Below are 72089 nucleotides of genomic sequence, written 5' to 3'. Positions count from 1 at the left end.
TTCACATGCAATAGTCATTTACAGTCAACAAATTAAACAGTAGAAAATTACCTTTTCTGACTATCTGGAGAAAGTTCGACAGGTCACGGGTCCTCGTTTTTCATCAGAAATTTATTTTTTGGACTATAGAAAAATTTATTCAAAATGTCATTTGGATTGTGCCTCATGTTGAATAACCACTTTTTAAAGCCTCAATGTGACCCAAAATTGCCATTTTTACACACTTTTTCTCCTTCTCAGAAGCTTGTATTTTGACCAATTTCAGGCAATAAAATGACTCTAAACACACTTATTTTAGTTCCAAAAGTGAGAATTCACATGCAATAGTCATTTACAGTCAAAAAATTAAACATTAAAAAATTACCATTTCTGACCATTTGGAGAAAGTTCGACAGGTCACGGGTCATCGTTTTTAATCAGAAATTGATTTTTTAAACTGTAGATAAATTGATTCAAGATGTAATTTGGATTGTGCCTCATGTTGAATAACTACTTTTTAAAGCCTCAAAGTCACCAAAATTGCCATTTTTACAGACTTTTTCTCCTACTCAGAAGCTTCTATTTCGACCAATTTCAGGCATTAAAATGACTCTAAACACACTTATTTTAGTTCCAAAGGTGATAATTCACATGCAATAGTCATTTACAGTCAACAAATTAAACAATAAAAAATTACCTTTTCAGACCATCTGGAGAAAGTTCGACAGATCACGGGTCATCGTTTTTCATCAGAAATAGATTTTTTGGACTGTAGAAAAATGTATTCAAAATGTCATTTGGATTGTGCCTCATGTTGAATAACTACTTTTTAAAGCCTCAAAGTCACCCAAATTGCCATTTTTACAGACCTTTTCTCCTACTCAGAAGCTTCTATTTCAACCATTTTCAGGCATTAAAATGATTCTAAACACACTTATTTTAGTTCCAAAAGTAATAATTCACATGCAATAGTCATTTACAGTCAAAAAATTAATCATCAAAAAATTACCTTTTCTGACCATCTGGAGAAAGTTTGACAGGTCTCGGGTAATTGCTTTTCATCAGAAAATAGATTTTTGGGACTGTAGAAAAATTGATTCAAAATGTCATTTGGATTAAGCCTCATGTTGAATAACTTCTTTTTATGCCTCAATGTCACCAAAATTGCCATTTTTACAGACTTTTTCTACTACTCAGTAGCTTCTATTTCGACCAATTTCAGGCATTAAAATGACTCTAAACACACTGATTTTAGTTCCAAAAGTGATAATTCACATGCAATAGTCATTTACAGTCAACAAATTAAACATAAAAAAATTACCATTTCAGACCATCTGGAGAAAGTTCGACAGGTCACGGGTCATCGTTTTTAATCAGAAATTGATTTTTTGGACTGTAGATAAATTGATTCAAAATGTCATTTGGATTGTGACTCATGTTGAATAACTACTTTTTAAAGCCTCAATGTCACCAAAATTGCCATTTTTACAGACTTTTTCTAACACTCAGTAGCTTCTATTTCGACCAATTTCAGGCATTAAAATGACTCTAAACACACTTATTTTAGTTCCAAAAGTGATAATTCACATGCAATAGTCATTTACAGTCAACAAATTAAACAGTAGAAAATTACCTTTTCTGACTATCTGGAGAAAGTTCGACAGGTCACGGGTCATCGTTTTTCATCAGAAATTTATTTTTTGGACTATAGAAAAATTTATTCAAAATGTCATTTGGATTGTGCCTCATGTTGAATAACCACTTTTTAAAGCCTCAATGTGACCCAAAATTGCCATTTTTACAGACTTTTTCTCCTTCTCAGAAGCTTGTATTTTGACCAATTTCAGGCATTAAAATGACTCTAAACACACTTATTTTCGTCCCAAAAGTGATAATTCACATGCAATAGTCATTTACAGTCAAAAAATTAAACATTAAAAAATTACCATTTCTGACCATTTGGAGAAAGTTCGACAGGTCACGGGTCATCGTTTTTAATCAGAAATTGATTTTTTAAACTGTAGATAAATTGATTCAAGATGTAATTTGGATTGTGCCTCATGTTGAATAACTACTTTTTAAAGCCTCAAAGTCACCAAAATTGCCATTTTTACAGACTTTTTCTCCTACTCAGAAGCTTCTATTTCGACCAATTTCAGGCATTAAAATGACTCTAAACACACTTATTTTAGTTCCAAAGGTGATAATTCACATGCAATAGTCATTTACAGTCAACAAATTAAACAATAAAAAATTACCTTTTCAGACCATCTGGAGAAAGTTCGACAGATCACGGGTCATCGTTTTTCATCAGAAATAGATTTTTTGGACTGTAGAAAAATGTATTCAAAATGTCATTTGGATTGTGCCTCATGTTGAATAACCACTTTTTAAAGCCTCAATGTGACCCAAAATTGCCATTTTTACAGACTTTTTCTCCTTCTCAGAAGCTTCTATTACGACCAATTTCAGGCATTAAAATGACTCTAAACACACTTATTTTAGTTCCAAAAGTGATAATTCACATGCAATAGTCATTTACAGACCAAAAATTAAATATAAAAAAACTTACCATTTCTGACCATCTGGAGAAAGTTTGACAGGTCACGGGTAATTGCTTTTCATCAGAAAATAGATTTTTTGGACTGTAGAAAAATTTATTCAAAATGTCATTTGGATTATGCCTCATGTTGAATAACTATTTTTTAAAGCCTCAATGTCACCAAAATTGCCATTTTTACAGACTTCTTCTCCTACTCTGAAGCTTCTACTTCAACCAATTACAGGCATTAAAATGACTCTAAACACACTTATTTTAGTTCCAAAAGTAATAATTCACATGCAATAGTCATTTACAGTCAAAAAATTAATCATTAAAAAAATACCTTTTCTGACCATCTAGAGAAAGTTCGACAGGTCACGGGTAATCGTTTTTAATTAGAAAATTGTTTTTTGGACTATAGATACATTGATTCAAAATGTCATTTGGATTGTGCCTCATGTTGAATAACTACTTTTTAAAGCCTCAATGTCACCAAAATTGCCATTTTTACAGACTTTTTCTCCTACTCAGAAGCTTGTATTTCGACCAATTTCAGGCATTAAAATGACTCTAAACACACTTATTTTAGTTCCAAAAGTGATAATTCACATGCAATGGTCATTTACAGTCAACAAATTAAACAGTAGAAAATTACCTTTTTTGACTATCTGGAGAAAGTTCGACAGGTCACGGGTGATCGTTTTTCATCAGAAATAGATTTTTTGGACGGTAGAAAAATGTATTCAAAATGTCATTTGGATTGTGCCTCATGTTGAATAACTACTTTTTAAAGCCTCAAAGTCACCAAAATTGCAATTTTTACAGACTTATTCTCCTTCTCAGAAGCTTGTATTTCGACCAATTTCAGGCATTAAAATGACTCTAAACACACTTATTTTAGTTCCAAAAGTGATAATTCACATGCAATAGTCATTTACAGTCCAAAAATTAAATATAAAAAAACTTACCATTTCTGACCATCTGGAGAAAGTTTGACAGGTCACGGGTACTTGCTTTTCATCAGAAAATAGATTTTTTGGACTGTAGAAAAATTGATTCAAAATGTCATTTGGATTAAGCCTCATGTTGAATAACTTCTTTTTATGCCTCAATGTCACCAAAATTGCCATTTTTACAGACTTTTTCTCCTTCTCAGAAGCTTGTATTTCGACTAATTTCAGGCATTAAAATGACTCTAAACACACTTATTTTAGTTCCAAAAGTAATAATTCACATGCAATAGTCATTGACAGTCAAAAAATTAATCATTAAAAAAATACCTTTTTTGACCATCTAGAGAAAGTTCGACAGGTCACGGGTAATCGTTTTTAATTAGAAAATTGTTTTTTCGGACTATAGATAAATTGATTCAAAATGTCATTTGGATTGTGCCTCATGTTGAATAACTACTTTTTAAAGCCTCAATGTCACCAAAAGTGCAATTTTTACAGACTTTTTCTACTACTCGGTAGCTTCTATTTCGACCAATTTCAGGCATTAAAATGACTCTAAACACACTGATTTTAGTTCCAAAAGTGATAATTCACATGCAATAGTCATTTACAGTCAACAAATTAAACAGTAGAAAATTACCTTTTCTGACTATCTGGAGAAAGTTCGACAGGTCACGGGTCCTCGTTTTTCATCAGAAATTTATTTTTTGGACTATAGAAAAATTTATTCAAAATGTCATTTGGATTGTGCCTCATGTTGAATAACCACTTTTTAAAGCCTCAATGTGACCCAAAATTGCCATTTTTACACACTTTTTCTCCTACTCAGAAGCTTGTATTTTGACCAATTTCAGGCAATAAAATGACTCTAAACACACTTATTTTAGTTCCAAAAGTGAGAATTCACATGCAATAGTCATTTACAGTCAACAAATTAAACAATAAAAAATTACCTTTTCAGACCATCTGGAGAAAGTTCGACAGATCACGGGTCATCGTTTTTCATCAGAAATAGATTTTTTGGACTGTAGAAAAATGTATTCAAAATGTCATTTGGATTGTGCCTCATGTTGAATAACTACTTTTTAAAGCCTCAAAGTCACCCAAATTGCCATTTTTACAGACCTTTTCTCCTACTCAGAAGCTTCTATTTCAACCATTTTCAGGCATTAAAATGATTCTAAACACACTTATTTTAGTTCCAAAAGTAATAATTCACATGCAATAGTCATTTACAGTCAAAAAATTAATCATCAAAAAATTACCTTTTCTGACCATCTGGAGAAAGTTTGACAGGTCTCGGGTAATTGCTTTTCATCAGAAAATAGATTTTTGGGACTGTAGAAAAATTGATTCAAAATGTCATTTGGATTAAGCCTCATGTTGAATAACTTCTTTTTATGCCTCAATGTCACCAAAATTGCCATTTTTACAGACTTTTTCTCCTTCTCAGAAGCTTGTATTTCGACTAATTTCAGGCATTAAAATGACTCTAAACACACTTATTTTAGTTCCAAAAGTAATAATTCACATGCAATAGTCATTGACAGTCAAAAAATTAATCATTAAAAAAATACCTTTTTTGACCATCTAGAGAAAGTTCGACAGGTCACGGGTAATCGTTTTTAATTAGAAAATTGTTTTTTCGGACTATAGATAAATTGATTCAAAATGTCATTTGGATTGTGCCTCATGTTGAATAACTACTTTTTAAAGCCTCAATGTCACCAAAAGTGCAATTTTTACAGACTTTTTCTACTACTCAGTAGCTTCTATTTCGACCAATTTCAGGCATTAAAATGACTCTAAACACACTGATTTTAGTTCCAAAAGTGATAATTCACATGCAATAGTCATTTACAGTCAACAAATTAAACATAAAAAAATTACCATTTCAGACCATCTGGAGAAAGTTCGACAGGTCACGGGTCATCGTTTTTAATCAGAAATTGATTTTTTGGACTGTAGATAAATTGATTCAAAATGTCATTTGGATTGTGACTCATGTTGAATAACTACTTTTTAAAGCCTCAATGTCACCAAAATTGCCATTTTTACAGACTTTTTCTAACACTCAGTAGCTTCTATTTCGACCAATTTCAGGCATGAAAATGACTCTAAACACACTTATTTTAGTTCCAAAAGTGATAATTCACATGCAATAGTCATTTACAGTCAACAAATTAAACAGTAGAAAATTACCTTTTCTGACTATCTGGAGAAAGTTCGACAGGTCACGGGTCATCGTTTTTCATCAGAAATTTATTTTTTGGACTATAGAAAAATTTATTCAAAATGTCATTTGGATTGTGCCTCATGTTGAATAACCACTTTTTAAAGCCTCAATGTGACCCAAAATTGCCATTTTTACAGACTTTTTCTCCTTCTCAGAAGCTTGTATTTTGACCAATTTCAGGCATTAAAATGACTCTAAACACACTTATTTTCGTCCCAAAAGTGATAATTCACATGCAATAGTCATTTACAGTCAAAAAATTAAACATTAAAAAATTACCATTTCTGACCATTTGGAGAAAGTTCGACAGGTCACGGGTCATCGTTTTTAATCAGAAATTGATTTTTTAAACTGTAGATAAATTGATTCAAGATGTAATTTGGATTGTGCCTCATGTTGAATAACTACTTTTTAAAGCCTCAAAGTCACCAAAATTGCCATTTTTACAGACTTTTTCTCCTACTCAGAAGCTTCTATTTCGACCAATTTCAGGCATTAAAATGACTCTAAACACACTTATTTTAGTTCCAAAGGTGATAATTCACATGCAATAGTCATTTACAGTCAACAAATTAAACAATAAAAAATTACCTTTTCAGACCATCTGGAGAAAGTTCGACAGATCACGGGTCATCGTTTTTCATCAGAAATAGATTTTTTGGACTGTAGAAAAATGTATTCAAAATGTCATTTGGATTGTGCCTCATGTTGAATAACCACTTTTTAAAGCCTCAATGTGACCCAAAATTGCCATTTTTACAGACTTTTTCTCCTTCTCAGAAGCTTCTATTTCGACCAATTTCAGGCATTAAAATGACTCTAAACACACTTATTTTAGTTCCAAAAGTGATAATTCACATGCAATAGTCATTTACAGTCAACAAATTAAACAGTAGAAAATTACCTTTTCTGACTATCTGGAGGAAGTTCGACAGGTCACGGGTCATCGTTTTTCATCAGAAATAGATTTTTTGGACTGTAGAAAAATTGCTTCAAAATGTCATTTGGATTATGCCTCATGTTGAATAACCACTTTTTAAAGACTCAATGTGACCCAAAATTGCCATTTTTACAGACTTTTTCTCCTTCTCAGAAGCTTGTATTTCGACCAATTTCAGGCATTAAAATGACTCTAAACACACTTATTTTAGTTCCAAAAGTAATAATTCACATGCAATAGTCATTTACAGTCCAAAAATTAAATATAAAAAAACTTACCATTTCTGACCATCTGGAGAAAGTTTGACAGGTCACGGGTAATCGCTTTTCATCAGAAATAGATTTTTTGGACTGTAGAAAAATTGCTTCAAAATGTCATTTGGATTGTGCCTCATGTTGAATAACTACTTTTTAAAGCCTCAATGTCACCAAAATTGCCATTTTTACAGACTTCTTCTCCTACTCTGAAGCTTCTACTTCAACCAATTTCAGGCATTAAAATGACTCTAAACACACTTATTTTAGTTCCAAAAGTAATAATTCACATGGAATAGTCATTTACAGTCAAAAAATTAATCATTAAAAAAATACCTTTTCTGACCATCTTGAGAAAGTTCGACAGGTCACGGGTAATCGTTTTTAATTAGAAAATTGTTTTTTTGGACTATAGATAAATTGATTCAAAATGTCATTTGGATTGTGCCTCATGTTGAATAACTACTTTTTAAAGCCTCAATGTCACCAAAATTGCCATTTTTACAGACTTTTTCTCCTACTCAGTAGCTTCTATTTCGACCAATTTCAGGCATTAAAATGACTCTAAACACACTTATTTTAGTTCCAAAAGTGATAATTCACATGCAATAGTCATTTACAGTCAACAAATTAAACATAAAAAAATTACCATTTCAGACTATCTGGAGAAAGTTCGACAGGTCACGGGTCATCGTTTTTTATCAGAAATTGATTTTTTGGACTGTAGATAAATTGATTCAAAATGTCATTTGGATTGTGCCTCATGTTGAATAACTACTTTTTAAAGCCTCAATGTCACCAAAATTGCCATTTTTACAGACTTTTTCTCCTACTCAGTAGCTTCTATTTCGACCAATTTCAGGCTTTAAAATGACTCTAAACACACTTATTTTAGTTCCAAAAGTGATAATTCACATGCAATAGTCATTTACAGTCAACAAATTAAACAGTAGAAAATTACCTTTTCTGACTATCTGGAGAAAGTTTGACAGGTCTCGGGTAATTGCTTTTCATCAGAAAATAGATTTTTGGGACTGTAGAAAAATTTATTCAAAATGTCATTTGGATTATGCCTCATATTGAATAACTACTTTTTGAAGCCTCAATGTCACCAAAATTGCCATTTTTACAGACCTTTTCTCCTACTCAGAAGTTTCTATTTCGACCATTTTCAGGCATTAAAATGACTCTAAACACACGTATTTTAGTTCCAAAAGTGATAATTCACATGCAATAGTCATTTACAGTCCAAAAATTAAATATAAAAAATTACCTTTTCTGACCATCTGGAGAAAGTTCGACAGGTCACGGGTCATCGTTTTTCATCAGAAAATAGATTTTTTGGACTGTAGAAAAATTGATTCAAAATGTCATTTGGATTAAGCCTCATGTTGAATAACTTCTTTTTATGCCTCAATGTCACCAAAATTGCCATTTTTACAGACTTTTTCTCCTTCTCAGAAGCTTGTATTTCGACTAATTTCAGGCATTAAAATGACTCTAAACACACTTATTTTAGTTCCAAAAGTAATAATTCACATGCAATAGTCATTGACAGTCAAAAAATTAATCATTAAAAAAATACCTTTTTTGACCATCTAGAGAAAGTTCGACAGGTCACGGGTAATCGTTTTTAATTAGAAAATTGTTTTTTCGGACTATAGATAAATTGATTCAAAATGTCATTTGGATTGTGCCTCATGTTGAATAACTACTTTTTAAAGCCTCAATGTCACCAAAAGTGCAATTTTTACAGACTTTTTCTACTACTCAGTAGCTTCTATTTCGACCAATTTCAGGCATTAAAATGACTCTAAACACACTGATTTTAGTTCCAAAAGTGATAATTCACATGCAATAGTCATTTACAGTCAACAAATTAAACATAAAAAAATTACCATTTCAGACCATCTGGAGAAAGTTCGACAGGTCACGGGTCATCGTTTTTAATCAGAAATTGATTTTTTGGACTGTAGATAAATTGATTCAAAATGTCATTTGGATTGTGACTCATGTTGAATAACTACTTTTTAAAGCCTCAATGTCACCAAAATTGCCATTTTTACAGACTTTTTCTAACACTCAGTAGCTTCTATTTCGACCAATTTCAGGCATTAAAATGACTCTAAACACACTTATTTTAGTTCCAAAAGTGATAATTCACATGCAATAGTCATTTACAGTCAACAAATTAAACAGTAGAAAATTACCTTTTCTGACTATCTGGAGAAAGTTCGACAGGTCACGGGTCATCGTTTTTCATCAGAAATTTATTTTTTGGACTATAGAAAAATTTATTCAAAATGTCATTTGGATTGTGCCTCATGTTGAATAACCACTTTTTAAAGCCTCAATGTGACCCAAAATTGCCATTTTTACAGACTTTTTCTCCTTCTCAGAAGCTTGTATTTTGACCAATTTCAGGCATTAAAATGACTCTAAACACACTTATTTTCGTCCCAAAAGTGATAATTCACATGCAATAGTCATTTACAGTCAAAAAATTAAACATTAAAAAATTACCATTTCTGACCATTTGGAGAAAGTTCGACAGGTCACGGGTCATCGTTTTTAATCAGAAATTGATTTTTTAAACTGTAGATAAATTGATTCAAGATGTAATTTGGATTGTGCCTCATGTTGAATAACTACTTTTTAAAGCCTCAAAGTCACCAAAATTGCCATTTTTACAGACTTTTTCTCCTACTCAGAAGCTTCTATTTCGACCAATTTCAGGCATTAAAATGACTCTAAACACACTTATTTTAGTTCCAAAGGTGATAATTCACATGCAATAGTCATTTACAGTCAACAAATTAAACAATAAAAAATTACCTTTTCAGACCATCTGGAGAAAGTTCGACAGATCACGGGTCATCGTTTTTCATCAGAAATAGATTTTTTGGACTGTAGAAAAATGTATTCAAAATGTCATTTGGATTGTGCCTCATGTTGAATAACCACTTTTTAAAGCCTCAATGTGACCCAAAATTGCCATTTTTACAGACTTTTTCTCCTTCTCAGAAGCTTCTATTTCGACCAATTTCAGGCATTAAAATGACTCTAAACACACTTATTTTAGTTCCAAAAGTGATAATTCACATGCAATAGTCATTTACAGTCAACAAATTAAACAGTAGAAAATTACCTTTTCTGACTATCTGGAGGAAGTTCGACAGGTCACGGGTCATCGTTTTTCATCAGAAATAGATTTTTTGGACTGTAGAAAAATTGCTTCAAAATGTCATTTGGATTATGCCTCATGTTGAATAACCACTTTTTAAAGACTCAATGTGACCCAAAATTGCCATTTTTACAGACTTTTTCTCCTTCTCAGAAGCTTGTATTTCGACCAATTTCAGGCATTAAAATGACTCTAAACACACTTATTTTAGTTCCAAAAGTAATAATTCACATGCAATAGTCATTTACAGTCCAAAAATTAAATATAAAAAAACTTACCATTTCTGACCATCTGGAGAAAGTTTGACAGGTCACGGGTAATCGCTTTTCATCAGAAATAGATTTTTTGGACTGTAGAAAAATTGCTTCAAAATGTCATTTGGATTGTGCCTCATGTTGAATAACTACTTTTTAAAGCCTCAATGTCACCAAAATTGCCATTTTTACAGACTTCTTCTCCTACTCTGAAGCTTCTACTTCAACCAATTTCAGGCATTAAAATGACTCTAAACACACTTATTTTAGTTCCAAAAGTAATAATTCACATGGAATAGTCATTTACAGTCAAAAAATTAATCATTAAAAAAATACCTTTTCTGACCATCTTGAGAAAGTTCGACAGGTCACGGGTAATCGTTTTTAATTAGAAAATTGTTTTTTTGGACTATAGATAAATTGATTCAAAATGTCATTTGGATTGTGCCTCATGTTGAATAACTACTTTTTAAAGCCTCAATGTCACCAAAATTGCCATTTTTACAGACTTTTTCTCCTACTCAGTAGCTTCTATTTCGACCAATTTCAGGCATTAAAATGACTCTAAACACACTTATTTTAGTTCCAAAAGTGATAATTCACATGCAATAGTCATTTACAGTCAACAAATTAAACATAAAAAAATTACCATTTCAGACTATCTGGAGAAAGTTCGACAGGTCACGGGTCATCGTTTTTTATCGGAAATTGATTTTTTGGACTGTAGATAAATTGATTCAAAATGTCATTTGGATTGTGCCTCATGTTGAATAACTACTTTTTAAAGCCTCAATGTCACCAAAATTGCCATTTTTACAGACTTTTTCTCCTACTCAGTAGCTTCTATTTCGACCAATTTCAGGCTTTAAAATGACTCTAAACACACTTATTTTAGTTCCAAAAGTGATAATTCACATGCAATAGTCATTTACAGTCAACAAATTAAACAGTAGAAAATTACCTTTTCTGACTATCTGGAGAAAGTTTGACAGGTCTCGGGTAATTGCTTTTCATCAGAAAATAGATTTTTGGGACTGTAGAAAAATTTATTCAAAATGTCATTTGGATTATGCCTCATATTGAATAACTACTTTTTGAAGCCTCAATGTCACCAAAATTGCCATTTTTACAGACCTTTTCTCCTACTCAGAAGTTTCTATTTCGACCATTTTCAGGCATTAAAATGACTCTAAACACACGTATTTTAGTTCCAAAAGTGATAATTCACATGCAATAGTCATTTACAGTCCAAAAATTAAATATAAAAAATTACCTTTTCTGACCATCTGGAGAAAGTTCGACAGGTCACGGGTCATCGTTTTTCATCAGAAAATAGATTTTTTGGACTGTAGAAAAATTGATTCAAAATGTCATTTGGATTAAGCCTCATGTTGAATAACTTCTTTTTATGCCTCAATGTCACCAAAATTGCCATTTTTACAGACTTTTTCTCCTTCTCAGAAGCTTGTATTTCGACTAATTTCAGGCATTAAAATGACTCTAAACACACTTATTTTAGTTCCAAAAGTAATATTTCACATGCAATAGTCATTGACAGTCAAAAAATTAATCATTAAAAAAATACCTTTTTTGACCATCTAGAGAAAGTTCGACAGGTCACGGGTAATCGTTTTTAATTAGAAAATTGTTTTTTCGGACTATAGATAAATTGATTCAAAATGTCATTTGGATTGTGCCTCATGTTGAATAACTACTTTTTAAAGCCTCAATGTCACCAAAAGTGCAATTTTTACAGACTTTTTCTACTACTCAGTAGCTTCTATTTCGACCAATTTCAGGCATTAAAATGACTCTAAACACACTGATTTTAGTTCCAAAAGTGATAATTCACATGCAATAGTCATTTACAGTCAACAAATTAAACATAAAAAAATTACCATTTCAGACCATCTGGAGAAAGTTCGACAGGTCACGGGTCATCGTTTTTAATCAGAAATTGATTTTTTGGACTGTAGATAAATTGATTCAAAATGTCATTTGGATTGTGACTCATGTTGAATAACTACTTTTTAAAGCCTCAATGTCACCAAAATTGCCATTTTTACAGACTTTTTCTAACACTCAGTAGCTTCTATTTCGACCAATTTCAGGCATTAAAATGACTCTAAACACACTTATTTTAGTTCCAAAAGTGATAATTCACATGCAATAGTCATTTACAGTCAACAAATTAAACAGTAGAAAATTACCTTTTCTGACTATCTGGAGAAAGTTCGACAGGTCACGGGTCATCGTTTTTCATCAGAAATTTATTTTTTGGACTATAGAAAAATTTATTCAAAATGTCATTTGGATTGTGCCTCATGTTGAATAACCACTTTTTAAAGCCTCAATGTGACCCAAAATTGCCATTTTTACAGACTTTTTCTCCTACTCAGAAGCTTCTATTTCGACCAATTTCAGGCATTAAAATGACTCTAAACACACTTATTTTAGTTCCAAATGTGATAATTCACATGCAATAGTCATTTACAGTCAACAAATTAAACAGTAGAAAATTACCTTTTCTGACTATCTGGAGGAAGTTCGACAGGTCACGGGTCATCGTTTTTCATCAGAAATAGATTTTTTGGACTGTAGAAAAATTGCTTCAAAATGTCATTTGGATTATGCCTCATGTTGAATAACCACTTTTTAAAGACTCAATGTGACCCAAAATTGCCATTTTTACAGACTTTTTCTCCTTCTCAGAAGCTTGTATTTCGACCAATTTCAGGCATTAAAATGACTCTAAACACACTTATTTTAGTTCCAAAAGTAATAATTCACATGCAATAGTCATTTACAGTCCAAAAATTAAATATAAAAAAACTTACCATTTCTGACCATCTGGAGAAAGTTTGACAGGTCACGGGTAATCGCTTTTCATCAGAAATAGATTTTTTGGACTGTAGAAAAATTGCTTCAAAATGTCATTTGGATTGTGCCTCATGTTGAATAACTACTTTTTAAAGCCTCAATGTCACCAAAATTGCCATTTTTACAGACTTCTTCTCCTACTCTGAAGCTTCTACTTCAACCAATTTCAGGCATTAAAATGACTCTAAACACACTTATTTTAGTTCCAAAAGTAATAATTCACATGGAATAGTCATTTACAGTCAAAAAATTAATCATTAAAAAAATACCTTTTCTGACCATCTTGAGAAAGTTCGACAGGTCACGGGTAATCGTTTTTAATTAGAAAATTGTTTTTTTGGACTATAGATAAATTGATTCAAAATGTCATTTGGATTGTGCCTCATGTTGAATAACTACTTTTTAAAGCCTCAATGTCACCAAAATTGCCATTTTTACAGACTTTTTCTCCTACTCAGTAGCTTCTATTTCGACCAATTTCAGGCATTAAAATGACTCTAAACACACTTATTTTAGTTCCAAAAGTGATAATTCACATGCAATAGTCATTTACAGTCAACAAATTAAACATAAAAAAATTACCATTTCAGACTATCTGGAGAAAGTTCGACAGGTCACGGGTCATCGTTTTTTATCAGAAATTGATTTTTTGGACTGTAGATAAATTGATTCAAAATGTCATTTGGATTGTGCCTCATGTTGAATAACTACTTTTTAAAGCCTCAATGTCACCAAAATTGCCATTTTTACAGACTTTTTCTCCTACTCAGTAGCTTCTATTTCGACCAATTTCAGGCTTTAAAATGACTCTAAACACACTTATTTTAGTTCCAAAAGTGATAATTCACATGCAATAGTCATTTACAGTCAACAAATTAAACAGTAGAAAATTACCTTTTCTGACTATCTGGAGAAAGTTTGACAGGTCTCGGGTAATTGCTTTTCATCAGAAAATAGATTTTTGGGACTGTAGAAAAATTTATTCAAAATGTCATTTGGATTATGCCTCATATTGAATAACTACTTTTTGAAGCCTCAATGTCACCAAAATTGCCATTTTTACAGACCTTTTCTCCTACTCAGAAGTTTCTATTTCGACCATTTTCAGGCATTAAAATGACTCTAAACACACGTATTTTAGTTCCAAAAGTGATAATTCACATGCAATAGTCATTTACAGTCCAAAAATTAAATATAAAAAATTACCTTTTCTGACCATCTGGAGAAAGTTCGACAGGTCACGGGTCATCGTTTTTCATCAGAAAATAGATTTTTTGGACTGTAGAAAAATTGATTCAAAATGTCATTTGGATTAAGCCTCATGTTGAATAACTTCTTTTTATGCCTCAATGTCACCAAAATTGCCATTTTTACAGACTTTTTCTCCTTCTCAGAAGCTTGTATTTCGACTAATTTCAGGCATTAAAATGACTCTAAACACACTTATTTTAGTTCCAAAAGTAATAATTCACATGCAATAGTCATTGACAGTCAAAAAATTAATCATTAAAAAAATACCTTTTTTGACCATCTAGAGAAAGTTCGACAGGTCACGGGTAATCGTTTTTAATTAGAAAATTGTTTTTTCGGACTATAGATAAATTGATTCAAAATGTCATTTGGATTGTGCCTCATGTTGAATAACTACTTTTTAAAGCCTCAATGTCACCAAAAGTGCAATTTTTACAGACTTTTTCTACTACTCAGTAGCTTCTATTTCGACCAATTTCAGGCATTAAAATGACTCTAAACACACTGATTTTAGTTCCAAAAGTGATAATTCACATGCAATAGTCATTTACAGTCAACAAATTAAACATAAAAAAATTACCATTTCAGACCATCTGGAGAAAGTTCGACAGGTCACGGGTCATCGTTTTTAATCAGAAATTGATTTTTTGGACTGTAGATAAATTGATTCAAAATGTCATTTGGATTGTGACTCATGTTGAATAACTACTTTTTAAAGCCTCAATGTCACCAAAATTGCCATTTTTACAGACTTTTTCTAACACTCAGTAGCTTCTATTTCGACCAATTTCAGGCATTAAAATGACTCTAAACACACTTATTTTAGTTCCAAAAGTGATAATTCACATGCAATAGTCATTTACAGTCAACAAATTAAACAGTAGAAAATTACCTTTTCTGACTATCTGGAGAAAGTTCGACAGGTCACGGGTCATCGTTTTTCATCAGAAATTTATTTTTTGGACTATAGAAAAATTTATTCAAAATGTCATTTGGATTGTGCCTCATGTTGAATAACCACTTTTTAAAGCCTCAATGTGACCCAAAATTGCCATTTTTACAGACTTTTTCTCCTTCTCAGAAGCTTGTATTTTGACCAATTTCAGGCATTAAAATGACTCTAAACACACTTATTTTCGTCCCAAAAGTGATAATTCACATGCAATAGTCATTTACAGTCAACAAATTAAACAGTAGAAAATTACCTTTTCTGACTATCTGGAGGAAGTTCGACAGGTCACGGGTCATCGTTTTTCATCAGAAATAGATTTTTTGGACTGTAGAAAAATTGCTTCAAAATGTCATTTGGATTATGCCTCATGTTGAATAACCACTTTTTAAAGACTCAATGTGACCCAAAATTGCCATTTTTACAGACTTTTTCTCCTTCTCAGAAGCTTGTATTTCGACCAATTTCAGGCATTAAAATGACTCTAAACACACTTATTTTAGTTCCAAAAGTAATAATTCACATGCAATAGTCATTTACAGTCCAAAAATTAAATATAAAAAAACTTACCATTTCTGACCATCTGGAGAAAGTTTGACAGGTCACGGGTAATCGCTTTTCATCAGAAATAGATTTTTTGGACTGTAGAAAAATTGCTTCAAAATGTCATTTGGATTGTGCCTCATGTTGAATAACTACTTTTTAAAGCCTCAATGTCACCAAAATTGCCATTTTTACAGACTTCTTCTCCTACTCTGAAGCTTCTACTTCAACCAATTTCAGGCATTAAAATGACTCTAAACACACTTATTTTAGTTCCAAAAGTAATAATTCACATGGAATAGTCATTTACAGTCAAAAAATTAATCATTAAAAAAATACCTTTTCTGACCATCTTGAGAAAGTTCGACAGGTCACGGGTAATCGTTTTTAATTAGAAAATTGTTTTTTTGGACTATAGATAAATTGATTCAAAATGTCATTTGGATTGTGCCTCATGTTGAATAACTACTTTTTAAAGCCTCAATGTCACCAAAATTGCCATTTTTACAGACTTTTTCTCCTACTCAGTAGCTTCTATTTCGACCAATTTCAGGCATTAAAATGACTCTAAACACACTTATTTTAGTTCCAAAAGTGATAATTCACATGCAATAGTCATTTACAGTCAACAAATTAAACATAAAAAAATTACCATTTCAGACTATCTGGAGAAAGTTCGACAGGTCACGGGTCATCGTTTTTTATCAGAAATTGATTTTTTGGACTGTAGTTAAATTGATTCAAAATGTCATTTGGATTGTGCCTCATGTTGAATAACTACTTTTTAAAGCCTCAATGTCACCAAAATTGCCATTTTTACAGACTTTTTCTCCTACTCAGTAGCTTCTATTTCGACCAATTTCAGGCTTTAAAATGACTCTAAACACACTTATTTTAGTTCCAAAAGTGATAATTCACATGCAATAGTCATTTACAGTCAACAAATTAAACAGTAGAAAATTACCTTTTCTGACTATCTGGAGAAAGTTTGACAGGTCTCGGGTAATTGCTTTTCATCAGAAAATAGATTTTTGGGACTGTAGAAAAATTTATTCAAAATGTAATTTGGATTATGCCTCATATTGAATAACTACTTTTTGAAGCCTCAATGTCACCAAAATTGCCATTTTTACAGACCTTTTCTCCTACTCAGAAGTTTCTATTTCGACCATTTTCAGGCATTAAAATGACTCTAAACACACGTATTTTAGTTCCAAAAGTGATAATTCACATGCAATAGTCATTTACAGTCCAAAAATTAAATATAAAAAATTACCTTTTCTGACCATCTGGAGAAAGTTCGACAGGTCACGGGTCATCGTTTTTCATCAGAAATTGATTTTTTGGACTGTAGATAAATTGATTCAAAATATCATTTGGATTGTGCCTCATGTTGAAAAACTACTTTTTAAAGCCTCAATGTCACCAAAATTGCCATTTTTACAGACTTTTTCTCCTTCTCAGAAGCTTGTGTTTCGACCAATTTCAGGCATTAAAATGACTCTAAACACACTTATTTTAGTTCCAAAAGTGAGAATTCACATGCAATAGTCATTTACAGTCAAAAAATTCAATATAAAAAAACTTACCATTTCAGACCATCTGGAGAAAGTTCGACAGGTCACGGGTCATCGTTTTTAATCAGAAATTGATTTTTTGGACTGTAGATAAATTGATTCAAAATGTCATTTGGATTGTGCCTCATGTTGAATAACTACTTTTTAAAGCCTCAATGTCACCAAAATTGCCATTTTTACAGACTTTTTTCCTACTCAGAAGCTTCTATTTCGACCAATTTCAGGCATTAAAATGACTCTAAACACACTTATTTTAGTTCCAAAAGTGATAATTCACATGCAATAGTCATTTACAGTCAACAAATTAAACAATAAAAAATTACCTTTTCAGACCATCTGGAGGAAGTTCGACAGGTCACGGGTCATCGTTTTTCATCAGAAATAGATTTTTTGGACTGTAGAAAAATGTATTCAAAATGTCATTTGGATTGTGCCTCATGTTGAATAACTACTTTTTAAAGCCTCAATGTCACCAAAATTGTCATTTTTACAGACTTCTTCTCCTACTCTGAAGCTTCTACTTCAACCAATTTCAGGCATTAAAATGACTCTAAACACACTTATTTTAGTTCCAAAAGTAATAATTCACATGCAATAGTCATTTACAGTCAAAAAATTAATCATTAAAAAAATACCTTTTCTGACCATCTAGAGAAAGTTCGACAGGTCACGGGTAATCGTTTTTAATTAGAAAATTGTTTTTTGGACTATAGATAAATTGATTCAAAATGTCATTTGGATTGTGCCTCATGTTGAATAACTACTTTTTAAAGCCTCAATGTCACCAAAATTGCCATTTTTACAGACTTTTTCTCCTACTCAGAAGCTTGTATTTCGACCAATTTCAGGCATTAAAATGACTCTAAACACACTTATTTTAGTTCCAAAAGTGATAATTCACATGCAATGGTCATTTACAGTCAACAAATTAAACAGTAGAAAATTACCTTTTTTGACTATCTGGAGAAAGTTCGACAGGTCACGGGTGATCGTTTTTCATCAGAAATTGATTTTTTGGACTGTAGAAAAATTTATTCAAAATGTCATTTGGATTGTGCCTCATGTTGAATAACCACTTTTTAAAGCCTCAATGTGGCCCAAAATTGCCATTTTTACAGACTTTTTCTCCTTCTCAGAAGCTTGTATTTCGACCAATTTCAGGCATTAAAATGACTCTAAACACACTTATTTTAGTTCCAAAAGTGATAATTCACATGCAATAGTCATTTACAGTCAACAAATTAAACAATAAAAAATTACCTTTTCAGACCATCTGGAGAAAGTTTGACAGGTCACGGGTCATCGTTTTTTATCCGAAATAGATTTTTTGGACGGTAGAAAAATGTATTCAAAATGTCATTTGGATTGTGCCTCATGTTGAATAACTACTTTTTAAAGCCTCAAAGTCACCAAAATTGCCATTTTAACAGACTTATTCTCCTTCTCAGAAGCTTGTATTTCGACCAATTTCAGGCATTAAAATGACTCTAAACACACTTATTTTAGTTCCAAAAGTGATAATTCACATGCAATAGTCATTTACAGTCCAAAAATTAAATATAAAAAAACTTACCATTTCTGACCATCTGGAGAAAGTTTGACAGGTCACGGGTACTTGCTTTTCATCAGAAAATAGATTTTTTGGACTGTAGAAAAATTGATTCAAAATGTCATTTGGATTAAGCCTCATGTTGAATAACTTCTTTTTATGCCTCAATGTCACCAAAATTGCCATTTTTACAGACTTTTTCTAACACTCAGAAGCTTGTATTTCGACTAATTTCAGGCATTAAAATGACTCTAAACACACTGATTTTAGTTCCAAAAGTGATAATTCACATGCAATAGTCATTTACAGTCAACAAATTAAACAGTAGAAAATTACCTTTTCTGACTATCTGGAGAAAGTTCGACAGGTCACGGGTCATCGTTTTTCATCAGAAATTTATTTTTTGGACTATAGAAAAATGTATTCAAAATGTCATTTGGATTGTGCCTCATGTTGAATAACCACTTTTTAAAGCCTCAATGTGACCCAAAATTGCCATTTTTACAGACTTTTTCTCCTTCTCAGAAGCTTGTATTTTGACCAATTTCAGGCATTAAAATGACTCTAAACACACTTATTTTAGTCCCAAAAGTGATAATTCACATGCAATAGTCATTTACAGTCAAAAAATTAAACATTAAAAAATTACCATTTCTGACCATTTGGAGAAAGTTCGACAGGTCACGGGTCATCGTTTTTAATCAGAAATTGATTTTTTAAACTGTAGATAAATTGATTCAAGATGTAATTTGGATTGTGCCTCATGTTGAATAACTACTTTTTAAAGCCTCAAAGTCACCAAAATTGCCATTTTTACAGACTTTTTCTCCTACTCAGAAGCTTCTATTTCGACCAATTTCAGGCATTAAAATGACTCTAAACACACTTATTTTAGTTCCAAAGGTGATAATTCACATGCAATAGTCATTTACAGTCAACAAATTAAACAATACAAAATTACCTTTTCAGACCATCTGGAGAAAGTTCGACAGGTCACGGGTCATCGTTTTTCATCAGAAATAGATTTTTTGGACTGTAGAAAAATGTATTCAAAATGTCATTTGGATTGTGCCTCATGTTGAATAACTACTTTTTAAAGCCTCAAAGTCACCAAAATTGCCATTTTTACAGACTTATTCTCCTTCTCAGAAACTTGTATTTCGACCAATTTCAGGCAATAAAATGACTCTAAACACACTTATTTTAGTTCCAAAAGTGAGAATTCACATGCAATAGTAATTTACAGTCAAAAAATTAAACAGTAGAAAATTACCTTTCCTGACTATCTGGAGAAAGTTCGACAGGTCACGGGTCATCGTTTTTAATCAGAAATTGATTTTGTGGACTGTAGATAAATTGATTCAAAATGTCATTTGGATTGTGCCTCATGTTGAATAACTCCTTTTTAAAGCCTCAATGTCACCAAAATTGCCATTTTTACAGACTTTTTCTCCTACTCAGGAGCTTATATTTCGACCAATTTCAGGCATTAAAATGACTCTAAACACACTTATTTTAGTTCCAAAAGTGATAATTCACATGCAATAGTCATTTACAGTCAACAAATTAAACAGTAGAAAATTACCTTTCCTGACTATCTGGAGAAAGTTCGACAGGTCACGGGTCATCGTTTTTCATCAGAAATTGATTTTTTGGACTGTAGAAAAATGTATTCAAAATGTCATTTGGATTGTGCCTCATGTTGAATAACCACTTTTTAAAGCCTCAATGTGACCCAAAATTGCCATTTTTACAGACTTTTTCTCCTTCTCAGAAGCTTCTATTTCGACCAATTTCAGGCATTAAAATGACTCTAAACACACTTATTTTAGTTTCAAAAGTGATAATTCACATGCAATAGTCATTTACAGTCAACAAATTAAACAGTAGAAAATTACCTTTTCTGACTATCTGGAGGAAGTTCGACAGGTCACGGGTCATCGTTTTTCATCAGAAATAGATTTTTTGGACTGTAGAAAAATTGCTTCAAAATGTCATTTGGATTATGCCTCATGTTGAATAACTACTTTTTAAAGCCTCAATGTCACCAAAATTGCCATTTTTACAGACTTCTTCTCCTACTCTGAAGCTTCTATTTCGACCAATTTCAGGCATTAAAATGACTCTAAACACACTTATTTTAGTTCCAAAAGTGATAATTCACATGCAATAGTCATTTACAGTCAACAAATTAAACAGTAGAAAATTACCATTTCTGACCATCTGGAGAAAGTTTGACAGGTCACGGGTAATCGCTTTTCATCGGAAAATAGATTTTTTGGACAGTAGAAAAATTTATTCAAAATGTCATTTGGATTATGCCTCATGTTGAATAACTACTTTTTAAAGCCTCAATGTCACCAAAATTGCCATTTTTACAGACTTCTTCTCCTACTCTGAAGCTTCTACTTCAACCAATTTCAGGCATTAAAATGACTCTAAACACACTTATTTTAGTTCCAAAAGTGATAATTCACATGCAATAGTCATTTACAGTCAACAAATTAAACATAAAAAAATTACCATTTCAGACTATCTGGAGAAAGTTCGACAGGTCACGGGTCATCGTTTTTTATCAGAAATTGATTTTTTGGACTGTAGATAAATTGATTCAAAATGTCATTTGGATTGTGCCTCATGTTGAATAACTACTTTTTAAAGCCTCAAAGTCACCAAAATTGCCATTTTTAAAGACTTATTCTCCTTCTCAGAAGCTTGTATTTCGACCAATTTCAGGCATTAAAATGACTCTAAACACACTTATTTTAGTTCCAAAAGTGATAATTCACGTGCAATACTCATTTACAGTCCAAAAATTAAATATAAAAAAACTTACCATTTCTGACCATCTGGAGAAAGTTTGACAGGTCACGGGTAATTGCTTTTCATCAGAAAATAGATTTTTTGGACTGTAGAAAAATTGATTCAAAATGTCATTTGGATTGTGCCTCATGTTGAATAACTACTTTTTAAAGCCTCAATGTCACCAAAATTGCCATTTTTACAGACTTTTTTTCCTACTCAGAAGCTTCTATTTCGACCAATTTCAGGCATTAAAATGACTCTAAACACACTTATTTTAGTTCCAAAAGAGAGTATTCACATGCAATAGTCATTTACAGTCAACAAATTAAACAGTAGAAAATTACCTTTTCTGACTATCTGGAGGAAGTTCGACAGGTCACGGGTCATCGTTTTTCATCAGAAATTGATTTTTTGGACTGTAGAAAAATGTATTCAAAATGTCATTTGGATTGTGCCTCATGTTGAATAACTACTTTTTAAAGCCTCAATGTCACAAAAATTGCCATTTTACAGACCTTTTCTCCTTCTCAGAAGCTTCTATTTCGACCATTTTCAGGCATTAAAATGACTCTAAACACACTTATTTTAGTTCGAAAAGTGAGAATTCACATGAAATAGCCATTTACAGTCAACAAATTAAACAGTAGAAAATTACCTTTTCTGACTATCTGGAGAAAGTTTGACAGGTCTCGGGTAATTGCTTTTCATCAGAAAATAGATTTTTGGGACTGTAGAAAAATTTATTCAAAATGTCATTTGGATTATGCCTCATATTGAATAACTACTTTTTGAAGCCTCAATGTCACCAAAATTGCCATTTTTACAGACCTTTTCTCCTTCTCAGAAGCTTGTATTTCGACCAATTTCAGGCATTAAAATGACTCTAAACTCACTTATTTTAGTTCCAAAAGTGATAATTCATGTGCAATACTCATTTACAGTCCAAAAATTAAATATAAAAAAACTTACCATTTCTGATCATCTGGAGAAAGTTTGACAGGTCACGGGTAATTGCTTTTCATCAGAAAATAGATTTTTTGGACTGTAGAAAAATTGATTCAAAATGTCATTTGGATTATGCCTCATGTTGAATAACTTCTTTTTAAAGCCTCAATGTCACCAAAATTGCCATTTTTACAGACTTTTTCTCCTTCTCAGAAGCTTGTATTTCGACCAATTTCAGGCATTAAAAAGACTCTAAACACACTTATTTTAGTTCCAAAAGTGATAATTCACATGCAATAGTCATTTACAGTCAAAAAATTAAACATTAAAAAATTACCATTTCTGACCATCTGGAGAAAGTTCGACAGGTCACGGGTCATCGTTTTTAATCAGAAATAGATTTTTTGGACTGTAGATAAATTGATTCAAAATGTCATTTGGATTGTGCCTCATGTTGAATAACTACTTTTTAAAGCCTCAATGTCACCAAAATTGCCATTTTTACAGACTTTTTTTCCTACTCAGAAGCTTCTATTTCGACCAATTTCAGGCATTAAAATGACTCTAAACACACTTATTTTAGTTCCAAAAGAGATAATTCACATGCAATAGTCATTTACAGTCAACAAATTAAACAGTAGAAAATTACCTTTTCTGACCATCTGGAGAAAGTTAGACAGGTCACGTGTAATCGCTTTTCATCGGAAAATCGATTTTTTGGACTGTAGAAAAATTGCTTCAAAATGTCATTTGGATTATGCCTCATGTTGAATAACCACTTTTTAAAGACTCAATGCGACCCAAAATTGCCATTTTTACAGACTTTTTCTCCTTCTCAGAAGCTTGTATTTCGACCAATTTCAGGCATTAAAATGACTCTAAACACACTTTTTTTAGTTCCAAAAGTAATAATTCACATGCAATAGTCATTTACAGTCCAAAAATTAAATATAAAAAAACTTACGATTTCTGACCATCTGGAGAAAGTTTGACAGGTCACGGGTACTTGCTTTTCATCAGAAAATAGATTTTTTGGACTGTAGAAAAATTTATTCAAAATGTCATTTGGATTATGCCTCATGTTGAATAACTACTTTTTAAAGCCTCAATGTCACCAAAATTGCCATTTTTACAGACTTCTTCTCCTACTCTGAAGCTTCTACTTCAACCAATTTCAGGCATTAAAATGACTCTAAACACACTTATTTTAGTTCCAAAAGTAATAATTCACATGCAATAGTCATTTACAGTCAAAAAATAATCATTAAAAAAATACCTTTTCTGACCATCTAGAGAAAGTTCGACAGGTCACGGGTAATCGTTTTTAATTAGAAAATTGATTTTTTGGACTATAGATAAATTTATTCAAAATGTCATTTGGATTGTGCCTCATGTTGAATAACTACTTTTTAAAGCCTCAAAGTCACCAAAATTGCCATTTTTACAGACTTTTTCTCCTACTCAGAAGCTTGTATTTCGACCAATTTCAGGCATTAAAATGACTCTAAACACACTTATTTTAGTTCCAAAAGTGATAATTCACATGCAATGGTCATTTACAGTCAACAAATTAAACAGTAGAAAATTACCTTTTTTGACTATCTGGAGAAAGTTCGACAGGTCACGGGTGATCGTTTTTCATCAGAAATTGATTTTTTGGACTGTAGAAAAATTTATTCAAAATGTCATTTGGATTGTGCCTCATGTTGAATAACCACTTTTTAAAGCCTCAATGTGGCCCAAAATTGCCATTTTTACAGACTTTTTCTCCTTCTCAGAAGCTTGTATTTCGACCAATTTCAGGCATTAAAATGACTCTAAACACACTTATTTTAGTTCCAAAAGTGATAATTCACATGCAATAGTCATTTACAGTCCAAAAATTAAATATAAAAAAACTTACCATTTCTGACCATCTGGAGAAAGTTTGACAGGTCACGGGTACTTGCTTTTCATCAGAAAATAGATTTTTTGGACTGTAGAAAAATTGATTCAAAATGTCATTTGGATTAAGCCTCATGTTGAATAACTTCTTTTTATGCCTCAATGTCACCAAAATTGCCATTTTTACAGACTTTTTCTCCTTCTCAGAAGCTTGTATTTCGACTAATTTCAGGCATTAAAATGACTCTAAACACACTTATTTTAGTTCCAAAAGTAATAATTCACATGCAATAGTCACTGACAGTCAAAAAATTAATCATTAAAAAAAATACCTTTTTTGACCATCTAGAGAAAGTTCGACAGGTCACGGGTAATCGTTTTTAATTAGAAAATTGTTTTTTCGGACTATAGATAAATTGATTCAAAATGTCATTTGGATTGTGCCTCATGTTGAATAACTACTTTTTAAAGCCTCAATGTCACCAAAAGTGCAATTTTTACAGACTTTTTCTACTACTCAGTAGCTTCTATTTCGACCAATTTCAGGCATTAAAATGACTCTAAACACACTGATTTTAGTTCCAAAAGTGATAATTCACATGCAATAGTCATTTACAGTCAACAAATTAAACAGTAGAAAATTACCTTTTCTGACTATCTGGAGAAAGTTCGACAGGTCACGGGTCATCGTTTTTCATCAGAAATTTATTTTTTGGACTATAGAAAAATGTATTCAAAATGTCATTTGGATTGTGCCTCATGTTGAATATCCACTTTTTAAAGCCTCAATGTGACCCAAAATTGCCATTTTTACAGACTTTTTCTCCTTCTCAGAAGCTTGTATTTTGACCAATTTCAGGCATTAAAATGACTCTAAACACACTTATTTTAGTCCCAAAAGTGATAATTCACATGCAATAGTCATTTACAGTCAAAAAATTAAACATTAAAAAATTACCATTTCTGACCATTTGGAGAAAGTTCGACAGGTCACGGGTCATCGTTTTTAATCAGAAATTGATTTTTTAAACTGTAGATAAATTGATTCAAGATGTAATTTGGATTGTGCCTCATGTTGAATAACTACTTTTTAAAGCCTCAAAGTCACCAAAATTGCCATTTTTACAGACTTTTTCTCCTACTCAGAAGCTTCTATTTCGACCAATTTCAGGCATTAAAATGACTCTAAACACACTTATTTTAGTTCCAAAGGTGATAATTCACATGCAATAGTCATTTACAGTCAACAAATTAAACAATAAAAAATTACCTTTTCAGACCATCTGGAGAAAGTTCGACAGGTCACGGGTCATCGTTTTTCATCAGAAATAGATTTTTTGGACTGTAGAAAAATGTATTCAAAATGTCATTTGGATTGTGCCTCATGTTGAATAACTACTTTTTAAAGCCTCAAAGTCACCAAAATTGCCATTTTTACAGACTTATTCTCCTTCTCAGAAACTTGTATTTCGACCAATTTCAGGAAATAAAATGACTCTAAACACACTTATTTTAGTTCCAAAAGTGAGAATTCACATGCAATAGTAATTTACAGTCAAAAAATTAAACAGTAGAAAATTACCTTTCCTGACTATCTGGAGAAAGTTCGACAGGTCACGGGTCATCGTTTTTAATCAGAAATTGATTTTGTGGACTGTAGATAAATTGATTCAAAATGTCATTTGGATTGTGCCTCATGTTGAATAACTCCTTTTTAAAGCCTCAATGTCACCAAAATTGCCATTTTTACAGACTTTTTCTCCTACTCAGGAGCTTATATTTCGACCAATTTCAGGCATTAAAATGACTCTAAACACACTTATTTTAGTTCCAAAAGTGATAATTCACATGCAATAGTCATTTACAGTCAACAAATTAAACAGTAGAAAATTACCTTTCCTGACTATCTGGAGAAAGTTCGACAGGTCACGGGTCATCGTTTTTCATCAGAAATTGATTTTTTGGACTGTAGAAAAATGTATTCAAAATGTCATTTGGATTGTGCCTCATGTTGAATAACCACTTTTTAAAGCCTCAATGTGACCCAAAATTGCCATTTTTACAGACTTTTTCTCCTTCTCAGAAGCTTGTATTTCGACCAATTTCAGGCATTAAAATGACTCTAAACACACTTATTTTAGTTCCAAAAGTAATAATTCACATGCAATAGTCATTTACAGTCCAAAAATTAAATATAAAAAAACTTACCATTTCTGACCATCTGGAGAAAGTTTGACAGGTCACGGGTAATTGCTTTTCATCAGAAAATAGATTTTTTGGACTGTAGAAAAATTTATTCAAAATGTCATTTGGATTATGCCTCATGTTGAATAACTACTTTTTAAAGCCTCAATGTCACCAAAATTGCCATTTTTACAGACTTCTTCTCCTACTCTGAAGCTTCTACTTCAACCAATTTCAGGCATTAAAATGACTCTAAACACACTTATTTTAGTTCCAAAAGTAATAATTCACATGGAATAGTCATTTACAGTCAAAAAATTAATCATTAAAAAAATACCTTTTCTGACCATCTAGAGAAAGTTCGACAGGTCACGGGTAATCGTTTTTAATTAGAAAATTGTTTTTTTGGACTATAGATAAATTGATTCAAAATGTCATTTGGATTGTGCCTCATGTTGAATAACTACTTTTTAAAGCCTCAATGTCACCAAAATTGCCATTTTTACAGACTTTTTCTCCTACTCAGTAGCTTATATTTCGACCAATTTCAGGCATTAAAATGACTCTAAACACACTTATTTTAGTTCCAAAAGTGATAATTCACATGCAATGGTCATTTACAGTCAACAAATTAAACAGTAGAAAATTACCTTTTTTGACTATCTGGAGAAAGTTCGACAGGTCACGGGTGATCGTTTTTCATCAGAAATTGATTTTTTGGACTGTAGAAAAATGTATTCAAAATGTCATTTGGATTGTGCCTCATGTTGAAAAACTACTTTTTAAAGCCTCAAAGTCACCAAAATTGCCATTTTTACAGACTTATTCTCCTTCTCAGAAGCTTGTATTTCGACCAATTTCAGGCATTAAAATGACTCTAAACTCACTTATTTTAGTTCCAAAAGTGATAATTCATGTGCAATACTCATTTACAGTCCAAAAATTAAATATAAAAAAACTTACCATTTCTGATCATCTGGAGAAAGTTTGACAGGTCACGGGTAATTGCTTTTCATCAGAAAATAGATTTTTTGGACTGTAGAAAAATTGATTCAAAATGTCATTTGGATTATGCCTCATGTTGAATAACTTCTTTTTAAAGCCTCAATGTCACCAAAATTGCCATTTTTACAGACTTTTTCTCCTTCTCAGAAGCTTGTATTTCGACCAATTTCAGGCATTAAAAAGACTCTAAACACACTTATTTTAGTTCCAAAAGTGATAATTCACATGCAATAGTCATTTACAGTCAAAAAATTAAACATTAAAAAATTACCATTTCTGACCATCTGGAGAAAGTTCGACAGGTCACGGGTCATCGTTTTTCATCAGAAATTGATTTTTTGGACTGTAGATAAATTGATTCAAAATGTCATTTGGATTGTGCCTCATGTTGAATAACCACTTTTTAAAGCCTCAATGTGACCCCAAATTGCCATTTTTACAGACTTTTTCTCCTTCCCAGAAGCTTGTATTACGACCAATTTCAGGCATTAAAATGACTCTAAACACACTTATTTTAGTTCCAAAAGTGATAATTCACATGCAATAGTCATTTACAGTCAAAAAATTAAACATTAAAAAATTACCATTTCTGACCATCTGGAGAAAGTTCGACAGGTCAAGGGTCATCGTTTTTAATCAGAAATAGATTTTTTGGACTGTAGATAAATCGATTCAAAATGTCATTTGGATTGTGCCTCATGTTGAATAACTACTTTTTAAAGCCTCAATGTCACCAAAATTGCCATTTTTACAGACTTTTTTTCCTACTCAGAAGCTTCTATTTCGACCAATTTCAGGCATTAAAATGACTCTAAACACACTTATTTTAGTTCCAAAAGAGATAATTCACATGCAAAAGTCATTTACAGTCCAAAAATTAAATATAAAAAAATTACCATTTCTGACCATCTGGAGAAAGTTTGACAGGTCATGGGTCATCGTTTTTCATCAGAAATTGATTTTTTGGACTGTAGATAAATGGATTCAAAATGTCATTTGGATTGTGCCTCATGTTGAATAACTACTTTTTAAAGCCTCAATGTCACCAAAATTGCCATTTTTACAGACTTTTTCTCCTACTCAGAAGCTTGTATTTCGACCAATTTCAGGCATTAAAATGACTCTAAACACACTTATTTTAGTTCCAAAAGTGATAATTCACATGCAATGGTCATTTACAGTCAACAAATTAAACAGTAGAAAATTACCTTTTTTGACTATCTGGAGAAAGTTCGACAGGTCACGGGTGATCGTTTTTCATCAGAAATAGATTTTTTGGACGGTAGAAAAATGTATTCAAAATGTCATTTGGATTGTGCCTCATGTTGAATAACTACTTTTTAAAGCCTCAAAGTCACCAAAATTGCAATTTTTACAGACTTATTCTCCTTCTCAGAAGCTTGTATTTCGACCAATTTCAGGCATTAAAATGACTCTAAACACACTTATTTTAGTTCCAAAAGTGATAATTCACATGCAATAGTCATTTACAGTCCAAAAATTAAATATAAAAAAACTTACCATTTCTGACCATCTGGAGAAAGTTTGACAGGTCACGGGTACTTGCTTTTCATCAGAAAATAGATTTTTTGGACTGTAGAAAAATTGATTCAAAATGTCATTTGGATTAAGCCTCATGTTGAATAACTTCTTTTTATGCCTCAATGTCACCAAAATTGCCATTTTTACAGACTTTTTCTCCTTCTCAGAAGCTTGTATTTCGACTAATTTCAGGCATTAAAATGACTCTAAACACACTTATTTTAGTTCCAAAAGTAATAATTCACATGCAATAGTCATTGACAGTCAAAAAATTAATCATTAAAAAAATACCTTTTTTGACCATCTAGAGAAAGTTCGACAGGTCACGGGTAATCGTTTTTAATTAGAAAATTGTTTTTTCGGACTATAGATAAATTGATTCAAAATGTCATTTGGATTGTGCCTCATGTTGAATAACTACTTTTTAAAGCCTCAATGTCACCAAAAGTGCAATTTTTACAGACTTTTTCTACTACTCGGTAGCTTCTATTTCGACCAATTTCAGGCATTAAAATGACTCTAAACACACTGATTTTAGTTCCAAAAGTGATAATTCACATGCAATAGTCATTTACAGTCAACAAATTAAACAGTAGAAAATTACCTTTTCTGACTATCTGGAGAAAGTTCGACAGGTCACGGGTCCTCGTTTTTCATCAGAAATTTATTTTTTGGACTATAGAAAAATTTATTCAAAATGTCATTTGGATTGTGCCTCATGTTGAATAACCACTTTTTAAAGCCTCAATGTGACCCAAAATTGCCATTTTTACACACTTTTTCTCCTACTCAGAAGCTTGTATTTTGACCAATTTCAGGCAATAAAATGACTCTAAACACACTTATTTTAGTTCCAAAAGTGAGAATTCACATGCAATAGTCATTTACAGTCAACAAATTAAACAATAAAAAATTACCTTTTCAGACCATCTGGAGAAAGTTCGACAGATCACGGGTCATCGTTTTTCATCAGAAATAGATTTTTTGGACTGTAGAAAAATGTATTCAAAATGTCATTTGGATTGTGCCTCATGTTGAATAACTACTTTTTAAAGCCTCAAAGTCACCCAAATTGCCATTTTTACAGACCTTTTCTCCTACTCAGAAGCTTCTATTTCAACCATTTTCAGGCATTAAAATGATTCTAAACACACTTATTTTAGTTCCAAAAGTAATAATTCACATGCAATAGTCATTTACAGTCAAAAAATTAATCATCAAAAAATTACCTTTTCTGACCATCTGGAGAAAGTTTGACAGGTCTCGGGTAATTGCTTTTCATCAGAAAATAGATTTTTGGGACTGTAGAAAAATTGATTCAAAATGTCATTTGGATTAAGCCTCATGTTGAATAACTTCTTTTTATGCCTCAATGTCACCAAAATTGCCATTTTTACAGACTTTTTCTCCTTCTCAGAAGCTTGTATTTCGACTAATTTCAGGCATTAAAATGACTCTAAACACACTTATTTTAGTTCCAAAAGTAATAATTCACATGCAATAGTCATTGACAGTCAAAAAATTAATCATTAAAAAAATACCTTTTTTGACCATCTAGAGAAAGTTCGACAGGTCACGGGTAATCGTTTTTAATTAGAAAATTGTTTTTTCGGACTATAGATAAATTGATTCAAAATGTCATTTGGATTGTGCCTCATGTTGAATAACTACTTTTTAAAGCCTCAATGTCACCAAAAGTGCAATTTTTACAGACTTTTTCTACTACTCAGTAGCTTCTATTTCGACCAATTTCAGGCATTAAAATGACTCTAAACACACTGATTTTAGTTCCAAAAGTGATAATTCACATGCAATAGTCATTTACAGTCAACAAATTAAACATAAAAAAATTACCATTTCAGACCATCTGGAGAAAGTTCGACAGGTCACGGGTCATCGTTTTTAATCAGAAATTGATTTTTTGGACTGTAGATAAATTGATTCAAAATGTCATTTGGATTGTGACTCATGTTGAATAACTACTTTTTAAAGCCTCAATGTCACCAAAATTGCCATTTTTACAGACTTTTTCTAACACTCAGTAGCTTCTATTTCGACCAATTTCAGGCATGAAAATGACTCTAAACACACTTATTTTAGTTCCAAAAGTGATAATTCACATGCAATAGTCATTTACAGTCAACAAATTAAACAGTAGAAAATTACCTTTTCTGACTATCTGGAGAAAGTTCGACAGGTCACGGGTCATCGTTTTTCATCAGAAATTTATTTTTTGGACTATAGAAAAATTTATTCAAAATGTCATTTGGATTGTGCCTCATGTTGAATAACCACTTTTTAAAGCCTCAATGTGACCCAAAATTGCCATTTTTACAGACTTTTTCTCCTTCTCAGAAGCTTGTATTTTGACCAATTTCAGGCATTAAAATGACTCTAAACACACTTATTTTCGTCCCAAAAGTGATAATTCACATGCAATAGTCATTTACAGTCAAAAAATTAAACATTAAAAAATTACCATTTCTGACCATTTGGAGAAAGTTCGACAGGTCACGGGTCATCGTTTTTAATCAGAAATTGATTTTTTAAACTGTAGATAAATTGATTCAAGATGTAATTTGGATTGTGCCTCATGTTGAATAACTACTTTTTAAAGCCTCAAAGTCACCAAAATTGCCATTTTTACAGACTTTTTCTCCTACTCAGAAGCTTCTATTTCGACCAATTTCAGGCATTAAAATGACTCTAAACACACTTATTTTAGTTCCAAAGGTGATAATTCACATGCAATAGTCATTTACAGTCAACAAATTAAACAATAAAAAATTACCTTTTCAGACCATCTGGAGAAAGTTCGACAGATCACGGGTCATCGTTTTTCATCAGAAATAGATTTTTTGGACTGTAGAAAAATGTATTCAAAATGTCATTTGGATTGTGCCTCATGTTGAATAACCACTTTTTAAAGCCTCAATGTGACCCAAAATTGCCATTTTTACAGACTTTTTCTCCTTCTCAGAAGCTTCTATTTCGACCAATTTCAGGCATTAAAATGACTCTAAACACACTTATTTTAGTTCCAAAAGTGATAATTCACATGCAATAGTCATTTACAGTCAACAAATTAAACAGTAGAAAATTACCTTTTCTGACTATCTGGAGGAAGTTCGACAGGTCACGGGTCATCGTTTTTCATCAGAAATAGATTTTTTGGACTGTAGAAAAATTGCTTCAAAATGTCATTTGGATTATGCCTCATGTTGAATAACCACTTTTTAAAGACTCAATGTGACCCAAAATTGCCATTTTTACAGACTTTTTCTCCTTCTCAGAAGCTTGTATTTCGACCAATTTCAGGCATTAAAATGACTCTAAACACACTTATTTTAGTTCCAAAAGTAATAATTCACATGCAATAGTCATTTACAGTCCAAAAATTAAATATAAAAAAACTTACCATTTCTGACCATCTGGAGAAAGTTTGACAGGTCACGGGTAATCGCTTTTCATCAGAAATAGATTTTTTGGACTGTAGAAAAATTGCTTCAAAATGTCATTTGGATTGTGCCTCATGTTGAATAACTACTTTTTAAAGCCTCAATGTCACCAAAATTGCCATTTTTACAGACTTCTTCTCCTACTCTGAAGCTTCTACTTCAACCAATTTCAGGCATTAAAATGACTCTAAACACACTTATTTTAGTTCCAAAAGTAATAATTCACATGGAATAGTCATTTACAGTCAAAAAATTAATCATTAAAAAAATACCTTTTCTGACCATCTTGAGAAAGTTCGACAGGTCACGGGTAATCGTTTTTAATTAGAAAATTGTTTTTTTGGACTATAGATAAATTGATTCAAAATGTCATTTGGATTGTGCCTCATGTTGAATAACTACTTTTTAAAGCCTCAATGTCACCAAAATTGCCATTTTTACAGACTTGTTCTCCTACTCAGTAGCTTCTATTTCGACCAATTTCAGGCATTAAAATGACTCTAAACACACTTATTTTAGTTCCAAAAGTGATAATTCACATGCAATAGTCATTTACAGTCAACAAATTAAACATAAAAAAATTACCATTTCAGACTATCTGGAGAAAGTTCGACAGGTCACGGGTCATCGTTTTTTATCAGAAATTGATTTTTTGGACTGTAGATAAATTGATTCAAAATGTCATTTGGATTGTGCCTCATGTTGAATAACTACTTTTTAAAGCCTCAATGTCACCAAAATTGCCATTTTTACAGACTTTTTCTCCTACTCAGTAGCTTCTATTTCGACCAATTTCAGGCTTTAAAATGACTCTAAACACACTTATTTTAGTTCCAAAAGTGATAATTCACATGCAATAGTCATTTACAGTCAACAAATTAAACAGTAGAAAATTACCTTTTCTGACTATCTGGAGAAAGTTTGACAGGTCTCGGGTAATTGCTTTTCATCAGAAAATAGATTTTTGGGACTGTAGAAAAATTTATTCAAAATGTCATTTGGATTATGCCTCATATTGAATAACTACTTTTTGAAGCCTCAATGTCACCAAAATTGCCATTTTTACAGACCTTTTCTCCTACTCAGAAGTTTCTATTTCGACCATTTTCAGGCATTAAAATGACTCTAAACACACGTATTTTAGTTCCAAAAGTGATAATTCACATGCAATAGTCATTTACAGTCCAAAAATTAAATATAAAAAATTACCTTTTCTGACCATCTGGAGAAAGTTCGACAGGTCACGGGTCATCGTTTTTCATCAGAAAATAGATTTTTTGGACTGTAGAAAAATTGATTCAAAATGTCATTTGGATTAAGCCTCATGTTGAATAACTTCTTTTTATGCCTCAATGTCACCAAAATTGCCATTTTTACAGACTTTTTCTCCTTCTCAGAAGCTTGTATTTCGACTAATTTCAGGCATTAAAATGACTCTAAACACACTTATTTTAGTTCCAAAAGTAATAATTCACATGCAATAGTCATTGACAGTCAAAAAATTAATCATTAAAAAAATACCTTTTTTGACCATCTAGAGAAAGTTCGACAGGTCACGGGTAATCGTTTTTAATTAGAAAATTGTTTTTTCGGACTATAGATAAATTGATTCAAAATGTCATTTGGATTGTGCCTCATGTTGAATAACTACTTTTTAAAGCCTCAATGTCACCAAAAGTGCAATTTTTACAGACTTTTTCTACTACTCAGTAGCTTCTATTTCGACCAATTTCAGGCATTAAAATGACTCTAAACACACTGATTTTAGTTCCAAAAGTGATAATTCACATGCAATAGTCATTTACAGTCAACAAATTAAACATAAAAAAATTACCATTTCAGACCATCTGGAGAAAGTTCGACAGGTCACGGGTCATCGTTTTTAATCAGAAATTGATTTTTTGGACTGTAGATAAATTGATTCAAAATGTCATTTGGATTGTGACTCATGTTGAATAACTACTTTTTAAAGCCTCAATGTCACCAAAATTGCCATTTTTACAGACTTTTTCTAACACTCAGTAGCTTCTATTTCGACCAATTTCAGGCATTAAAATGACTCTAAACACACTTATTTTAGTTCCAAAAGTGATAATTCACATGCAATAGTCATTTACAGTCAACAAATTAAACAGTAGAAAATTACCTTTTCTGACTATCTGGAGAAAGTTCGACAGGTCACGGGTCATCGTTTTTCATCAGAAATTTATTTTTTGGACTATAGAAAAATTTATTCAAAATGTCATTTGGATTGTGCCTCATGTTGAATAACCACTTTTTAAAGCCTCAATGTGACCCAAAATTGCCATTTTTACAGACTTTTTCTCCTTCTCAGAAGCTTGTATTTTGACCAATTTCAGGCATTAAAATGACTCTAAACACACTTATTTTCGTCCCAAAAGTGATAATTCACATGCAATAGTCATTTACAGTCAAAAAATTAAACATTAAAAAATTACCATTTCTGACCATTTGGAGAAAGTTCGACAGGTCACGGGTCATCGTTTTTAATCAGAAATTGATTTTTTAAACTGTAGATAAATTGATTCAAGATGTAATTTGGATTGTGCCTCATGTTGAATAACTACTTTTTAAAGCCTCAAAGTCACCAAAATTGCCATTTTTACAGACTTTTTCTCCTACTCAGAAGCTTCTATTTCGACCAATTTCAGGCATTAAAATGACTCTAAACACACTTATTTTAGTTCCAAAGGTGATAATTCACATGCAATAGTCATTTACAGTCAACAAATTAAACAATAAAAAATTACCTTTTCAGACCATCTGGAGAAAGTTCGACAGATCACGGGTCATCGTTTTTCATCAGAAATAGATTTTTTGGACTGTAGAAAAATGTATTCAAAATGTCATTTGGATTGTGCCTCATGTTGAATAACCACTTTTTAAAGCCTCAATGTGACCCAAAATTGCCATTTTTACAGACTTTTTCTCCTTCTCAGAAGCTTCTATTTCGACCAATTTCAGGCATTAAAATGACTCTAAACACACTTATTTTAGTTCCAAAAGTGATAATTCACATGCAATAGTCATTTACAGTCAACAAATTAAACAGTAGAAAATTACCTTTTCTGACTATCTGGAGGAAGTTCGACAGGTCACGGGTCATCGTTTTTCATCAGAAATAGATTTTTTGGACTGTAGAAAAATTGCTTCAAAATGTCATTTGGATTATGCCTCATGTTGAATAACCACTTTTTAAAGACTCAATGTGACCCAAAATTGCCATTTTTACAGACTTTTTCTCCTTCTCAGAAGCTTGTATTTCGACCAATTTCAGGCATTAAAATGACTCTAAACACACTTATTTTAGTTCCAAAAGTAATAATTCACATGCAATAGTCATTTACAGTCCAAAAATTAAATATAAAAAAACTTACCATTTCTGACCATCTGGAGAAAGTTTGACAGGTCACGGGTAATCGCTTTTCATCAGAAATAGATTTTTTGGACTGTAGAAAAATTGCTTCAAAATGTCATTTGGATTGTGCCTCATGTTGAATAACTACTTTTTAAAGCCTCAATGTCACCAAAATTGCCATTTTTACAGACTTCTTCTCCTACTCTGAAGCTTCTACTTCAACCAATTTCAGGCATTAAAATGACTCTAAACACACTTATTTTAGTTCCAAAAGTAATAATTCACATGGAATAGTCATTTACAGTCAAAAAATTAATCATTAAAAAAATACCTTTTCTGACCATCTTGAGAAAGTTCGACAGGTCACGGGTAATCGTTTTTAATTAGAAAATTGTTTTTTTGGACTATAGATAAATTGATTCAAAATGTCATTTGGATTGTGCCTCATGTTGAATAACTACTTTTTAAAGCCTCAATGTCACCAAAATTGCCATTTTTACAGACTTTTTCTCCTACTCAGTAGCTTCTATTTCGACCAATTTCAGGCATTAAAATGACTCTAAACACACTTATTTTAGTTCCAAAAGTGATAATTCACATGCAATAGTCATTTACAGTCAACAAATTAAACATAAAAAAATTACCATTTCAGACTATCTGGAGAAAGTTCGACAGGTCACGGGTCATCGTTTTTTATCGGAAATTGATTTTTTGGACTGTAGATAAATTGATTCAAAATGTCATTTGGATTGTGCCTCATGTTGAATAACTACTTTTTAAAGCCTCAATGTCACCAAAATTGCCATTTTTACAGACTTTTTCTCCTACTCAGTAGCTTCTATTTCGACCAATTTCAGGCTTTAAAATGACTCTAAACACACTTATTTTAGTTCCAAAAGTGATAATTCACATGCAATAGTCATTTACAGTCAACAAATTAAACAGTAGAAAATTACCTTTTCTGACTATCTGGAGAAAGTTTGACAGGTCTCGGGTAATTGCTTTTCATCAGAAAATAGATTTTTGGGACTGTAGAAAAATTTATTCAAAATGTCATTTGGATTATGCCTCATATTGAATAACTACTTTTTGAAGCCTCAATGTCACCAAAATTGCCATTTTTACAGACCTTTTCTCCTACTCAGAAGTTTCTATTTCGACCATTTTCAGGCATTAAAATGACTCTAAACACACGTATTTTAGTTCCAAAAGTGATAATTCACATGCAATAGTCATTTACAGTCCAAAAATTAAATATAAAAAATTACCTTTTCTGACCATCTGGAGAAAGTTCGACAGGTCACGGGTCATCGTTTTTCATCAGAAAATAGATTTTTTGGACTGTAGAAAAATTGATTCAAAATGTCATTTGGATTAAGCCTCATGTTGAATAACTTCTTTTTATGCCTCAATGTCACCAAAATTGCCATTTTTACAGACTTTTTCTCCTTCTCAGAAGCTTGTATTTCGACTAATTTCAGGCATTAAAATGACTCTAAACACACTTATTTTAGTTCCAAAAGTAATATTTCACATGCAATAGTCATTGACAGTCAAAAAATTAATCATTAAAAAAATACCTTTTTTGACCATCTAGAGAAAGTTCGACAGGTCACGGGTAATCGTTTTTAATTAGAAAATTGTTTTTTCGGACTATAGATAAATTGATTCAAAATGTCATTTGGATTGTGCCTCATGTTGAATAACTACTTTTTAAAGCCTCAATGTCACCAAAAGTGCAATTTTTACAGACTTTTTCTACTACTCAGTAGCTTCTATTTCGACCAATTTCAGGCATTAAAATGACTCTAAACACACTGATTTTAGTTCCAAAAGTGATAATTCACATGCAATAGTCATTTACAGTCAACAAATTAAACATAAAAAAATTACCATTTCAGACCATCTGGAGAAAGTTCGACAGGTCACGGGTCATCGTTTTTAATCAGAAATTGATTTTTTGGACTGTAGATAAATTGATTCAAAATGTCATTTGGATTGTGACTCATGTTGAATAACTACTTTTTAAAGCCTCAATGTCACCAAAATTGCCATTTTTACAGACTTTTTCTAACACTCAGTAGCTTCTATTTCGACCAATTTCAGGCATTAAAATGACTCTAAACACACTTATTTTAGTTCCAAAAGTGATAATTCACATGCAATAGTCATTTACAGTCAACAAATTAAACAGTAGAAAATTACCTTTTCTGACTATCTGGAGAAAGTTCGACAGGTCACGGGTCATCGTTTTTCATCAGAAATTTATTTTTTGGACTATAGAAAAATTTATTCAAAATGTCATTTGGATTGTGCCTCATGTTGAATAACCACTTTTTAAAGCCTCAATGTGACCCAAAATTGCCATTTTTACAGACTTTTTCTCCTACTCAGAAGCTTCTATTTCGACCAATTTCAGGCATTAAAATGACTCTAAACACACTTATTTTAGTTCCAAATGTGATAATTCACATGCAATAGTCATTTACAGTCAACAAATTAAACAGTAGAAAATTACCTTTTCTGACTATCTGGAGGAAGTTCGACAGGTCACGGGTCATCGTTTTTCATCAGAAATAGATTTTTTGGACTGTAGAAAAATTGCTTCAAAATGTCATTTGGATTATGCCTCATGTTGAATAACCACTTTTTAAAGACTCAATGTGACCCAAAATTGCCATTTTTACAGACTTTTTCTCCTTCTCAGAAGCTTGTATTTCGACCAATTTCAGGCATTAAAATGACTCTAAACACACTTATTTTAGTTCCAAAAGTAATAATTCACATGCAATAGTCATTTACAGTCCAAAAATTAAATATAAAAAAACTTACCATTTCTGACCATCTGGAGAAAGTTTGACAGGTCACGGGTAATCGCTTTTCATCAGAAATAGATTTTTTGGACTGTAGAAAAATTGCTTCAAAATGTCATTTGGATTGTGCCTCATGTTGAATAACTACTTTTTAAAGCCTCAATGTCACCAAAATTGCCATTTTTACAGACTTCTTCTCCTACTCTGAAGCTTCTACTTCAACCAATTTCAGGCATTAAAATGACTCTAAACACACTTATTTTAGTTCCAAAAGTAATAATTCACATGGAATAGTCATTTACAGTCAAAAAATTAATCATTAAAAAAATACCTTTTCTGACCATCTTGAGAAAGTTCGACAGGTCACGGGTAATCGTTTTTAATTAGAAAATTGTTTTTTTGGACTATAGATAAATTGATTCAAAATGTCATTTGGATTGTGCCTCATGTTGAATAACTACTTTTTAAAGCCTCAATGTCACCAAAATTGCCATTTTTACAGACTTTTTCTCCTACTCAGTAGCTTCTATTTCGACCAATTTCAGGCATTAAAATGACTCTAAACACACTTATTTTAGTTCCAAAAGTGATAATTCACATGCAATAGTCATTTACAGTCAACAAATTAAACATAAAAAAATTACCATTTCAGACTATCTGGAGAAAGTTCGACAGGTCACGGGTCATCGTTTTTTATCAGAAATTGATTTTTTGGACTGTAGATAAATTGATTCAAAATGTCATTTGGATTGTGCCTCATGTTGAATAACTACTTTTTAAAGCCTCAATGTCACCAAAATTGCCATTTTTACAGACTTTTTCTCCTACTCAGTAGCTTCTATTTCGACCAATTTCAGGCTTTAAAATGACTCTAAACACACTTATTTTAGTTCCAAAAGTGATAATTCACATGCAATAGTCATTTACAGTCAACAAATTAAACAGTAGAAAATTACCTTTTCTGACTATCTGGAGAAAGTTTGACAGGTCTCGGGTAATTGCTTTTCATCAGAAAATAGATTTTTGGGACTGTAGAAAAATTTATTCAAAATGTCATTTGGATTATGCCTCATATTGAATAACTACTTTTTGAAGCCTCAATGTCACCAAAATTGCCATTTTTACAGACCTTTTCTCCTACTCAGAAGTTTCTATTTCGACCATTTTCAGGCATTAAAATGACTCTAAACACACGTATTTTAGTTCCAAAAGTGATAATTCACATGCAATAGTCATTTACAGTCCAAAAATTAAATATAAAAAATTACCTTTTCTGACCATCTGGAGAAAGTTCGACAGGTCACGGGTCATCGTTTTTCATCAGAAAATAGATTTTTTGGACTGTAGAAAAATTGATTCAAAATGTCATTTGGATTAAGCCTCATGTTGAATAACTTCTTTTTATGCCTCAATGTCACCAAAATTGCCATTTTTACAGACTTTTTCTCCTTCTCAGAAGCTTGTATTTCGACTAATTTCAGGCATTAAAATGACTCTAAACACACTTATTTTAGTTCCAAAAGTAATAATTCACATGCAATAGTCATTGACAGTCAAAAAATTAATCATTAAAAAAATACCTTTTTTGACCATCTAGAGAAAGTTCGACAGGTCACGGGTAATCGTTTTTAATTAGAAAATTGTTTTTTCGGACTATAGATAAATTGATTCAAAATGTCATTTGGATTGTGCCTCATGTTGAATAACTACTTTTTAAAGCCTCAATGTCACCAAAAGTGCAATTTTTACAGACTTTTTCTACTACTCAGTAGCTTCTATTTCGACCAATTTCAGGCATTAAAATGACTCTAAACACACTGATTTTAGTTCCAAAAGTGATAATTCACATGCAATAGTCATTTACAGTCAACAAATTAAACATAAAAAAATTACCATTTCAGACCATCTGGAGAAAGTTCGACAGGTCACGGGTCATCGTTTTTAATCAGAAATTGATTTTTTGGACTGTAGATAAATTGATTCAAAATGTCATTTGGATTGTGACTCATGTTGAATAACTACTTTTTAAAGCCTCAATGTCACCAAAATTGCCATTTTTACAGACTTTTTCTCCTTCTCAGAAGCTTGTATTTCGACCAATTTCAGGCATTAAAATGACTCTAAACACACTTATTTTCGTCCCAAAAGTGATAATTCACATGCAATAGTCATTTACAGTCAACAAATTAAACAGTAGAAAATTACCTTTTCTGACTATCTGGAGGAAGTTCGACAGGTCACGGGTCATCGTTTTTCATCAGAAATAGATTTTTTGGACTGTAGAAAAATTGCTTCAAAATGTCATTTGGATTATGCCTCATGTTGAATAACCACTTTTTAAAGACTCAATGTGACCCAAAATTGCCATTTTTACAGACTTTTTCTCCTTCTCAGAAGCTTGTATTTCGACCAATTTCAGGCATTAAAATGACTCTAAACACACTTATTTTAGTTCCAAAAGTAATAATTCACATGCAATAGTCATTTACAGTCCAAAAATTAAATATAAAAAAACTTACCATTTCTGACCATCTGGAGAAAGTTTGACAGGTCACGGGTAATCGCTTTTCATCAGAAATAGATTTTTTGGACTGTAGAAAAATTGCTTCAAAATGTCATTTGGATTGTGCCTCATGTTGAATAACTACTTTTTAAAGCCTCAATGTCACCAAAATTGCCATTTTTACAGACTTCTTCTCCTACTCTGAAGCTTCTACTTCAACCAATTTCAGGCATTAAAATGACTCTAAACACACTTATTTTAGTTCCAAAAGTAATAATTCACATGGAATAGTCATTTACAGTCAAAAAATTAATCATTAAAAAAATACCTTTTCTGACCATCTTGAGAAAGTTCGACAGGTCACGGGTAATCGTTTTTAATTAGAAAATTGTTTTTTTGGACTATAGATAAATTGATTCAAAATGTCATTTGGATTGTGCCTCATGTTGAATAACTACTTTTTAAAGCCTCAATGTCACCAAAATTGCCATTTTTACAGACTTTTTCTCCTACTCAGTAGCTTCTATTTCGACCAATTTCAGGCATTAAAATGACTCTAAACACACTTATTTTAGTTCCAAAAGTGATAATTCACATGCAATAGTCATTTACAGTCAACAAATTAAACATAAAAAAATTACCATTTCAGACTATCTGGAGAAAGTTCGACAGGTCACGGGTCATCGTTTTTTATCAGAAATTGATTTTTTGGACTGTAGTTAAATTGATTCAAAATGTCATTTGGATTGTGCCTCATGTTGAATAACTACTTTTTAAAGCCTCAATGTCACCAAAATTGCCATTTTTACAGACTTTTTCTCCTACTCAGTAGCTTCTATTTCGACCAATTTCAGGCTTTAAAATGACTCTAAACACACTTATTTTAGTTCCAAAAGTGATAATTCACATGCAATAGTCATTTACAGTCAACAAATTAAACAGTAGAAAATTACCTTTTCTGACTATCTGGAGAAAGTTTGACAGGTCTCGGGTAATTGCTTTTCATCAGAAAATAGATTTTTGGGACTGTAGAAAAATTTATTCAAAATGTAATTTGGATTATGCCTCATATTGAATAACTACTTTTTGAAGCCTCAATGTCACCAAAATTGCCATTTTTACAGACCTTTTCTCCTACTCAGAAGTTTCTATTTCGACCATTTTCAGGCATTAAAATGACTCTAAACACACGTATTTTAGTTCCAAAAGTGATAATTCACATGCAATAGTCATTTACAGTCCAAAAATTAAATATAAAAAATTACCTTTTCTGACCATCTGGAGAAAGTTCGACAGGTCACGGGTCATCGTTTTTCATCAGAAATTGATTTTTTGGACTGTAGATAAATTGATTCAAAATATCATTTGGATTGTGCCTCATGTTGAAAAACTACTTTTTAAAGCCTCAATGTCACCAAAATTGCCATTTTTACAGACTTTTTCTCCTTCTCAGAAGCTTGTGTTTCGACCAATTTCAGGCATTAAAATGACTCTAAACACACTTATTTTAGTTCCAAAAGTGAGAATTCACATGCAATAGTCATTTACAGTCAAAAAATTCAATATAAAAAAACTTACCATTTCAGACCATCTGGAGAAAGTTCGACAGGTCACGGGTCATCGTTTTTAATCAGAAATTGATTTTTTGGACTGTAGATAAATTGATTCAAAATGTCATTTGGATTGTGCCTCATGTTGAATAACTACTTTTTAAAGCCTCAATGTCACCAAAATTGCCATTTTTACAGACTTTTTTCCTACTCAGAAGCTTCTATTTCGACCAATTTCAGGCATTAAAATGACTCTAAACACACTTATTTTAGTTCCAAAAGTGATAATTCACATGCAATAGTCATTTACAGTCAACAAATTAAACAATAAAAAATTACCTTTTCAGACCATCTGGAGGAAGTTCGACAGGTCACGGGTCATCGTTTTTCATCAGAAATAGATTTTTTGGACTGTAGAAAAATGTATTCAAAATGTCATTTGGATTGTGCCTCATGTTGAATAACTACTTTTTAAAGCCTCAATGTCACCAAAATTGTCATTTTTACAGACTTCTTCTCCTACTCTGAAGCTTCTACTTCAACCAATTTCAGGCATTAAAATGACTCTAAACACACTTATTTTAGTTCCAAAAGTAATAATTCACATGCAATAGTCATTTACAGTCAAAAAATTAATCATTAAAAAAATACCTTTTCTGACCATCTAGAGAAAGTTCGACAGGTCACGGGTAATCGTTTTTAATTAGAAAATTGTTTTTTGGACTATAGATAAATTGATTCAAAATGTCATTTGGATTGTGCCTCATGTTGAATAACTACTTTTTAAAGCCTCAATGTCACCAAAATTGCCATTTTTACAGACTTTTTCTCCTACTCAGAAGCTTGTATTTCGACCAATTTCAGGCATTAAAATGACTCTAAACACACTTATTTTAGTTCCAAAAGTGATAATTCACATGCAATGGTCATTTACAGTCAACAAATTAAACAGTAGAAAATTACCTTTTTTGACTATCTGGAGAAAGTTCGACAGGTCACGGGTGATCGTTTTTCATCAGAAATGGATTTTTTGGACTGTAGAAAAATTTATTCAAAATGTCATTTGGATTGTGCCTCATGTTGAATAACCACTTTTTAAAGCCTCAATGTGGCCCAAAATTGCCATTTTTACAGACTTTTTCTCCTTCTCAGAAGCTTGTATTTCGACCAATTTCAGGCATTAAAATGACTCTAAACACACTTATTTTAGTTCCAAAAGTGATAATTCACATGCAATAGTCATTTACAGTCAACAAATTAAACAATAAAAAATTACCTTTTCAGACCATCTGGAGAAAGTTTGACAGGTCACGGGTCATCGTTTTTTATCCGAAATAGATTTTTTGGACGGTAGAAAAATGTATTCAAAATGTCATTTGGATTGTGCCTCATGTTGAATAACTACTTTTTAAAGCCTCAAAGTCACCAAAATTGCCATTTTAACAGACTTATTCTCCTTCTCAGAAGCTTGTATTTCGACCAATTTCAGGCATTAAAATGACTCTAAACACACTTATTTTAGTTCCAAAAGTGATAATTCACATGCAATAGTCATTTACAGTCCAAAAATTAAATATAAAAAAACTTACCATTTCTGACCATCTGGAGAAAGTTTGACAGGTCACGGGTACTTGCTTTTCATCAGAAAATAGATTTTTTGGACTGTAGAAAAATTGATTCAAAATGTCATTTGGATTAAGCCTCATGTTGAATAACTTCTTTTTATGCCTCAATGTCACCAAAATTGCCATTTTTACAGACTTTTTCTAACACTCAGAAGCTTGTATTTCGACTAATTTCAGGCATTAAAATGACTCTAAACACACTGATTTTAGTTCCAAAAGTGATAATTCACATGCAATAGTCATTTACAGTCAACAAATTAAACAGTAGAAAATTACCTTTTCTGACTATCTGGAGAAAGTTCGACAGGTCACGGGTCATCGTTTTTCATCAGAAATTTATTTTTTGGACTATAGAAAAATGTATTCAAAATGTCATTTGGATTGTGCCTCATGTTGAATAACCACTTTTTAAAGCCTCAATGTGACCCAAAATTGCCATTTTTACAGACTTTTTCTCCTTCTCAGAAGCTTGTATTTTGACCAATTTCAGGCATTAAAATGACTCTAAACACACTTATTTTAGTCCCAAAAGTGATAATTCACATGCAATAGTCATTTACAGTCAAAAAATTAAACATTAAAAAATTACCATTTCTGACCATTTGGAGAAAGTTCGACAGGTCACGGGTCATCGTTTTTAATCAGAAATTGATTTTTTAAACTGTAGATAAATTGATTCAAGATGTAATTTGGATTGTGCCTCATGTTGAATAACTACTTTTTAAAGCCTCAAAGTCACCAAAATTGCCATTTTTACAGACTTTTTCTCCTACTCAGAAGCTTCTATTTCGACCAATTTCAGGCATTAAAATGACTCTAAACACACTTATTTTAGTTCCAAAGGTGATAATTCACATGCAATAGTCATTTACAGTCAACAAATTAAACAATACAAAATTACCTTTTCAGACCATCTGGAGAAAGTTCGACAGGTCACGGGTCATCGTTTTTCATCAGAAATAGATTTTTTGGACTGTAGAAAAATGTATTCAAAATGTCATTTGGATTGTGCCTCATGTTGAATAACTACTTTTTAAAGCCTCAAAGTCACCAAAATTGCCATTTTTACAGACTTATTCTCCTTCTCAGAAACTTGTATTTCGACCAATTTCAGGCAATAAAATGACTCTAAACACACTTATTTTAGTTCCAAAAGTGAGAATTCACATGCAATAGTAATTTACAGTCAAAAAATTAAACAGTAGAAAATTACCTTTCCTGACTATCTGGAGAAAGTTCGACAGGTCACGGGTCATCGTTTTTAATCAGAAATTGATTTTGTGGACTGTAGATAAATTGATTCAAAATGTCATTTGGATTGTGCCTCATGTTGAATAACTCCTTTTTAAAGCCTCAATGTCACCAAAATTGCCATTTTTACAGACTTTTTCTCCTACTCAGGAGCTTATATTTCGACCAATTTCAGGCATTAAAATGACTCTAAACACACTTATTTTAGTTCCAAAAGTGATAATTCACATGCAATAGTCATTTACAGTCAACAAATTAAACAGTAGAAAATTACCTTTCCTGACTATCTGGAGAAAGTTCGACAGGTCACGGGTCATCGTTTTTCATCAGAAATTGATTTTTTGGACTGTAGAAAAATGTATTCAAAATGTCATTTGGATTGTGCCTCATGTTGAATAACCACTTTTTAAAGCCTCAATGTGACCCAAAATTGCCATTTTTACAGACTTTTTCTCCTTCTCAGAAGCTTCTATTTCGACCAATTTCAGGCATTAAAATGACTCTAAACACACTTATTTTAGTTTCAAAAGTGATAATTCACATGCAATAGTCATTTACAGTCAACAAATTAAACAGTAGAAAATTACCTTTTCTGACTATCTGGAGGAAGTTCGACAGGTCACGGGTCATCGTTTTTCATCAGAAATAGATTTTTTGGACTGTAGAAAAATTGCTTCAAAATGTCATTTGGATTATGCCTCATGTTGAATAACTACTTTTTAAAGCCTCAATGTCACCAAAATTGCCATTTTTACAGACTTCTTCTCCTACTCTGAAGCTTCTATTTCGACCAATTTCAGGCATTAAAATGACTCTAAACACACTTATTTTAGTTCCAAAAGTGATAATTCACATGCAATAGTCATTTACAGTCAACAAATTAAACAGTAGAAAATTACCATTTCTGACCATCTGGAGAAAGTTTGACAGGTCACGGGTAATCGCTTTTCATCGGAAAATAGATTTTTTGGACAGTAGAAAAATTTATTCAAAATGTCATTTGGATTATGCCTCATGTTGAATAACTACTTTTTAAAGCCTCAATGTCACCAAAATTGCCATTTTTACAGACTTCTTCTCCTACTCTGAAGCTTCTACTTCAACCAATTTCAGGCATTAAAATGACTCTAAACACACTTATTTTAGTTCCAAAAGTGATAATTCACATGCAATAGTCATTTACAGTCAACAAATTAAACATAAAAAAATTACCATTTCAGACTATCTGGAGAAAGTTCGACAGGTCACGGGTCATCGTTTTTTATCAGAAATTGATTTTTTGGACTGTAGATAAATTGATTCAAAATGTCATTTGGATTGTGCCTCATGTTGAATAACTACTTTTTAAAGCCTCAAAGTCACCAAAATTGCCATTTTTAAAGACTTATTCTCCTTCTCAGAAGCTTGTATTTCGACCAATTTCAGGCATTAAAATGACTCTAAACACACTTATTTTAGTTCCAAAAGTGATAATTCACGTGCAATACTCATTTACAGTCCAAAAATTAAATATAAAAAAACTTACCATTTCTGACCATCTGGAGAAAGTTTGACAGGTCACGGGTAATTGCTTTTCATCAGAAAATAGATTTTTTGGACTGTAGAAAAATTGATTCAAAATGTCATTTGGATTGTGCCTCATGTTGAATAACTACTTTTTAAAGCCTCAATGTCACCAAAATTGCCATTTTTACAGACTTTTTTTCCTACTCAGAAGCTTCTATTTCGACCAATTTCAGGCATTAAAATGACTCTAAACACACTTATTTTAGTTCCAAAAGAGAGTATTCACATGCAATAGTCATTTACAGTCAACAAATTAAACAGTAGAAAATTACCTTTTCTGACTATCTGGAGGAAGTTCGACAGGTCACGGGTCATCGTTTTTCATCAGAAATTGATTTTTTGGACTGTAGAAAAATGTATTCAAAATGTCATTTGGATTGTGCCTCATGTTGAATAACTACTTTTTAAAGCCTCAATGTCACAAAAATTGCCATTTTACAGACCTTTTCTCCTTCTCAGAAGCTTCTATTTCGACCATTTTCAGGCATTAAAATGACTCTAAACACACTTATTTTAGTTCGAAAAGTGAGAATTCACATGAAATAGCCATTTACAGTCAACAAATTAAACAGTAGAAAATTACCTTTTCTGACTATCTGGAGAAAGTTTGACAGGTCTCGGGTAATTGCTTTTCATCAGAAAATAGATTTTTGGGACTGTAGAAAAATTTATTCAAAATGTCATTTGGATTATGCCTCATATTGAATAACTACTTTTTGAAGCCTCAATGTCACCAAAATTGCCATTTTTACAGACCTTTTCTCCTACTCAGAAGTTTCTATTTCGACCATTTTCAGGCATTAAAATGACTCTAAACACACTTATTTTAGTTCCAAAAGTGATAATTCACATGCAATAGTCATTTACAGTCCCAAAATTAAATATAAAAAATTACCTTTTCTGACCATCTGGAGAAAGTTCGACAGGTCACGGGTCATCGTTTTTCATCAGAAATTGATTTTTTGGACTGTAGAAAAATGTATTCAAAATATCATTTGGATTGTGCCTCATGTTGAAAAACTACTTTTTAAAGCCTCAAAGTCACCAAAATTGCCATTTTTACAGACTTATTCTCCTTCTCAGAAGCTTGTATTTCGACCAATTTCAGGCATTAAAATGACTCTAAACTCACTTATTTTAGTTCCAAAAGTGATAATTCATGTGCAATACTCATTTACAGTCCAAAAATTAAATATAAAAAAACTTACCATTTCTGATCATCTGGAGAAAGTTTGACAGGTCACGGGTAATTGCTTTTCATCAGAAAATAGATTTTTTGGACTGTAGAAAAATTGATTCAAAATGTCATTTGGATTATGCCTCATGTTGAATAACTTCTTTTTAAAGCCTCAATGTCACCAAAATTGCCATTTTTACAGACTTTTTCTCCTTCTCAGAAGCTTGTATTTCGACCAATTTCAGGCATTAAAAAGACTCTAAACACACTTATTTTAGTTCCAAAAGTGATAATTCACATGCAATAGTCATTTACAGTCAAAAAATTAAACATTAAAAAATTACCATTTCTGACCATCTGGAGAAAGTTCGACAGGTCACGGGTCATCGTTTTTAATCAGAAATAGATTTTTTGGACTGTAGATAAATTGATTCAAAATGTCATTTGGATTGTGCCTCATGTTGAATAACTACTTTTTAAAGCCTCAATGTCACCAAAATTGCCATTTTTACAGACTTTTTTTCCTACTCAGAAGCTTCTATTTCGACCAATTTCAGGCATTAAAATGACTCTAAACACACTTATTTTAGTTCCAAAAGAGATAATTCACATGCAATAGTCATTTACAGTCAACAAATTAAACAGTAGAAAATTACCTTTTCTGACCATCTGGAGAAAGTTAGACAGGTCACGTGTAATCGCTTTTCATCGGAAAATCGATTTTTTGGACTGTAGAAAAATTGCTTCAAAATGTCATTTGGATTATGCCTCATGTTGAATAACCACTTTTTAAAGACTCAATGCGACCCAAAATTGCCATTTTTACAGACTTTTTCTCCTTCTCAGAAGCTTGTATTTCGACCAATTTCAGGCATTAAAATGACTCTAAACACACTTTTTTTAGTTCCAAAAGTAATAATTCACATGCAATAGTCATTTACAGTCCAAAAATTAAATATAAAAAAACTTACGATTTCTGACCATCTGGAGAAAGTTTGACAGGTCACGGGTACTTGCTTTTCATCAGAAAATAGATTTTTTGGACTGTAGAAAAATTTATTCAAAATGTCATTTGGATTATGCCTCATGTTGAATAACTACTTTTTAAAGCCTCAATGTCACCAAAATTGCCATTTTTACAGACTTCTTCTCCTACTCTGAAGCTTCTACTTCAACCAATTTCAGGCATTAAAATGACTCTAAACACACTTATTTTAGTTCCAAAAGTAATAATTCACATGCAATAGTCATTTACAGTCAAAAAATAATCATTAAAAAAATACCTTTTCTGACCATCTAGAGAAAGTTCGACAGGTCACGGGTAATCGTTTTTAATTAGAAAATTGATTTTTTGGACTATAGATAAATTTATTCAAAATGTCATTTGGATTGTGCCTCATGTTGAATAACTACTTTTTAAAGCCTCAAAGTCACCAAAATTGCCATTTTTACAGACTTTTTCTCCTACTCAGAAGCTTGTATTTCGACCAATTTCAGGCATTAAAATGACTCTAAACACACTTATTTTAGTTCCAAAAGTGATAATTCACATGCAATGGTCATTTACAGTCAACAAATTAAACAGTAGAAAATTACCTTTTTTGACTATCTGGAGAAAGTTCGACAGGTCACGGGTGATCGTTTTTCATCAGAAATTGATTTTTTGGACTGTAGAAAAATTTATTCAAAATGTCATTTGGATTGTGCCTCATGTTGAATAACCACTTTTTAAAGCCTCAATGTGGCCCAAAATTGCCATTTTTACAGACTTTTTCTCCTTCTCAGAAGCTTGTATTTCGACCAATTTCAGGCATTAAAATGACTCTAAACACACTTATTTTAGTTCCAAAAGTGATAATTCACATGCAATAGTCATTTACAGTCAACAAATTAAACAATAAAAAATTACCTTTTCAGACCATCTGGAGAAAGTTTGACAGGTCACGGGTCATCGTTTTTTATCCGAAATAGATTTTTTGGACGGTAGAAAAATGTATTCAAAATGTCATTTGGATTGTGCCTCATGTTGAATAACTACTTTTTAAAGCCTCAAAGTCACCAAAATTGCCATTTTTACAGACTTATTCTCCTTCTCAGAAGCTTGTATTTCGACCAATTTCAGGCATTAAAATGACTCTAAACACACTTATTTTAGTTCCAAAAGTGATAATTCACATGCAATAGTCATTTACAGTCCAAAAATTAAATATAAAAAAACTTACCATTTCTGACCATCTGGAGAAAGTTTGACAGGTCACGGGTACTTGCTTTTCATCAGAAAATAGATTTTTTGGACTGTAGAAAAATTGATTCAAAATGTCATTTGGATTAAGCCTCATGTTGAATAACTTCTTTTTATGCCTCAATGTCACCAAAATTGCCATTTTTACAGACTTTTTCTCCTTCTCAGAAGCTTGTATTTCGACTAATTTCAGGCATTAAAATGACTCTAAACACACTTATTTTAGTTCCAAAAGTAATAATTCACATGCAATAGTCACTGACAGTCAAAAAATTAATCATTAAAAAAAATACCTTTTTTGACCATCTAGAGAAAGTTCGACAGGTCACGGGTAATCGTTTTTAATTAGAAAATTGTTTTTTCGGACTATAGATAAATTGATTCAAAATGTCATTTGGATTGTGCCTCATGTTGAATAACTACTTTTTAAAGCCTCAATGTCACCAAAAGTGCAATTTTTACAGACTTTTTCTACTACTCAGTAGCTTCTATTTCGACCAATTTCAGGCATTAAAATGACTCTAAACACACTGATTTTAGTTCCAAAAGTGATAATTCACATGCAATAGTCATTTACAGTCAACAAATTAAACAGTAGAAAATTACCTTTTCTGACTATCTGGAGAAAGTTCGACAGGTCACGGGTCATCGTTTTTCATCAGAAATTTATTTTTTGGACTATAGAAAAATGTATTCAAAATGTCATTTGGATTGTGCCTCATGTTGAATATCCACTTTTTAAAGCCTCAATGTGACCCAAAATTGCCATTTTTACAGACTTTTTCTCCTTCTCAGAAGCTTGTATTTTGACCAATTTCAGGCATTAAAATGACTCTAAACACACTTATTTTAGTCCCAAAAGTGATAATTCACATGCAATAGTCATTTACAGTCAAAAAATTAAACATTAAAAAATTACCATTTCTGACCATTTGGAGAAAGTTCGACAGGTCACGGGTCATCGTTTTTAATCAGAAATTGATTTTTTAAACTGTAGATAAATTGATTCAAGATGTAATTTGGATTGTGCCTCATGTTGAATAACTACTTTTTAAAGCCTCAAAGTCACCAAAATTGCCATTTTTACAGACTTTTTCTCCTACTCAGAAGCTTCTATTTCGACCAATTTCAGGCATTAAAATGACTCTAAACACACTTATTTTAGTTCCAAAGGTGATAATTCACATGCAATAGTCATTTACAGTCAACAAATTAAACAATAAAAAATTACCTTTTCAGACCATCTGGAGAAAGTTCGACAGGTCACGGGTCATCGTTTTTCATCAGAAATAGATTTTTTGGACTGTAGAAAAATGTATTCAAAATGTCATTTGGATTGTGCCTCATGTTGAATAACTACTTTTTAAAGCCTCAAAGTCACCAAAATTGCCATTTTTACAGACTTATTCTCCTTCTCAGAAACTTGTATTTCGACCAATTTCAGGAAATAAAATGACTCTAAACACACTTATTTTAGTTCCAAAAGTGAGAATTCACATGCAATAGTAATTTACAGTCAAAAAATTAAACAGTAGAAAATTACCTTTCCTGACTATCTGGAGAAAGTTCGACAGGTCACGGGTCATCGTTTTTAATCAGAAATTGATTTTGTGGACTGTAGATAAATTGATTCAAAATGTCATTTGGATTGTGCCTCATGTTGAATAACTCCTTTTTAAAGCCTCAATGTCACCAAAATTGCCATTTTTACAGACTTTTTCTCCTACTCAGGAGCTTATATTTCGACCAATTTCAGGCATTAAAATGACTCTAAACACACTTATTTTAGTTCCAAAAGTGATAATTCACATGCAATAGTCATTTACAGTCAACAAATTAAACAGTAGAAAATTACCTTTCCTGACTATCTGGAGAAAGTTCGACAGGTCACGGGTCATCGTTTTTCATCAGAAATTGATTTTTTGGACTGTAGAAAAATGTATTCAAAATGTCATTTGGATTGTGCCTCATGTTGAATAACCACTTTTTAAAGCCTCAATGTGACCCAAAATTGCCATTTTTACAGACTTTTTCTCCTTCTCAGAAGCTTGTATTTCGACCAATTTCAGGCATTAAAATGACTCTAAACACACTTATTTTAGTTCCAAAAGTAATAATTCACATGCAATAGTCATTTACAGTCCAAAAATTAAATATAAAAAAACTTACCATTTCTGACCATCTGGAGAAAGTTTGACAGGTCACGGGTAATTGCTTTTCATCAGAAAATAGATTTTTTGGACTGTAGAAAAATTTATTCAAAATGTCATTTGGATTATGCCTCATGTTGAATAACTACTTTTTAAAGCCTCAATGTCACCAAAATTGCCATTTTTACAGACTTCTTCTCCTACTCTGAAGCTTCTACTTCAACCAATTTCAGGCATTAAAATGACTCTAAACACACTTATTTTAGTTCCAAAAGTAATAATTCACATGGAATAGTCATTTACAGTCAAAAAATTAATCATTAAAAAAATACCTTTTCTGACCATCTAGAGAAAGTTCGACAGGTCACGGGTAATCGTTTTTAATTAGAAAATTGTTTTTTTGGACTATAGATAAATTGATTCAAAATGTCATTTGGATTGTGCCTCATGTTGAATAACTACTTTTTAAAGCCTCAATGTCACCAAAATTGCCATTTTTACAGACTTTTTCTCCTACTCAGTAGCTTATATTTCGACCAATTTCAGGCATTAAAATGACTCTAAACACACTTATTTTAGTTCCAAAAGTGATAATTCACATGCAATGGTCATTTACAGTCAACAAATTAAACAGTAGAAAATTACCTTTTTTGACTATCTGGAGAAAGTTCGACAGGTCACGGGTGATCGTTTTTCATCAGAAATTGATTTTTTGGACTGTAGAAAAATGTATTCAAAATGTCATTTGGATTGTGCCTCATGTTGAAAAACTACTTTTTAAAGCCTCAAAGTCACCAAAATTGCCATTTTTACAGACTTATTCTCCTTCTCAGAAGCTTGTATTTCGACCAATTTCAGGCATTAAAATGACTCTAAACTCACTTATTTTAGTTCCAAAAGTGATAATTCATGTGCAATACTCATTTACAGTCCAAAAATTAAATATAAAAAAACTTACCATTTCTGATCATCTGGAGAAAGTTTGACAGGTCACGGGTAATTGCTTTTCATCAGAAAATAGATTTTTTGGACTGTAGAAAAATTGATTCAAAATGTCATTTGGATTATGCCTCATGTTGAATAACTTCTTTTTAAAGCCTCAATGTCACCAAAATTGCCATTTTTACAGACTTTTTCTCCTTCTCAGAAGCTTGTATTTCGACCAATTTCAGGCATTAAAAAGACTCTAAACACACTTATTTTAGTTCCAAAAGTGATAATTCACATGCAATAGTCATTTACAGTCAAAAAATTAAACATTAAAAAATTACCATTTCTGACCATCTGGAGAAAGTTCGACAGGTCACGGGTCATCGTTTTTCATCAGAAATTGATTTTTTGGACTGTAGATAAATTGATTCAAAATGTCATTTGGATTGTGCCTCATGTTGAATAACCACTTTTTAAAGCCTCAATGTGACCCCAAATTGCCATTTTTACAGACTTTTTCTCCTTCCCAGAAGCTTGTATTACGACCAATTTCAGGCATTAAAATGACTCTAAACACACTTATTTTAGTTCCAAAAGTGATAATTCACATGCAATAGTCATTTACAGTCAAAAAATTAAACATTAAAAAATTACCATTTCTGACCATCTGGAGAAAGTTCGACAGGTCAAGGGTCATCGTTTTTAATCAGAAATAGATTTTTTGGACTGTAGATAAATCGATTCAAAATGTCATTTGGATTGTGCCTCATGTTGAATAACTACTTTTTAAAGCCTCAATGTCACCAAAATTGCCATTTTTACAGACTTTTTTTCCTACTCAGAAGCTTCTATTTCGACCAATTTCAGGCATTAAAATGACTCTAAACACACTTATTTTAGTTCCAAAAGAGATAATTCACATGCAAAAGTCATTTACAGTCCAAAAATTAAATATAAAAAAATTACCATTTCTGACCATCTGGAGAAAGTTTGACAGGTCATGGGTCATCGTTTTTCATCAGAAATTGATTTTTTGGACTGTAGATAAATGGATTCAAAATGTCATTTGGATTGTGCCTCATGTTGAATAACTACTTTTTAAAGCCTCAAAGTCACCAAAATTGCCATTTTTACAGACTTTTTCTCCTTCTCAGAAGCTTGTATTTCGACCAATTTCAGGCATTAAAAAGACTCTAAACACACTTATTTTAGTTCCAAAAGTGATAATTCACATGCAATAGTCATTTACAGTCAAAAAATTAAACATTAAAAAATTACCATTTCTGACCATCTGGAGAAAGTTCGACAGGTCACGGGTCATCGTTTTTAATCAGAAATTGATTTTTTGGCCTGTAGATAAATTGATTCAAAATGTCATTTGGATTGTGCCTCATGTTGAATAACTACTTTTTAAAGCCTCAATGTCACCAAAATTGCCATTTTTACAGACTTTTTCTCCTACTCAGTAGCTTCTATTTCGACCAATTTCAGGCTTTAAAATGACTCTAAACACACTTATTTTAGTTCCAAAAGTGATAATTCACATGCAATAGTCATTTACAGTCAACAAATTAAACAGTAGAAAATTACCTTTTCTGACTATCTGGAGAAAGTTTGACAGGTCTCGGGTAATTGCTTTTCATCAGAAAATAGATTTTTGGGACTGTAGAAAAATTTATTCAAAATGTCATTTGGATTATGCCTCATATTGAATAACTACTTTTTGAAGCCTCAATGTCACCAAAATTGCCATTTTTACAGACCTTTTCTCCTACTCAGAAGTTTCTATTTCGACCATTTTCAGGCATTAAAATGACTCTAAACACACTTATTTTAGTTCCAAAAGTGAGAATTCACATGCAATAGTAATTTACAGTCCAAAAATTAAACATAAAAAAATTACCATTTCAGACCATCTGGAGAAAGTTCGACAGGTCACGGGTCATCGTTTTTAATCAGAAATTGATTTTTTGGACTGTAGATAAATTGATTCAAAATGTCATTTGGATTGTGCCTCATGTTGAATAACTACTTTTTAAAGCCTCAATGTCACCAAAATTGCCATTTTTACAGACTTTTTTTCCTACTCAGAAGCTTCTATTTCGACCAATTTCAGGCATTAAAATGACTCTAAACACACTTATTTTAGTTCCAAAAGAGATAATTCACATGCAAAAGTCATTTACAGTCCAAAAATTAAATATAAAAAAATTACCAATTCTGACCATCTGGAGAAAGTTTGACAGGTCACGGGTCATCGTTTTTCATCAGAAATTGATTTTTTGGACTGTAGATAAATGGATTCAAAATGTCATTTGGATTGTGCCTCATGTTGAATAACTACTTTTTAAAGCCTCAAAGTCACCAAAATTGCCATTTTTACAGACTTTTTCTCCTACTCAGAAGCTTCTATTTCGACCAATTTCAGGCATTAAAATGACTCTAAACACACTTATTTTAGTTCCAAAAGTGATAATTCACATGCAATAGTCATTTACAGTCAACAAATTAAACAATAAAAAATTACCTTTTCAGACCATCTGGAGGAAGATCGACAGGTCACGGGTCATCGTTTTTCATCAGAAATAGATTTTTTGGACTGTAGAAAAATGTATTCAAAATGTCATTTGGATTGTGCCTCATGTTGAATAACTACTTTTTAAAGCCTCAAAGTCACCAAAATTGCCATTTTTACAGACTTATTCTCCTTCTCAGAAGCTTGTATTTCGACCAATTTCAGGCATTAAAATGACTCTAAACACACTTATTTTAGTTCCAAAAGTGATAATTCATGTGCAATACTCATTTACAGTCCAAAAATTAAATATAAAAAAACTTACCATTTCTGACCATCTGGAGAAAGTTTGACAGGTCACGGGTAATTGCTTTTCATCAGAAAATAGATTTTTTGGACTGTAGAAAAATTGATTCAAAATGTCATTTGGATTATGCCTCATGTTGAATAACTTCTTTTTAAAGCCTCAATGTCACCAAAATTGCCATTTTTACAGACTTTTTCTCCTTCTCAGAAGCTTGTATTTCGACCAATTTCAGGCATTAAAAAGACTCTAAACACACTTATTTTAGTTCCAAAAGTGATAATTCACATGCAATAGTCATTTACAGTCAAAAAATTAAACATTAAAAAATTACCATTTCTGACCATCTGGAGAAAGTTCGACAGGTCACGGGTCATCGTTTTTAATCAGAAATAGATTTTTTGGACTGTAGATAAATTGATCCAAAATGTCATTTGGATTGTGCCTCATGTTGAATAACTCCTTTTTAAAGCCTCAATGTCACCAAAATTGCCATTTTTACAGACTTTTTCTCCTACTCAGGAGCTTATATTTCGACCAATTTCAGGCATTAAAATGACTCTAAACACACTTATTTTAGTTCCAAAAGTGATAATTCACATGCAATAGTCATTTACAGTCAACAAATTAAACAGTAGAAAATTACCTTTCCTGACTATCTGGAGAAAGTTCGACAGGTCACGGGTCATCGTTTTTCATCAGAAATTGATTTTTTGGACTGTAGAAAAATGTATTCAAAATGTCATTTGGATTGTGCCTCATGTTGAATAACCACTTTTTAAAGCCTCAATGTGACCCAAAATTGCCATTTTTACAGACTTTTTCTCCTTCTCAGAAGCTTCTATTTCGACCAATTTCAGGCATTAAAAGGACTCTAAACACACTTATTTTAGTTCCAAAAGTGATAATTCACATGCAATAGTCATTTACAGTCAACAAATTAAACAATAAAAAATTACCATTTCTGACCATCTGGAGAAAGTTCGACAGGTCACGGGTCGTTTTTCATCAGAAATTGATTTTTTGGTCTGTAGATAAATTGATTCAAAATGTCATTTGGATTGTGCCTCATGTTGAATAACTACTTTTTAAAGCCTCAAAGTCACCAAAATTGCCATTTTTACAGACCTTTTCTCCTACTCAGAAGCTTCTATTTCAACCATTTTCAGGCATTAAAATGATTCTAAACACACTTATTTTAGTTCCAAAAGTAATAATTCACATGCAATAGTCATTTACAGTCAAAAAATTAATCATTAAAAAATTACCTTTTCTGACCATCTGGAGAAAGTTCGACAGGTCACGGTTCATCGTTTTTAATTAGAAAATTGTTTTTTCGGACTATAGATAAATTGATTCAAAATGTCATTTGGATTGTGCCTCATGTTGAATAACTACTTTTTAAAGCCTCAATGTTACCAAAATTGCCATTTTTACAGACTTTTTCTCCTACTCAGTAGCTTCTATTTCGACCAATTTCAGGCTTTAAAATGACTCTAAACACACTTATTTTAGTTCCAAAAGTGATAATTCACATGCAATAGTCATTTACAGTCAACAAATTAAACAGTAGAAAATTACCTTTTCTGACTATCTGGAGAAAGTTTGACAGGTCACGGGTAATTGCTTTTCATCAGAAAATAGATTTTTGTGACTGTAGAAAAATTTATTCAAAATGTCATTTGGATTATGCCTCATATTGAATAACTACTTTTTGAAGCCTCAATGTCACCAAAATTGCCATTTTTACAGACCTTTTCTCCTACTCAGAAGTTTCTATTTCGACCATTTTCAGGCATTAAAATGACTCTAAACACACCTATTTTAGTTCCAAAAGTGATAATTCACATGCAATAGTCATTTACAGTCCAAAAATTAAATATAAAAAATTACCTTTTCTGACCATCTGGAGAAAGTTCGACAGGTCACGGGTCATCGTTTTTCATCAGAAATTGATTTTTTGGACTGTAGATAAATTGATTCAAAATGTCATTTGGATTGTGCCTCATGTTGAATAACCACTTTTTAAAGCCTCAATGTGACCCAAAATTGCCATTTTTACAGACTTTTTCTCCTTCTCAGAAGCTTGTATTTCGACCAATTTCAGGCATTAAAATGACTCTAAACACACTTATTTTAGTTCCAAAAGTGATAATTCACATGCAATAGTCATTTACAGTCAAAAAATTAAACATGAAAAAATTACCATTTCTGACCATCTGGAGAAAGTTCGACAGGTCAAGGGTCATTGTTTTTAATCAGAAATAGATTTTTTGGACTGTAGATAAATCGATTCAAAATGTCATTTGGATTGTGCCTCATGTTGAATAACTACTTTTTAAAGCCTCAATGTCACCAAAATTGCCATTTTTACAGACTTTTTTTCCTACTCAGAAGCTTCTATTTCGACCAATTTCAGGCATTAAAATGACTCTAAACACACTTATTTTAGTTCCAAAAGAGATAATTCACATGCAAAAGTCATTTACAGTCCAAAAATTGAATATAAAAAAATTACCATTTCTGACCATCTGGAGAAAGTTTGACAGGTCACGGGTCATCGTTTTTCATCAGAAATTGATTTTTTGGACTGTAGAAAAATGGATTCAAAATGTCATTTGGATTGTGCCTCATGTTGAATAACTACTTTTTAAAGCCTCAAAGTCACCAAAATTGCCATTTTTACAGACTTTTTCTCCTTCTCAGAAGCTTGTATTTCGACCAATTTCAGGCATTAAAAAGACTCTAAACACACTTATTTTAGTTCCAAAAGTGATAATTCACATGCAATAGTCATTTACAGTCAAAAAATTAAACATTAAAAAATTACCATTTCTGACCATCTGGAGAAAGTTCGACAGGTCACGGGTCATCGTTTTTAATCAGAAATTGATTTTTTGGCCTGTAGATAAATTGATTCAAAATGTCATTTGGATTGTGCCTCATGTTGAATAACTACTTTTTAAAGCCTCAATGTCACCAAAATTGCCATTTTTACAGACTTTTTCTCCTACTCAGTAGCTTCTATTTCGACCAATTTCAGGCTTTAAAATGACTCTAAACACACTTATTTTAGTTCCAAAAGTGATAATTCACATGCAATAGTCATTTACAGTCAACAAATTAAACAGTAGAAAATTACCTTTTCTGACTAGCTGGAGAAAGTTTGACAGGTCTCGGGTAATTGCTTTTCATCAGAAAATAGATTTTTGGGACTGTAGAAAAATTTATTCAAAATGTCATTTGGATTATGCCTCATATTGAATAACTACTTTTTGAAGCCTCAATGTCACCAAAATTGCCATTTTTACAGACCTTTTCTCCTACTCAGAAGTTTCTATTTCGACCATTTTCAGGCATTAAAATGACTCTAAACACACCTATTTTAGTTCCAAAAGTGATAATTCACATGCAATAATCATTTACAGTCCAAAAATTAAATATAAAAAATTACCTTTTCTGACCATCTGGAGAAAGTTCGACAGGTCACGGGTCATCGTTTTTCATCAGAAATTGATTTTTTGGACTGTAGAAAAATGTATTCAAAATATCATTTGGATTGTGCCTCATGTTGAAAAACTACTTTTTAAAGCCTCAATGTCACCAAAATTGCCATTTTTCCAGACTTTTTCTCCTTCTCAGAAGCTTGTATTTCGACCAATTTCAGGCATTAAAATGACTCTAAACACACTTATTTTAGTTCCAAAAGTGAGAATTCACATGCAATAGTAATTTACAGTCAAAAAATTAAACATAAAAAAATTACCATTTCAGACCATCTGGAGAAAGTTCGACAGGTCACGGGTGATCGTTTTTCATCAGAAATTGATTTTTTGGACTGTAGAAAAATTTATTCAAAATGTCATTTGGATTGTGCCTCATGTTGAATAACCACTTTTTAAAGCCTCAATGTGACCCAAAATTGCCATTTTTACAGACTTTTTCTCCTTCTCAGAAGCTTGTATTTTGACCAATTTCAGGCATTAAAATGACTCTAAACACACCTTTTTTAGTTCCAAAAGTGATAATTCACATGCAATAGTCATTTACAGTCAAAAAATTAAACAGTAGAAAATTACCTTTCCTGACTATCTGGAGAAAGTTCGACAGGTCACGGGTCATCGTTTTTAATCAGAAATTGATTTTGTGGACTGTAGATAAATTGATTCAAAATGTCATTTGGATTGTGCCTCATGTTGAATAACTCCTTTTTTAAAGCCTCAATGTCACCAAAATTGCCATTTTTACAGACTTTTTCTCCTACTCAGGAGCTTGTATTTCGACCAATTTCAGGCATTAAAATGACTCTAAACACACTTATTTTAGTTCCAAAAGTGATAATTCACATGCAATAGTCATTTACAGTCAACAAATTAAACAGTAGAAAATTACCTTTCCTGACTATCTGGAGAAAGTTCGACAGGTCACGGGTCATCGTTTTTCATCAGAAATTGATTTTTTGGACTGTAGAAAAATGTATTCAAAATGTCATTTGGATTGTGCCTCATGTTGAATAACCACTTTTTAAAGCCTCAATGTGACCCAAAATTGCCATTTTTACAGACTTTTTCTCCTTCTCAGAAGCTTCTATTTCGACCAATTTCAGGCATTAAAATGACTCTAAACACACTTATTTTAGTTCCAAAAGTGATAATTCACATGCAATAGTCATTTACAGTCCAAAAATTAAATATAAAAAAAACTTACCATTTCTGACCATCTGGAGAAAGTTTGACAGGTCACGGGTAATTGCTTTTCATCAGAAAATAGATTTTTTGGACTGTAGAAAAATTCATTCAAAATGTCATTTGGATTATGCCTCATGTTGAATAACTTCTTTTTAAAGCCTCAATGTCACCAAAATTGCCATTTTTACAGACTTTTTCTCCTTCTCAGAAGCTTGTATTTCGACCAATTTCAGGCATTAAAATGACTAAACACACTTATTTTAGTTCCAAAAGTGATAATTCACATGCAATAGTCATTTACAGTCAAAAAATTAAACATTAAAAAATTACCATTTCTGACCATCTGGAGAAAGTTCGACAGGTCACGGGTCATCGTTTTTAATCAGAAATAGATTTTTTGGACTGTAGAAAAATGTATTCAAAATGTCATTTGGATTGTGCCTCATGTTGAATAACTACTTTTTAAAGCCTCAATGTCACCAAAATTGCCATTTTACAGACCTTTTCTCCTTCTCAGAAGCTTCTATTTCGACCATTTTCAGGCATTAAAATAACTCTAAACACACTTATTTTAGTTCGAAAAGTGAGAATTCACATGAAAGTCATTTACAGTTAAAAAATTAAACATTAAAAAATTACCATTTCTGACCATCTGGAGAAAGTTCGACAGGTCACGGGTCATCGTTTTTAATCAGAAATTGATTTTTTGGCCTGTAGATAAATTGATTCAAAATGTCATTTGGATTGTGCCTCATGTTGAATAACTACTTTTTAAAGCCTCAATGTCACCAAAATTGCCATTTTTACAGACTTTTTCTCCTACTCAGAAGCTTGTATTTCGACCAATTTCAGGCATTAAAATGACTCTAAACACACTTATTTTAGTTCCAAAAGTGATAATTCACATGCAATGGTCATTTACAGTCAACAAATTAAACAGTAGAAAATTACCTTTTTTGACTATCTGGAGAAAGTTCGACAGGTCACGGGTGATCGTTTTTCATCAGAAATTGATTTTTTGGACTGTAGAAAAATTTATTCAAAATGTCATTTGGATTGTGCCTCATGTTGAATAACCACTTTTTAAAGCCTCAATGTGGCCCAAAATTGCCATTTTTACAGACTTTTTCTCCTTCTCAGAAGCTTGTATTTCGACCAATTTCAGGCATTAAAATGACTCTAAACACACTTATTTTAGTTCCAAAAGTGATAATTCACATGCAATAGTCATTTACAGTCCAAAAATTAAATATAAAAAAACTTACCATTTCTGACCATCTGGAGAAAGTTTGACAGGTCACGGGTACTTGCTTTTCATCAGAAAATAGATTTTTTGGACTGTAGAAAAATTGATTCAAAATGTCATTTGGATTAAGCCTCATGTTGAATAACTTCTTTTTATGCCTCAATGTCACCAAAATTGCCATTTTTACAGACTTTTTCTCCTTCTCAGAAGCTTGTATTTCGACTAATTTCAGGCATTAAAATGACTCTAAACACACTGATTTTAGTTCCAAAAGTGATAATTCACATGCAATAGTCATTTACAGTCAACAAATTAAACATAAAAAAATTACCATTTCAGACCATCTGGAGAAAGTTCGACAGGTCACGGGTCATCGTTTTTAATCAGAAATTGATTTTTTGGACTGTAGATAAATTGATTCAAAATGTCATTTGGATTGTGACTCATGTTGAATAACTACTTTTTAAAGCCTCAATGTCACCAAAATTGCCATTTTTACAGACTTTTTCTAACACTCAGTAGCTTCTATTTCGACCAATTTCAGGCATTAAAATGACTCTAAACACACTTATTTTAGTTCCAAAAGTGATAATTCACATGCAATAGTCATTTACAGTCAACAAATTAAACAGTAGAAAATTACCTTTCCTGACTATCTGGAGAAAGTTTGACAGGTCACGGGTAATTGCTTTTCATCAGAAAATAGATTTTTGGGACTGTAGAAAAATTTATTCAAAATGTAATTTGGATTATGCCTCATATTGAATAACTACTTTTTGAAGCCTCAATGTCACCAAAATTGCCATTTTTACAGACCTTTTCTCCTACTCAGAAGTTTCTATTTCGACCATTTTCAGGCATTAAAATGACTCTAAACACACTTATTTTAGTTCCAAAAGTGATAATTCACATGCAATAGTCATTTACAGTCCAAAAATTAAATATAAAAAATTACCTTTTCTGACCATCTGGAGAAAGTTCGACAGGTCACGGGTCATCGTTTTTCATCAGAAATTGATTTTTTGGACTGTAGAAAAATGTATTCAAAATATCATTTGGATTGTGCCTCATGTTGAAAAACTACTTTTTAAAGCCTCAATGTCACCAAAATTGCCATTTTTCCAGACTTTTTCTCCTTCTCAGAAGCTTGTATTTCGACCAATTTCAGGCCTTAAAATGACTCTAAACACACTTATTTTAGTTCCAAAAGTGAGAATTCACATGCAATAGTAATTGACAGTCAAAAAATTAAACATAAAAAAATTACCATTTCAGACCATCTGGAGAAAGTTCGACAGGTCACGGGTAATCGTTTTTAATTAGAAAATTGTTTTTTTGGACTATAGATAAATTGATTCAAAATGTCATTTGGATTGTGCCTCATGTTGAATAACTACTTTTTAAAGCCTCAATGTCACCAAAATTGCCATTTTTTCAGACTTTTTCTCCTACTCAGAAGCTTGTATTTCGACCAATTTCAGGCATTAAAATGACTCTAAACACACTTATTTTAGTTCCAAAAGTGATAATTCACATGCAATAGTCATTTACAGTCAACAAATTAAACAATAAAAAATTACCTTTTCAGACCATCTGGAGAAAGTTCGACAGGTCACGGGTCATCGTTTTTCATCCGAAATAGATTTTTTGGACGGTAGAAAAATGTATTCAAAATGTCATTTGGATTGTGCCTCATGTTGAATAACTACTTTTTAAAGCCTCAAAGTCACCAAAATTGCCATTTTTACAGACTTATTCTCCTTCTCAGAAGCTTGTATTTCGACCAATTTCAGGCATTAAAATGACTCTAAACACACTTATTTTAGTTCCAAAAGTGATAATTCACATGCAATAGTCATTTACAGTCCAAAAATTAAATATAAAAAAACTTACCATTTCTGACCATCTGGAGAAAGTTTGACAGGTCACGGGTAATTGCTTTTCATCAGAAAATAGATTTTTTGGACTGTAGAAAAATTGATTCAAAATGTCATTTGGATTAAGCCTCATGTTGAATAACTTCTTTTTATGCCTCAATGTCACCAAAATTGCCATTTTTACAGACTTTTTCTCCTTCTCAGAAGCTTGTATTTCGACTAATTTCAGGCATTAAAATGACTCTAAACACGCTTATTTTAGTTCCAAAAGTGAGAATTCACATGCAATAGTAATTTACAGTCAAAAAATTAAACAGTAGAAAATTACCTTTCCTGACCATCTGGAGAAAGTTCGACAGGTCACGGGTCATCATTTTTCATCAGAAATTGATTTTTTGGACTGTTGATAAATTGATTCAAAATGTCATTTGGATTGTGCCTCATGTTGAATAACTACTTTTTAAAGCCTCAATGTCACCAAAATTGCCATTTTTACAGACTTTTTCTCCTACTCAGTAGCTTCTATTTCGACCAATTTCAGGCTTTAAAATGACTCTAAACACACTTATTTTAGTTCCAAAAGTGATAATTCACATGCAATAGTCATTTACAGTCCAAAAATTAAATATAAAAAATTACCTTTTCTGACCATCTGGAGAAAGTTCGACAGGTCACGGGTCATCGTTTTTCATCAGAAATTGATTTTTTGGACTGTAGAAAAATGTATTCAAAATATCATTTGGATTGTGCCTCATGTTGAAAAACTACTTTTTAAAGGCTCAATGTCACCAAAATAGCCATTTTTCCAGACTTTTTCTCCTTCTCAGAAGCTTGTATTTCGACCAATTTCAGGCATTAAAATGACTCTAAACACACTTATTTTAGTTCCAAAAGTGAGAATTCACATGCAATAGTAATTTACAGTCAAAAAATTAAACATAAAAAAATTACCATTTCAGACCATCTGGAGAAAGTTCGACAGGTCACGGGTCATCGTTTTTAATCAGAAATTGATTTTTTGGACTGTAGATAAATTGATTCAAAATGTCATTTGGATTGTGCCTCATGTTGAATAACCACTTTTTAAAGCCTCAATGTGACCCAAAATTGCCATTTTTACAGACTTTTTCTCCTTCTCAGAAGCTTGTATTTCGACCAATTTCAGGCATTAAAATGATTCTAAACACACTTATTTTAGTTCCAAAAGTGATAATTCACATGCAATAGTCATTTACAGTCAAAAAATTAAACATTAAAAAATTACCATTTCTGACCATCTGGAGAAAGTTCGACAGGTCAAGGGTCATCGTTTTTAATCAGAAATAGATTTTTTGGACTGTAGATAAATTGATTCAAAATGTCATTTGGATTGTGCCTCATGTTGAATAACTACTTTTTAAAGCCTCAATGTCACCAAAATTGCCATTTTTACAGACTTTTTCTCCTACTCAGAAGCTTCTATTTCGACCAATTTCAGGCATTAAAATGACTCTAAACACACTTATTTTAGTTCCAAAAGTGATAATTCACATGCAATAGTCATCTACAGTCCAAAAATTAAATATAAAAAAATTACCATTCCTGACCATCTGGAGAAACAGGTCACGGGTAATCGCTTTTCATCAGAAAATCGATTTTTTGGATGGTAGAAAAATGTATTCAAAATGTCATTTGGATTGTGCCTCATGTTGAATAACTACTTTTTAAAGCCTCAATGTCACCAAAGTTGCCATTTTTACAGACTTTTTCTACTACTCAGTAGCTTCTATTTCGACCAATTTCAGGCATTAAAATGACTCTAAACACACTTATTTTAGTTCCAAAAGTGATAATTCACATGCAATAGTCATTTACAGTCAACAAATTAAACATAAAAAAATTACCATTTCAGACCATCTGGAGAAAGTTCGACAGGTCACGGGTCATCGTTTTTAATCAGAAATTGATTTTTTGGACTGTAGATAAACTGATTCAAAATGTCATTTGGATTGTGCCTCATGTTGAATAACTACTTTTTAAAGCCTCAATGTCACCAAAATTGCCATTTTTACAGACTTTTTCTAACACTCAGTAGCTTCTATTTCGACCAATTTCAGGCATTAAAATGACTCTAAACACACTTATTTTAGTTCCAAAAGTGATAATTCACATGCAATAGTCATTAACAGTCAACAAATTAAACAGTAGAAAATTACCTTTTCTGACTATCTGGAGAAAGTTCGACAGGTCACGGGTCATCGTTTTTCATCAGAAATTTATTTTTTGGACTATAGAAAAATTTATTCAAAATGTCATTTGGATTGTGCCTCATGTTGAATAACCACTTTTTAAAGCCTCAATGTGACCCAAAATTGCCATTTTTACAGACTTTTTCTCCTTCTCAGAAGCTTGTATTTTGACCAATTTCAGGCATTAAAATGACTCTAAACACACTTATTTTACTTCCAAAAGTGATAATTCACATGCAATAGTCATTTACAGTCAAAAAATTAAACATTAAAAAATAACCATTTCTGACCATCTAGAGAAAGTTCGACAGGTCACGGGTCATCGTTTTTAATCAGAAATTGATTTTTTAAACTGTAGATAAATTGATTCAAGATGTAATTTGGAGTGTGCCTCATGTTGAATAACTACTTTTTAAAGCCTCAAAGTCACCAAAATTGCCATTTTTACAGACTTTTTCTCCTACTCAGAAGCTTCTATTTCGACCAATTTCAGGCATTAAAATGACTCTAAACACACTTATTTTAGTTCCAAAAGTGATAATTCACATGCAATAGTCATTTACAGTCAACAAATTAAACAATAAAAAATTACCTTTTCAGACCATCTGGAGAAAGTTCGACAGGTCACGGGTCATCGTTTTTAATCAGAAATTGATTTTGTGGACTGTTGATAAATTGATTCAAAATGTCATTTGGATTGTGCCTCATGTTGAATAACTCCTTTTTAAAGCCTCAATGTCACCAAAATTGCCATTTTTACAGACTTTTTCTCCTACTCAGGAGCTTATATTTCGACCAATTTCAGGCATTAAAATGACTCTAAACACACTTATTTTAGTTCCAAAAGTGATAATTCACATGCAATAGTCATTTACAGTCAACAAATTAAACAATAAAAAATTACCATTTCTGACCATCTAGAGAAAGTTCGACAGGTCACGGGTCATCGTTTTTCATCAGAAATTGATTTTTGGGACTGTAGATAAATTGATTCAAAATGTCATTTGGATTGTGCCTCATGTTGAATAACTACTTTTTAAAGCCTCAAAGTCACAAAAATTGCCATTTTTACAGACCTTTTCTCCTACTCAGAAGTTTCTATTTCGACCAATTTCAGGCATTAAAATGACTCTAAACACACTTATTTTAGTTCAAAAAGTGATAATTCACATGCAATAGTCATTTACAGTCCAAAAATAAAATATAAAAAATTACCTTTTCTGACCATCTGGAGAAAGTTCGACAGGTCACGGGTCATCTTTTTCATCAGAAATTGATTTTTTGGACTGTAGAAAAATGTATTCAAAATATCATTTGGATTGTGCCTCATGTTGAATAACTACTTTTTAAAGCCTCAATGTCACCAAAATTGCCATTTTTACAGACTTTTTCTCCTACTCAGAAGCTTCTATTTCGACCATTTTCAGGCAATAAAATGACTCTAAACACACTTATTTTAGTTCCAAAAGTGATAATTCACATGCAATAGTCATTTACAGTCAAAAAATTAAACATTAAAAAATTACCATTTATGACCATCTGGAGAACGTTCGACAGGTCACGGGTAATCGCTTTTCATCAGAAAATCCTTTTTTTGGACTATAGAAAAATTGATTCAAAATGTCATTTGGATTGTGCCTCATGTTGAATAACCACTTTTTAAAGCCTCAATGTGACCCAAAATTGCCATTTTTACAGACTTTTTCTCCTTCTCAGAAACTTGTATTTCGACCAATTTCAGGCATTAAAATGACTCTAAACACACTTATTTTAGTTCCAAAAGTGAGAATTCACATGCAATAGTAAATTACAGTCAAAAAATTAAACATAAAAAAATTACCATTTCAGACCATCTGGAGAAAGTTCGACAGGTCACGGGTCATCGTTTTTAATCAGAAATTGATTTTTTGGACTGTAGATAAATTGATTCAAAATGTCATTTGGATTGTGCCTCATGTTGAATAACCACTTTTTAAAGCCTCAATGTGACCCAAAATTGCCATTTTTACAGACTTTTTCTCCTTCTCAGAAACTTGTATTTCGAACAATTTCAGGCATTAAAATGACTCTAAACACACTTATTTTAGTTCCAAAAGTGAGAATTCACATGCAATAGTAATTTACAATCAAAAAATTAAACAGTAGAAAATTACCTTTCCTGACCATCTGGAGAAAGTTCGACAGGTCACGGGTCATCGTTTTTCATCAGAAATAGATTTTTTGGACGGTAGAAAAATGTATTCAAAATGTCATTTGGATTGTGCCTCATGTTGAATAACTACTTTTTAAAGCCTCAAAGTCACCAAAATTGCCATTTTTACAGACTTATTCTCCTTCTCAGAAGCTTGTATTTCGACCAATTTCAGGCAGTAAAATGACTCTAAACACACTTATTTTAGTTCCAAAAGTGATAATTCACGTGCAATACTCATTTACAGTCCAAAAATTAAATATAAAAAAAACTTACCATTTCTGACCATCTGGAGAAAGTTTGACAGGTCACGGGTAATTGCTTTTCATCAGAAAATAGATTTTTTGGACTGTAGAAAAATTCATTCAAAATGTCATTTGGATTATGCCTCATGTTGAATAACTTCTTTTTAAAGCCTCAATGTCACCAAAATTGCCATTTTTACAGACTTTTTCTCCTTCTCAGAAGCTTGTATTTCGACCAATTTCAGGCATTAAAATGACTCTAAACACACTTATTTTAGTTCCAAAAGTGATAATTCACATGCAATAGTCATTTACAGTCAAAAAATTAAACATTAAAAAATTACCATTTCTGACCATCTGGAGAAAGTTCGACAGGTCACGGGTCATCGTTTTTAATCAGAAATAGATTTTTTGGACTGTAGAAAAATGTATTCAAAATGTCATTTGGATTGTGCCTCATGTTGAATAACTACTTTTTAAAGCCTCAATGTCACCAAAATTGCCATTTTACAGACCTTTTCTCCTTCTCAGAAGCTTCTATTTCGACCATTTTCAGGCATTAAAATAACTCTAAACACACTTATTTTAGTTCGAAAAGTGAGAATTCACATGAAATAGTCATTTACAGTTAAAAAATTAAACATTAAAAAATTACCATTTCTGACCATCTGGAGAAAGTTCGACAGGTCACGGGTCATCGTTTTTAATCAGAAATTGATTTTTTGGCCTGTAGAAAAATGTATTCAAAATGTCATTTGGATTGTGCCTCATGTTGAATATCCACTTTTTAAAGCCTCAATGTGGCCCAAAATTGCCATTTTTACAGACTTTTTCTCCTTCTCAGAAGCTTGTATTTCGACCAATTTCAGGCATTAAAATGACTCTAAACACACTTATTTTAGTTCCAAAAGTGATAATTCACATGCAATAGTCATTTACAGTCCAAAAATTAAATATAAAAAAACTTACCATTTCTGACCATCTGGAGAAAGTTTGACAGGTCACGGGTACTTGCTTTTCATCAGAAAATAGATTTTTTGGACTGTAGAAAAATTGATTCAAAATGTCATTTGGATTAAGCCTCATGTTGAATAACTTCTTTTTATGCCTCAATGTCACCAAAATTGCCATTTTTACAGACTTTTTCTCCTTCTCAGAAGCTTGTATTTCGACTAATTTCAGGCATTAAAATGACTCTAAACACACTTATTTTAGTTCCAAAAGTAATAATTCACATGCAATAGTCATTGACAGTCAAAAAATTAATCATTAAAAAAATACCTTTTTTGACCATCTAGAGAAAGTTCGACAGGTCACGGGTAATCGTTTTTAATTAGAAAATTGTTTTTTCGGACTATAGATAAATTGATTCAAAATGTCATTTGGATTGTGCCTCATGTTGAATAACTACTTTTTAAAGCCTCAATGTCACCAAAATTGCAATTTTCACAGACTTTTTCTAACACTCAGTAGCTTCTATTTCGACCAATTTCAGGCATTAAAATGACTCTAAACACATTTATTTTAGTTCCAAAAGTGATAATTCACATGCAATAGTCATTTACAGTCAACAAATTAAACAGTAGAAAATTACCTTTCCTGACTATCTGGAGAAAGTTTGACAGGTCACGGGTAATTGCTTTTCATCAGAAAATAGATTTTTGGGACTGTAGAAAAATTTATTCAAAATGTAATTTGGATTATGCCTCATATTGAATAACTACTTTTTGAAGCCTCAATGTCACCAAAATTGCCATTTTTACAGACCTTTTCTCCTACTCAGAAGTTTCTATTTCGACCATTTTCAGGCATTAAAATGACTCTAAACACACTTATTTTAGTTCCAAAAGTGATAATTCACATGCAATAGTCATTTACAGTCCAAAAATTAAATATAAAAAATTACCTTTTCTGACCATCTGGAGAAAGTTCGACAGGTCACGGGTCATCGTTTTTCATCAGAAATTGATTTTTTGGACTGTAGAAAAATGTATTCAAAATATCATTTGGATTGTGCCTCATGTTGAAAAACTACTTTTTAAAGCCTCAATGTCACCAAAATTGCCATTTTTCCAGACTTTTTCTCCTTCTCAGAAGCTTGTATTTCGACCAATTTCAGGCCTTAAAATGACTCTAAACACACTTATTTTAGTTCCAAAAGTGAGAATTCACATGCAATAGTAATTGACAGTCAAAAAATTAAACATAAAAAAATTACCATTTCAGACCATCTGGAGAAAGTTCGACAGGTCACGGGTCATCGTTTTTAATCAGAAATTGATTTTTTGGACTGTAGATAAATTGATTCAAAATGTCATTAGGATTGTGCCTCATGTTGAATAACTACTTTTTAAAGCCTCAATGTCACCAAAATTGCCATTTTTACAGACTTCTTCTCCTACTCTGAAGCTTCTACTTCAACCAATTTCAGGCATTAAAATGACTCTAAACACACTTATTTTAGTTCCAAAAGTAATAATTCACATGCAATAGTCATTTACAGTCAAAAAATGTATCATTAAAAAAATACCTTTTCTGACCATCTAGAGAAAGTTCGACAGGTCACGGGTAATCGTTTTTAATTAGAAAATTGTTTTTTTGGACTATAGATAAATTGATTCAAAATGTCATTTGGATTGTGCCTCATGTTGAATAACTACTTTTTAAAGCCTCAATGTCACCAAAATTGCCATTT

Source organism: Triturus cristatus, chromosome 6, assembly GCF_964204655.1.
Source record: "Triturus cristatus chromosome 6, aTriCri1.1, whole genome shotgun sequence".
NCBI lineage: Eukaryota > Metazoa > Chordata > Amphibia > Caudata > Salamandridae > Triturus > Triturus cristatus.
Note: the sequence above shows the minus strand (reverse complement) of the source record.